General features: G+C 41.1%; 3 protein-coding genes and 2 long non-coding RNA genes across 6 annotated transcripts in view; 2 read left to right on the plus strand and 3 right to left on the minus strand.

The window, feature by feature from the left end:
* The window catches only part of LOC308320259 (uncharacterized protein), a gene marked incomplete at its 5' end in the record, with an annotated part of 9,419 nt that extends 8,755 nt beyond the window's left edge, over positions 1-664 (minus strand). Inside the window, one exon of the mRNA XM_080770576.1 lies at positions 616-664. Within this exon, the coding sequence (XP_080626702.1) occupies positions 616-664 (49 nt within the window). The remainder of the gene's footprint in view (positions 1-615) is intronic.
* Positions 665-17,352: 16,688 nt separating this feature from the next.
* LOC308319883 (butyrophilin-like protein 2) lies at positions 17,353-31,525 on the plus strand. 2 transcript variants are annotated; one of them, XM_080770107.1, is made up of 7 exons: positions 17,353-17,459; positions 26,535-26,612; positions 27,276-27,605; positions 28,406-28,735; positions 29,525-29,575; positions 30,789-30,945; positions 31,313-31,525. In XM_080770107.1, the coding sequence occupies exons 1-7, from the start codon at positions 17,447-17,449 to the stop codon at positions 31,440-31,442; spliced, it is 1,089 nt and encodes a 362-aa protein (XP_080626233.1). In that variant the 5' UTR covers positions 17,353-17,446; the 3' UTR covers positions 31,443-31,525. The 2 variants fall into 2 exon arrangements, with proteins under 2 accessions (XP_080626233.1, XP_080626234.1); XM_080770108.1 differs by lacking the exon at positions 17,353-17,459 and adding an exon at positions 21,313-21,416.
* Positions 24,107-25,958, minus strand: LOC308319806. Its single transcript, XR_013964486.1, has 3 exons — positions 25,751-25,958; positions 24,942-25,048; positions 24,107-24,619 (listed from the first exon to the last, which is right to left on the minus strand). It is a non-coding gene; the product is annotated as an uncharacterized lncRNA (long non-coding RNA).
* Positions 31,526-34,580: 3,055 nt separating the features above from the next.
* LOC308319924 (myelin-oligodendrocyte glycoprotein-like) lies at positions 34,581-41,944 on the plus strand. The gene is made up of 6 exons (XM_080770156.1): positions 34,581-34,645; positions 35,490-35,567; positions 36,225-36,551; positions 37,464-37,514; positions 38,893-39,057; positions 39,414-41,944. Exons 2-6 carry the CDS (start codon positions 35,498-35,500, stop codon positions 39,428-39,430), a joined length of 630 nt encoding a protein of 209 aa, XP_080626282.1. The 5' UTR covers positions 34,581-34,645; positions 35,490-35,497; the 3' UTR covers positions 39,431-41,944.
* A 2,401-nt stretch (positions 41,945-44,345) lies between these two features.
* LOC308320724 lies at positions 44,346-55,017 on the minus strand. The gene is made up of 3 exons (XR_013964551.1): positions 54,905-55,017; positions 46,419-46,484; positions 44,346-44,782 (listed from the first exon to the last, which is right to left on the minus strand). It is a non-coding gene; the product is annotated as an uncharacterized lncRNA (long non-coding RNA).
* Positions 55,018-69,970: the final 14,953 nt, after the last annotated feature.

Consider the following 69,970-nt stretch of genomic DNA (forward strand, 5'->3'; position numbering starts at 1 on the left):
ACGCTCTTAATGCAGAGCGACTCAAGGCTCATACATAGTCTGGATTTACGGTGGTGGGGTGACCACCGAACTACAACATGACGTCACGAGCCGCGGTGAAGAGCAAACCACCGCCACCTACAGCTCCAGCCCTTCTCTCTGTTTTTACTCACCACCGCTCAACGTTATTTCAGCTCCGGTGGTCAGCTCACCACCGGAGCGGTGGTCACCTTACCACCGAAAATCCAGACTATGAATAGGCCTTACATTACGCAAGAACAAAAAGCATGGAAATACATCACATCTAAGGCCTATACATAAAAAAGTTGTTTTTATCATGAATCATACGTGAGCTAAGAACGTAACGGTGGAATATCTGTTATGAAACTATGCGTGTATACTTTATAGTGCCATGATGTCTACATAAATTGCTATCTAAGTCTACATAAAAGTACAAGTTACATAAGTTGGGCCTTAATTTGCATACGCCTGTAAGGTCGTCGGGGCTAGGGCAAGTGCTACAGGCCATGATGGAGTCTGAAGAGGTGGCTTTTCAGACTATATACGGTACGGCGGAAGATTGTTTAGAGTTCCTTGATCTTGGTCAGTATAGAAGACAAACAGACTCATACATACCTCTCATGACGTCACCGCTGTTTGGAACTTCTGCTGAGACACTCGCCATGGAATAAACCACTAGAGAGAGAGAGAGAGAGAGAGAGAGAGAGAGGGTGAGAGAGAGTATATGTTTGCACAACTAATATAATTCCCGTGACAACTGTTACCATATAGCAGCTGGGTTCCCCAATTAGCGGCGCCACCTTAATAAATAAATAAATAAATAAAGTTATGATTTTTTTTGGGGGGGGGGGGGGGGTGGTCCCAGATATAAATGGCATTACAATTTAGGCAAATGGGGGGTCTGTCTGTTCTTGCCCAGCAACGTGGTTCTGGTGCCACTGTTTTCCCCTGTGTGCCACTGTTTTCACAGCTTACTACCAGCGTGTTCTACCAGCGTGTAAGTTATGAGAGGCACAAATGCTGTGTCTGTAGTAGCCTATACTGTGTACTGTATTCATTTGCGTTTCTGGTTTGTCCACGTTCTCTTCGATAAAGGTTTTCTAGTGTGTGTACAGTGTAGTAGTCATTGTGGGGTGAAATAATGTGGACAAACTCTTTAAGTGCACGTTAATGTAACGAGTACTTACCTTTCTTGTTCATTATATATTGATTATATGCTGCTGCTATGGCGTTAACTGTCGATATGCTGATTCTGATTCTGCTGGGCATGAGGTCTGCCATTGATCTGTTTATCCACTAGAGGGCAGTGTAAACCATATGATAGGCCACGTTTTTTTTTGCTCAATGCAGTCAAATGAAGCAGAATTATTCACAACCTATAGGCATTTAGCAGATGTTCTTATCCATTTTTGTACAGGTTAGGTCAAAATATTCCCCTATATTGTGATATTATATTTGTTTTTGATTCCCCAGTGTGGGACTGTTATTGTTATTAGCATTTTAACATTGTATAATACCGGTGATTTCCTTGATGTTTAAGGGCTTTCTGAAAAAGGAACAAACACCCGCACACTGTCTTCAAATGCAGTGACCAACTTTTATTTCCGGGATGCAGCAACGTTTTCGGCCTATATGCGGGCGGCCTTCATCGGGCTATCTTTGATAACGTTGCTGTAAACCCTGAAATAAAAGTTGGTCACTGCATTTGAAGACTATAGTGTGCGGGTGTTTGTTCATTTTTGGGGCATCGCACCCTCTCCTATACGCACCTGTTGCCTGGCTGTAGGTGTGCAAAAGCCTTTGCTTTTTTATAGGTATAACACTTTCTAAAATGTGATATGATGCACACCATTAGTATGATTGGTGTCAACTCCGTCAGACACGAGGAATGGGCTTACAGGACACTTTTACTGCCCTTTCACCAGGCCGGGTCACACCAAGGACTATAACAATGGGACCCAATTAGCTCTTAGATTTTACTTTTAGTCATAGTCCGTTGAATACATTTTAGTCACCTGGAATGTTTTACCGTTAGTCCAGTTTTAGTCGACTAAATACCATATGATTTTAGTCGACTAAATGTATGAATGAATGAACCATTGTAAAGCGCTTTGAGCAAAAGAAAAAAATGAAATTCATTATTAAATCTACAGTTGATTTAGTTGACTAAAATGATTTAAAAAAAAATAATGTTTAAAAACTAACATTTTGGCAGGCCTTGATGCCGTCGTAATGACTGTTTTTACACTTGCTGAAAATAGCAGATCTATAAGCTCACAACATAGATCTGCCATTTTCAGCATGCAACCAAGTGTAAAATGACGTATAGTACTCGATCTCTTGTCCACTAGTCCCTTCCTATAAAGTCTATTTTTTATTTGTTGACAAAATTGTCAGTATATTTAGTCTTAGTTTTAGTCCTCATAGCTTAGTTTTCATTTACTTTCCATTTAGTTTTCTTCTGTGAAAAAATGTAAATCTTTCGTCGTAGTTTTAGTCGACGAAAACAACACTGATTATGGCTGTCGGATGGACTTGTATAGGCCTACATCAAGCCGCCTCAGAAACAGGAGATATTAGGCTCTTCTTGACCCTATATACTGTACAGTAGGCCAGAGTTCAGCATGAAGTGCCATGCTTTATTTCCTTGATATAGTCGGTGTGCCATATCAACATTACATTTAATTATAACACCACATCCAAAGGAATGAATGAATAAACAAACAAAGAAATACATAGCCTACATGAAAAAAATGGGCAACTGCTTGGCTAAATGAATAAAAAATATTTCCAAACCGATTTTGATTTCCCATAATACATACCGGTAACAACCTTATTTTGTTCTTTTGAAATATATACATTCTTTCACATATGGACATTGTAATGATTATTGCTCTGGCCACATGGCTTATAGGCCAGGCTGGGCCTTACTTCCTTACTAACTAGAATATATCACAGCAGTTACTACCATCTACACTTTATACAATATATGTAGCTACTTTGTGACAGCATTAACTACCACGCTAGAACATGAACTACACAGAATGCAAAGGGTATTTTGTCCACACTATGTATACAATTGGCAAAGTGTCTCACTGATTAAGCCTAATTCCAACCCTAAACTATTAATCAAAGCCCAGCTGGCGGTGAAAGAGCCTCTTAGTATAGTGGGCAAACCTGTCAACTTGTCCCCATGAGGACCATGCAGTCGTCATCAGAAAGCGTGAAGGAAGTATTTAATAGACGGACACGTAACATGAGATAAGAGAATACAATAATTTTCACAGAGTGTTTGTTTGTACTCACAGACTAGAAGTAGTGATGTTAAGTCCATTCTGTGTTGCTGCTCACTCACTCACTCACTCACTCACTCACTCATCACTCACTGACTGACTGTCTGTTATGACAGAGGTACGTACTGTCTGTCTGTCTGGCAGTCTGTCTGTCTGTCTGTCTGTCTGTCTGTCTGTCTGTCTGTTATGCCAGAGGTACTGACGGACAGTCTCCTCCTACTGGTGTTGTGAAGAAGAGGAGGCTGCACTGTGAGAAGAGGTGGGCTGGACGGTTCAGTCGTCTCCTGCCGCTGTATAGTGCTGTGAAAAGTCACCAGTAGGACATGACACACACGTGGAGGAGAACACGCAGCTCCCGATGTCCTCCCAAAACAATACAATACCGTTTATTTTATTTCATCTGCTTCAATGAGTACACATGAAATACTTCAACATGCGTACATACTCCTTGACTCAGAAACCAGTTTAATATTTCCACGCGCTTATAATATACACATTTAATTATAATTATAATTCATAGTTTGTGTCTTAATCGCGTTTACGGTTGGAGATGTTTGAGTGAAGAAGAGATAGGACGACTTGCAAAGTGCATTGCTACATGTCTGTGTGCTTTCTGCTTTGGCAATGTAAACGTATGTTTTCTCATGCCAATAAAGCCCTTTGAATTGAATTGAATTGTGTGCTTGAGTCTTGGAACAAGGAAGTACCTCTGTGCAGCAAGAGAAGAGGCGGTTTATAATGGTACCGAAACATCTCTGTTAACCACAACAGTGAAACACATATACTGTTCAACCCATGAGCTACGTGTTGCATCCTGCGCAGCAATGGAAAATATGTGCTGTGGTTTTCCGGGGGCCTTTTGCTGCTGTACAAGTTTCAAAGTTTCAAGTTCAAGTTTATTGGTCATTTAAAAACTACACACACCTTATACAATAGTATTCAGGGTTTTATTTTTTGACAGAAGCCTCAGCTTATAATGCCAGCCCTTTTAATATTCAGAATAGCTATAAAAAATAATGTTTCGGAACCATACAATACAGCAGTACTGATTCCACTGTAGCTTCCAGTGTACTTTGAGACAAAGTACTGCTTAAGTATACTGCTTAAAGGACCACTTCACCACTTTTTAACCTATCTTCATATAAGTGGTCCTCACTAATGTTCATGATAAAATACCAAATGTTTCCCCCACCCAGTCTTTGTCTCATAGGAGGGCTGTGGGCAGTTCAGAAACCCGTCCACCAGTGACATCATCGTTAGGCCGATAAAAAAAATAATATATATATATATTATCGTGAGGACGATGGCTTCCATTATCGCATTGCAACTTTTCAGGAATAGAAACAGCCTGCAGTTTTTAGTAGCGTGGATTCCCCATCGATGATGTCTGGTGGTTTCTGAACTGCCCACAGCCCTCCCATGAGACACAGACAGAATAGAAAACACTTGTGGCATTTTATCATGAACATTAGTGAGGACCAATTATATGAAGATAGGTTGAAAAGTGGTGAAGTGGTCATTTAAGGTTGTCCATCGTGTCCGAAGCGCTCACGCGCACACACACACACACACACACACACACACACACACACACACGCACAGTCGCACAGACACGATAAGACACGAACACTTACGTAAGTACAAATGAGATTTTGCCACGTTAGGTGATACCAAATTCTGGACTGTGTACCTTCCTGTTTACTTTCTGTGGCTGACACTTCGAGTGTGGATGTTTCAGATCTGCTAGCTCTCAGCTCAGCACCACACCGAAGAAACAATTTACCAAAGAGTCTACATAAACTAAAGAGTTCATTGTGAATTCACTATAGTCTATATATTTGTGAGTTTGCTTGACACGAAGCTCAACATGGGAGTGGGATAAGATCCTATACTGTCGGATCTCCTCCCACTCCCATGTCGAGTTGACCCATAGTATCTATCAAGAGTTGACTTGCGGTTTCTCTAAAGAAAGTATTGAACTGGGTTGGTTTCTATAACTTAAACATATTTGTAGAAGCCATCCTCACTGTTTAGTATGTCTATTTATTATTATTATCATCACAATTGTTGTAGTTATTACAACATTGCATTATTGGGTATTGGTTTGAGGGGTTTTTATGTATTGGAATCACTGTTTGGACACCAAGGGCACGCCTCCCCAGGCCTAATTGATTGATTGAGAGCATATATGTAGGCCTGGGTGATTGGGGAGCTGCATGCACCTGGTGGACAAACCAGTTTTACCAGATAGAACACACAGAAGAGACAAATGACAGAAGGAGCTGCTTGTAATGTACCATCTTTAAAGGAAAGCAAATACAACAAAATGACATTGAACCCGTGGACAATCTCTTTCTTTGACCTGCGTACATCCATAGTCCCTATAGGTGCATCAGTGGGTTTGTTGGATGTAAGGTAGAAATGTTTGGAACCAACAAAGAGCCACAACAATATTTTAAGATTCATGATATGTATGTTTTCTAATGTTTACTTTTGTTTTATACACCACCCTAATATGTTCTTGGGTAGGCCATGATTGCTTTGTTTTGGTTTTATTGTATGATGCCCCCAGGTGGCCAGAAATGAAGACTGCTTTACATTCACTATACCTCCTGAAGAAAGGCACAAGCAAGCTGACGCGTTGGTGTATTTTAATGTTTCTAGCCCGCAGACATAAAGGCCTTTTACTTATCAGACCTACCCTGAGTCAGTGCCTGGGCCTGGATTTTGTATGCTATTTGGTCATCCTTTTTTTTTCTTTGTCCTGAATATTATTCCTTTCATGAGCACTGGTGGTCTGAACTGAACGTCTCTCTGTTAACGTTTCTCTGGGCTAAAATCTGATCTATCTTTCAGAAATATGTCACATGGCAATGAGAGGGATGGTGTTTTGTCTTTTTGTGTCATCCTCAACTCGTAATAGATTAAAAAAAACGCTCAAAACTAGGCAGGCACGCCATCAGAAGCTCATTGAGCCCGTGCAGAGAACCCCCAAACAAGCGAGTGACTATATATCCCCTCCACTTCCTGGTCGACATGCGACGTCATGTCATGTGCCGGGGGCCACATGTGTCAAACAGCTGACGCATGGTCCCAATCAGGGGTTCACCAACATGTCGGTACACGTGGCAAAGTCTTAATTGGTCATGTCTGTGGCAAGTTTTAGATTTTCTGTTTTCCAAACCATTATAATGTTCTTATTTTGAGTCAAGTCTCCAGGTTTTCTCCAGAATTATTTATTATGACACTTAGTCCAAGTACTAACTAAAAAGTTTTATTTTCAAGGACCCCTGTAACTCTGAGAGCGGGTCCATTTGGTTCCATTTGAACACCCTCAGAGTTACAGACCTGTTATTCAATTTTAACAAAGCATACTTTGTGTTACTCGCCAGTACAGCTGCGAAGAAAATCCTCTTGGTTAATTGGAAAATCTGAAAAATCACCTTCACACATGAGACACTGGCTGAATGAGCTTTCATCATACTGTACCCCTGAAAAAAGATACTGTACAATGTAAGAAGAAGGCCTGCTAGTTTTGAATATGCTACCTGCTACCTTCAATATATGATTTAGTTTTATTTATATTGTTATTTTCATATATTTAGTAGTTGATTAGTTGATGCTGTCAAGAGGTGTACAATACAGAGTAATGAGAGCTGTGTTTAGTTTACCTTTCTGGGGTTGGGGTGGGGGGGGTTTGTTTTGACTGTTTTTTGTCTTTTCCTTTTTGAGTTTGTCTCATCAGCGCTGGAAGGGGGGTGCGGAGGGTGCTCCAGCACCCCCTGCTGGTGGAGAGGAGAAGTTTTTGACATGGCTATCAGAGCGTGCTGAATGCAGAATGCGCAGCGAGTGAGTTGACAGATAGACACAACATGACAAGACAGCAAAAACCTATTGTAGTTTTACTTTAACCTGCACCAGGTTTAAAGAAATCTAACCCAAACAACAACACAATAAGAGTCACATACTGTTATTATGATTAACTCTGTTAACTAGGTCCTAAAAAAGTCATTATTAGGCCAATTATACCCGAATAAGACCCGAATTTTTTGTCCCCGGGATTTCCCTCCCACCCTTCAGCCCCCCCTGCCCCTGGTATAAATACCTTCCAGCGCCCCTGGTTTGTCTTGTCTTGTTTAAAAAAAGAAAAAAAAAACATGATTCTGTATTCATTGTTGTAAATGATATCTGCATAATATCAATAAATAAATCTTTAAAAAATAAAATATTATTGTCCACTCATTTTGTATGTCCGTGGCATAAAAGTGTCCACCACAAGCCAACATGGTGATGATGACCCCAGCTGGTCCCTCTCGTCACCTGTGTGGGATTAAACATTCAATATCCTGAAAACATTCTTGAAAGGGTTCATAAAGCATAAATCCTAGAAACCATTGGGACGATAACGCATGCTTCATCATTGCTTTGCTTGCTACAGTAACTGCATGTTAAGAAATACAGTGTTGCAAAGTTACAAAATAGAATAGTTTGTGGCTCTATATGGCCACACAAAAAAACAAAGTTGACTCTCACAATTCAACCAATTGTTTTTTTTTATTATTATTGTGTTTTATTTATGTAACATAATGACGGTAATAAAAGCAAGGAAACCCACATTTGCCTATATTGCCTAATATAGACAAATCCACAGTGCTGCCGTGTGTATAGTTATACGCTCTCATTATTGCCGCTTGACATATTTATTTATTATTTTTAGATATCTTTTGGGGCTTTTATTGATATAGAAGATAGAGACAGGGAGATTGAGACGGAATGACACGCATGCAGAAAAGGTTGTCGGGATCGGGACTCGAACCCGCGACACGCTGTCAGGCATGTGCCTATATATGTGGTATGCGCCTGGACCGCTATATAGGCCAGCGGGCACCCGTTGACAGCGGAGTTATGATTGCGCCAGGGGAGCGCTCTGTGGATTTGTCTATAAGGGGCTCTATACCTATAATAACACAACAAAACAAAGTAAACTGTTACAAAATGAAATTAGATATTCCAAAATATATGAATATATTTAAAATGTGGACCCCCCCAAAAAAAGATTGTCATATTTAAAATGTGAACCCCCCCCCCAAAAAAATAGTCATATTTATAATGTGGAAAACCCAATTAACACCAGATGCTTTTGATACTTATACACGTTTAAAGGACAACTTTAGTTATTTTCAACCAAGGTTCATGTTTAGAGAAAGTAAAAGATGTTATTTTTTCTTAATTTGCTGCTTTCTTTCGTTTTAAGGATTTTAGCGGTTTTTGACAGAGGGGCAGGGGCATTCGAGCATGGGTCTAAATATGTATTTTTATTTACTAGATTTTATAGTTATTTATTATTTTATTATTTACTCTAGTCCTACTAGACCCCAAGAAATTACATCTGGCCACAAAAGATCACGAGATCTACTGAATGTGTCAAACTGACATATTGAGCCTATGACAGACAGTGTGGCTTCCCCCCAGTATGCTACCTTCACATTCAGTAGATCCTGTGATCTTTTGTGGCCAGATGTAATTTCCTGAGGTCAATTAGGACTATAGTAAATAAAAGAATAAAAAATTGCCATTATATTTGTAAAGAAATACATATTTAGCCCCATGTTCGAATGTCAAAAACAGCTAAAATCCCTAAAACGAAAGAAAGCAGTAAATGAAGAAAAGATTACACTCATCTTTTAGTTTCTCTAATAACAACCTAAAACATGAACCTTGGTTGAAAAAAACTAAAGTTGTCCTTTAATTAAAGGAAGCTTCTAGGACTTCTTACATTCAGTTTCCAGAACAAGTCTTCCTGCCCTCAACTCATCTTAACCACAGTGCATGTATCTGAACACAACAGTACAGTACAGTAAAGTACATTTCAATAATCCCTGCAGTGACATTACTTCTTTGTATTGACCCAGCAGTGTGCTGCTCCAAGTGACCACATGGGGGAGCAATTGGGCATAAAGTGAGTTGAGAGCTGCACAACAGCTCTCTTATGTAGAATGGAAAGTAGGCTACAGGTCAATACAAAAACTGCTAAAAGCACTAAGACTTACCGGTATTTACATTCAGGGTCGTCCATTTTCAGTTCATCTATCTGTACATTGTGACTGTGAGTTGCATATGTTAGCCAAGCTAATCGTTTTTAAATCACAGGTTCAATGAAATCTATGAAGCGCTTTTATCCAAAGCGCCTTACATAGATTGTGCATTACATTCACCCACACATTCCACGCAAGGCACGGTGAGGCACCAACCTGCACATCATATCAGGAGCAATTGGGGGTTCAGCATCTTGCTCAAGGACACTTGGAGTGGACACTAACTCTGGAGGAGCCCGGGTTCGAACTGGGAACCTTCTATCCTCACGGTTCCCAGCCACTCTACCCCTGAGCACCGGCTGCCAAATAAATAAACACGTTATTCTTTAACATGGGGGAATTATGGTTTTGAACCGCAACGTTTTTGATTGATTGATTGAAATATTTATTAACAGTTTGTAGAATTACAGTACATTTCAAGCACAAACTCAATACAAAGACATGCGGGGCAACACCTACGGACGGCTGCAATTCGTATAACTGAGCCAATAATCGCTTCTCTTCACAAACGCATGCTTTTTATAAGGTTTTATTCACTCGTTATTACACATAAACACTCACACATACACACTGTTTGTTTCCCCCTCCCGCTGACACAGGTGGATACAGTACCCCGGATCTTTGCCTAAATAGCCTGTTCCTATCCTATCTGTCGGCTGGGAGTTTAGCTCTCATTGAAACATTCTAAGCTGGCCCAGGCCGGCCACTTGAGAGCCATTCTTCGCTCTCTCTCTCTCGATCTGGTACAACTTAGCTGTTGGTCTGATTACAGATTAGTTCAACACTACCACCTGTGCATCACCTATGCTTATGTCCTACCTATGTGGTAACCTATGGTACCTATGTGGTAACCTATATGTGGTTTTAAATCATTGGCCTCTCGCCTGTTGCTCTCATGATCTTCTCCTTGAATCTAAACCCACATCTGGTTCACACACATGAATACAGCAGGCCCTTCTGAGGTCCCACCTCCCTGGCAAAGTTGTCAGCCAATCGAGCCAGACTGCTCCTTCTTTGCCTGAGAGAGGTGGTTCTAAGCCCATGCCTGTCCCGGCTTCCACCACACTTCCTGTGGTGTAAGGCTATAGCTGCTTAAACTGGTCGACTCTTAGATATTATACAGGTGTTTTGCTAACCCAACATCTAAGTATGGACTCTAGAACACGTATCGATATACACATTACAGTTATTGAATTGGTACTTCATACATTGTTCTCCCATGCCATTACATGTGAGCACTCAGTGAGTCACCACCCCTTCCTCTGTAGGTATCGTAAAACACCTGCACGCTCTACAGGAAGGTAGCCTATACCACCCAGCCCCACTGGAGTTGCATGCAGCCTATTTATTGCCCCACGGAATGTGGTTAGAGATATGAGATATTTTTATCACGATCTCGTCCATCCATAATTGGACAATACAGTAGGCCTATATGTTTCTTTTCCCTTTTTACCTCCTTACATGATTTCCTGTTTTTTGTATAACTACGTCTCTAAATTGTTCTGGTGAATTGAAAATGGTGGACCCAGCTGTTGCCTGTTGTAAACAAGTGCAATCACCGTGTCGTCCACAGCAACAGTTTTTGTATTGAGTTGTGCTTTCATGTGAAATGTATAGCCATTCTGCAAACTGTTAATAAATACTTCAATCAATCAATCAATCAACAGATATAGCTCTGTGAGCTTTAGCCGTAACTGAGATTGTTTTGGATAGAAGTGAGAGGGAGAGCAGTCATTTCAAACTAAAAGCGTTGTCGGAGCAGAGAGAGACAGAGAAGGAAGTGCAGCATGTGGAGGAATGGATGTTCCATCAACGTTACACCTTCAGACCTGGTTTGTTGACACTCCTGGTTTGTTGACACCTTCCATAGATAGGCCTGGACAGAAGGGGGGGGGGGGGGGGTATCGAGAGAGGAGAAATAAGAGAGAGAGAGAGATTTTATTGAACTGGAGCGCTATAGGAGATGGTTTTCTGCCTGCAGCAGTGTTAAGACTTAGTCTTATTGCCATGCAGCTATATGGGGAGTTGTACAGTCTTCCATATTGCTATTTAGACCACATTGACACTAATTAAACGTGGACCCACATTTTGAAAAGATATGCCAGGGACCCTCATAAGAGAAGATTTCTACGGCTCTATAGCATTGATTCTCAACCCGTTTCATTTCAAGGACCCCCAGTTTGACATGCATATTAGTCTACGTGAGACCCCAATTTATATTATAAAATGAATGTTAATTTGTACAATAATTAATTGTACAAACGGAACCAAATGGACCCTATAACGTGTCCATTTGGTTCCGTTTGTACACTCTCAGAGTTACAGACCCACAAGGGTCCATTTTCTTACAAACTATCATTTAGCTGGGGACCCCCTGGAACTCCCTCAAGGACCCCTGGGGGTCCCCGGACCCCACTTTGGGAACCACTGATTTAGACACATGTCAGGGCTGTATTCCAGAAGGCTGGCGCAAGATCTGTTGAATTTAAACTTGCCATATGTAATATTTATAGTTTTCTCAGTTCAACAACAGATGATTCAATTTGGGGGATGAGGATTGATTAAACTGGGATTTCTTGGTTAAGCCCAAACCACGCATGTTCACTATGAACTTTTGAAGACATGGTCAAAGTGATTAATTATTATGGATTATCAGACACCCAAACTACTGTTTGGCTTCATTTTTCATGCACTCACTGAGCAATAAACACATACAACACAAACCCATACAATGACTCATAACAAGTCATAAGCACATAAAATGACTTCTTACACACCTTCAATACAAAATAATACATCACCGATAACACTTGCTATATGTATCCCATGTCTATAATGTATTATGAACTGAACTAAATGTTTTAACAAAAAAAACACATTATAAAAGGTCATCAGGGCTATAACACATAGACTACATTTAGAATGTATTGTAATCACTCATATACAGATTAGTCACTAGAAGTCGTCATTTGGTGCATTACCTCTTTTAAGGACTTATACTCACACTATATTGCATTATTACAGTGATTATAATGCATTATTAGAATATTATTGGAATGTATTACAACTATGAGAGGAAAGGAACTGGTTGGAATAACGTGTTCCTTCCACGCGCTACGTCCGGCCGGGGAAACTGCCCCCTGTCAGGTGTAAAGAAGCAGCTTGGACTCCTCATGCATAGAAGGAAGCATGAGATCAGTCCACTGCCCCCCCCCCCCCCCCCCCCCCCCCTCCCAGGTTGGCAGAGGAAGTGTAGCGCCCAGAATTACATTAGACAATTGACACTGGGTGAAAAAATGGGTTGCAAAGAGAAAATAATAATGTGTTATGATTGATCTTTTTTTTCCACAGTTTTGTTTATTCAAGATTTCAGGGTAGGCTATACAGTAAATCAAATAATGATGTGCAAGATATGTGAGCCTGCAAAAATATCTTATTTTTTATTTTTTAATAAACTACTGCAACAAAGTATGTGCTCCTAATTTATTAAATGAGTACCAACGTTTGACCTGGAAAGGTTTTCGTCAGAGATTGGACGGCCAATAATGTTAATATAGCATATTTGTCTTTTGTTACTCAACTCCTACCTCAACATTATCTTCAAATGAGTCCAGTACAGTGACTCTGCTTGGTCCATAGCTGAGTGTGTATGAACTTTTTACTTATTTTATAAAATAAACAGCTTATTTATTCACTTATTTCATTGGTACTCAATTAACGAATTAGACACACATACTACTATGTTTATTTATATTTGTAAAGTTTATTTAATATTTTAAAGATATTTTGGGGGGCTTTTCTGCCTTGCTCCTAGTTTTGCTTGAGGAAGCTTGCCAACTTTCAGGTTGAAAAATCTTTAATGAAACGGTTCTACAGTTCTTTCATTGAGTCAGTTATATCCTTCTCCATTATTAGTATTTGTTGGTATGGAAACCTGAACCTAAAGGACCAAAACCACCTCAGTAGGATTGTGAGAAGAACGGCATCAAAGATTCAGTAGCCTGTAAAAGGAAGTGAGCATTTGGGCACATATTATGCTATAGTCTTGCATTATATGCTCGTTTTATTAAGCAAGGTATAATTGACTTTAACTGTATATTCTTTGGAACCGTTTGTGTCATAGAAACATCACCACAGAAAACAAATATTTCAAGGCAATAAAGCGACATTTCAGAGACGTCAACTAGGCTATATGAATAGCCAGATTATTACCAGATATCTTTGTATAATAATAATAATTGTAGGAGAGCTAAGGGGACTGTACTGTATATCATTTGGAAGGGGGATATTAGGCATTCGCCCCTGATTGTCAGAACAATGAGTCAAGACCACCTTGGTGTAGTTGAATCATTTTACTGACTTTTTGTGCAGTGAGTATATAGTGACAGTATAGTCTGAGATGGAAACACAAAACAAACACACGTTCAATAAATCGCAACGAACACTGTACAAAAAGCAAAACGATAATAAATTCATTGTTTGGACTTGTTTGGTTAATTTGTTATCGTTTTTATTTTCGTACAGTCTTCGTTGCAATTTGTGAACATGTGTGTTTTGCGTTTCCATTTCAGACTACTGTCTACCACACCAAGGTGGTTTTGACTCATGGTTCCCCCACACAAAGGGTGCTAGTTTAGTGACTTATTTTGTGTTTTTGTTTTAGCAGCCGAGGCCCAACGTACTATACTACATGTACACATTTTAAATTGTCTGGGTGTCTGCCAGGCGTGCCAGCTTCGTCACTGCACTTCAGCACTAGGTTTTCCCCCTGCCCAATCGAGGCAGCTTACTGGAATCACATGCCTTCTGCAGCAGGAGTTGGTAATGTGATACTTTGGCAATATCTTCTCCCTCCCTTTAAACAATTCTGACCCGAGATCAGATTCATACGAGGTTCCCACTGGACACACACTGGTCTGACTCTGATTAACCCATTCTGACCTGAGATCAGATTCTAAAAATGTCAGTCGTTCTTCGATTTTTCAAAAATAGCAGACCTACAAGCTCGTAGCGCGCCACTCGGTGGCGCGCTACGAGCTTGTAGATCTGCTATTTTTCAATAGCTAAAGCATAACATGATGCCAACACCAAAATGGGTTCCCGTTCAGAATGGGTTAAACAATTCACTACAGTTTCTGACGGAGCTAGTTTGATGGGTATAAATTGTTATTACTTGGGTCATGTTCATGCTGTCCCTGACGTTAAAGTCACTATCATCGCCATGTGAATATAAACGCCTCTTTGTTCATCAATAATGACTCATCTATTAGATTGAATAGAAGAGCAATAGGCTATTAATTAATAAAACTGTAAAGTATTCAATCAATCAATTAAATTGTTGCTACTTCTTCTCTTAAGTCTTGCTAAATGTAATATTCATTTTCCCAAGTTTGCTAACCAACGTCCAAATATTGTTGATATTAAAGCCTTGTTATTGTCAAAAGCCTACTACAATTTAAAACTTTGTACAAACACTATAGCAGAATAATCTGTGAAGAAAGTTGTATTGCATTTAGGGATGTGTGAAAATGTCCAAAATGAAAATCAATTAGCATAATTCTAATATAATATTAATGATTAATCGATTAATCGTTTTCCTGCTATCCATCCCCATCCACGTTGCCTCAACCTCAGGTTAATAATAACAGATATACCAATCAACAATAATAATGCAGTGGTTTTCAACCCTTTTATTATGTAATGTAGATGTTTAACAATAACTTAAAATGTGTTTAACAATAATTTAACTCTTGAGAGTTAAAGATTTGATTGATTGATTGATTGATTTAGTAACAGTTTGCAGAATTACAACTCAATACAAATTACTGTTAACTGTGAGTGGACGACACCATAAAGCATTACACTTGTTTACAATACGCACGTCATTTTCAATTCATCAAAACTATTATCCTCAGAAACCACGTGGCGTTTTATTTGGTTACTATAACTCCAATTGCAATTAATGCGTCGCAGACACATTTTGGTATAGGCCTGAAGCCCTGTCCTGTTTGGATGACAATATAGCATTATTCAGCAGATAAGGTTTTAAGTGGCGCAACCACTTCCTTAAGTGTGTGGGTGGGTGGCTGGGTGCGTCTGAGCACGAGAACAGCATGGTTGTTTTTCACCACCTGTGTGCGACCTACAAGCGTGAAAAACACACAATGTGGCATTTTGCCCCGGCTCTCCACGCGGCCCCTGGGGGCCTTGGGCCCCCACCGGGGTGCCAGGCCCGAAGCCATGCAGCTAAACCCACAACCCGGCTCTCCATCCAAACCCGGGTAAACACACACGCAAATACACGCACATATTAACTGTATATAATGTATGGTGATTTTGGGTGTGCCAGTACAGTACAGTACAGTACAGTACAGTACAGTACAGTGAAGGGTACAGTAGAGGGACCCCCACACGGTAACTTTGTCATTTCTCAACCGTTTCGGACGGTTTGGCTATTCTTTAGAGTTTAGACCTTTATATTAGCTCTAAAGGCATATTTGAGGACTTGCTGCAATTTTGCGTTGAGGTGGGTGACTGTCAAAGTTGTATATTGGTGCATGCATGCCATGCAGGTATACCATGGTTGACGTGGGTTTTTGGGTTTTGAGTGAGGACTGTCATCATGCAATATAAATCGACATGCCGAGAATATACCGGACTGCGATGTTGATACCAAGCCTGACGATTTTGCCCTTTTTACTGTTTATTCTTAACTTTCATATGCTGTATGGTCACCCCTTTTCCATCTCGCCCCACTACTCTACCTGTAAATAACAAACATCATTCATGTTGGTGATTGCGTGACTGCGAAACAACAGTATGAATAGGCTAGGACTAACGAGATGCGAAATTGCAAGCATGTATTTACAAATGGAAGTGTACACTACACTTGCTTTCCCATTTTTTACCTCCTTTATGATGATGAGTTCCTGTTTTGGGGCTGGCTATATATAAGTCTATATTTCTATGTCTCTTAAATGTTATGATGAATTGAACAAGTTGGACGCTCTTGTAAACAAGTATAATGCTTTATTGGTCGTCCACTCACAGTTGTACAGTTTTTTTGTATTGAGTTGTGCTTGGAATGTACTGTAATTCTGCAAACTGTTCTGTTAATAAATACTCCAATCAAATCAATCAATCTGCATGACAGTACAGTGTTTGGCAATGACTTAAGGAGGAGTACAGTAAATACACTTTGTAACTTTAAATTATTATGTTTGATTGTGTTTTGGTTTTTTTGTTTAACATCTGTTTTACAGTGAGAGTGCTATAATGTCCTATCTGGAATGTGTGGAGTCAAACTAGGGGTTTTTCATGATTCTGAATCCATTGCAATAATCAGTTTTGCACAAAAACAACCCAGGGTCAAACTATAGGATTTGTCATGATTCTGAATCAAAAACAATTTATTTGCCATAAAAACACAGCCTATTGACAGACAATAGACATTCCATTCCAAATGGCCCTAGCATCAGTGATCAGTGCACTATTCAGTACATGCATAATGCATTGTGGTAATGAATTGCCGATCGTTTGGACAAACCCAATAAATACTGGGATGGACCTTGACCTAAACATGTATTAATATAAATCATTTCAACTGTTTTCATTCATTGTATTTTAAACCAACAGCTTAGCTCTACATGAATTATATCATTTAACTTGAATAACATTCCTTGTCTTCTTGACTTTGCAATTCCATCATGAGTCTATCGAACAGAAAGAGGAGTCCAGTCTGGATTCACTTCAACGAAGGAGCAGCAGGTAGCAACATCGCAACATGCATTCTTTGCAAGAAGAGCCTTTCATTCAAGAATGGGTCTACAACCAACATTTAAGGCAGAGTTATTGGCTGTACGGTTGCCTCGACAACAGTCGTCCTGCCGGGCTATGGGATAGTTTGCTTTGGAGCAGAGCTAAAAGAGGGAGTGGTGCTGATCTGGAACCTCACACGCCGGGGACTCCTTCCAAGTGCAACAAGTTAACATTAACAACACACTTCACTGCTGTGACTGGGTCTGTCTGTCTTGTCTACACTACACACATTTATTCAACATGTTCATCTTGGGTAAGTGAATGTTTGTCCTTACTTGTCTTGTCTAAAAGTTGTCATGATTGATTCAGATATGTATGTCGAATACATAGTAGTTGGTCAACTAGTTACACTAGTAGGTCAGTGTGTTCTTTAAAAGCCCGTTAAAGAACATTACATTACGCGGGCCGCGGGCGACTGAATTGGAATCGGATTTATAATAAATAAATATTAAAGCCAGGAGATGTCATTATTCGAAGTGTACAGTGCGTGTAGCCGTGTATCCAGCGGTGCTACACTTTTTTTTCATTCATCGCTTGCCAGCAGTCAGTCACAGTGGTAGAAAAAGTACTCACTTTTTACAATAAGCATACTCTGTTACAAGTAAAAGTCCGGTTAAAAAAAAAAAAAAGACTGACAGACAGACTAAATCAAATTTGAAGAGGGCGATGTTTCTCCTTTATTTGGCCGATGGATTCTCAGATTGCTACAAGACAAGTAGCGTAGCCGCCCCTCCGGCTCCTAGCTCAATGTTTTTAGCCTAGCTAAATGTTTTTAGCCTAGCTAAAAACATGGAGGATTCCGAGTCTGCTCTGCACCCGGCTCTCCTAAAAGGGGGCAGGATCATAGGGCAGGATGGGCCAGTCTTCTCCAGAGTCACATGGGGAAGATAAGTCCAACCTTCTTAGCCCGCCTCTCTCACTCCCCCTCGGGGCGGGATTTATGGTGCTCAGCCCGCGTATTTTATCTGCACATGATTTATTATATATTTATTATTATGTCTCAGCCGTTTTTTTTGGTCAATAAAAACAGGCAGTATTAAATCAATCCATCATCCAATCAAGTCTAGTGATGCAGAAGAACGAAATGATTCACTATAATAAATGAGCTATTACTCACCATAGTGACTTGCGTCATGTAGTCCTCTGCAGAGTGCAGACTGTCAGTCCACTGAGTGAGTCCAGTGTGACTGAGACTGCAGGGAAGCCTGTTGAAGCTTTTTGTTAAGAGGGCGGGCTTCTATCGTTAACCCCACCTCTCTCTATCTCCACCTCTTTCTGTGTGTGTGTGTGTGTGTGTGTGTGTGTGTTTATCATGTCACCGGTACATTGGTAACTCTCACTGTCAAGTTAACAGGGCTACACACACGCACGCGCAGGCTTGCGCAGCCGCACACAAATCAATAGCTCTGCTTAGGTGACTCGCTCCAAAATCTGTTCTGTGGAACTGAACCTTAGAGTATATATACAATAGAGAAGACACCCAAGTTCTCCTTCCGTCCACTTGCATTGAGTTGCTCAGAAGCGCATGAGGCGAATCCACTCCTCCTTCCGGTTTAGGAGCCCTGTGCATTCTGGATTTTTGCCCTCAAACACATGAACGCGCGACGACCGACACATGAACTAGCATCGTGCGTGTGCGTGCTACTCGTGGTGAACGCGCATCGCTATGTTGGCAGCAGACTCGTCTGCTGTTTTTTATCATATTAGCATTTTGAATAGATTAAGAACATGGATGTATCTGATTCTTTAAATTCGTTATTTTTATACACCTCTATGAACTGTTTACACACCATATAATATAATATTAATGCAATAAACTGAAGTTCATTCCAACTTGTGTTATTGTGTGGTGCAGTGCTGCAGTTGAATATTTGCTTTTAAAGGGACTTTATACTTTTGCTAATTCACATTTAGAAGAAAGTGAAAATATAGGCTACATACATTTTACAAATACACTTTACCAATGACAATGTAGAACAATTTTAGCTCTGAAGAACACTTTAAGCCTGCATGGTAAATGCAAGGTCACAGCACCACTCTAAACTATTAAATAATAATGCTACAGATCTCTAATAAAATGCCAAAATACAATAAATGATGGGTTCTTTTTCATAGCACTTGTAGCACTATGAATGCAAATATAATAAATATTAAATATGTATCAGACAACCAACAAATGTAATACAAACTATATATTTATATAACAAAATAATATTTAAAGTGTGACAATATTGTCACAATTGTAAAATTGTAATTGAAAAAGAATGTCAATATAGTTTAAAAAAGAGCACTTTGACACTTGTCATGCCAATTTGCGCACCACTATGAGCAATGACTTTTTAGACATATTACTAACAAAAATACCAAATCGTACATGATCTACTGCTTGACCAGACAGATATTGTTTTTGGTTCTTTAGACAATATGAACATATTCCAATATCTGATATGCAGAATAAATGCTGCGTAGGCTATTCTATGCCATTCAGGTTCATATATGTGCATAGGAAATATGTCTCAATACTGGATGTACAGTATTCCAGTCCCACTGTTGTTTATCCAGTGTGAATAATAGATTATTTTAAAAATCATTGCAATTTGATCTGTGACTTTTGCAGAACCCAATGTTTTAATTCAGAGGTTGGTTTAAAATGAAAGCATTTTGATTATCTCGGTAAGCACATCAATACGAATCTGGGTTATTATTGTGGTTATCTTAGCACTTCATCATGGATTCCTTGGGTGAAATTCCCAGTTTTACACTTCACATGTGACATAGAGAAATTCTTCCTTGATCTCCACCTTTTCTTAACTGCACTTTGTCCAAACAGAATAAATGTAATTTACACACTTAACCATAATTTGATTTTAATTGGAAAATTGATCATTTTCAGTGTTATGGAATAATTTAACCATTGATTTTAGACTGTAAAGAGACAGCACTGCACAGAGCTCCACGACCACCAGTCAATCATTCAACCTCTGCCCAGGGATGGAGGCTTGAAGACGGGGTAAATGGAGAGACATACGCCTGGCAGAAAATGAGTTTCGCCTACTTGTAGGTTATCAAACCATGTATTTATATCGGTAAATAATCATGTTGATGCTAAATCAACATTAACATTTCATGTACAGCTGCTATTTAAAAAAAAAAAAAAAGAATTCGGACTCGGGAGTTCTACAGCAGAAGCCTATGGTAAGTGAATGGGAAGTCAAAATGACATAAGCGATCTTTATAATCTTAATACTTGGTCACAAACCAACTATTTTACAAGAACAATATTGATGTAACTAGAGATTAGACAAATTATCTATATTTTATATACACAGAATAATAAGTAATGAGCAAAAGTCCTGATGCGACATTTCCTGGTTTTAATGCGGTCTGTCTCTCAGCGCTCCGCTCTGGGGCAGAGCTCAGAGAGCTTGGTGAAACTTGCTGGAGTGGGCGGAGCCTAGTGCGCGTTCATGTGTTTGAGGGCAAAACCTTACCAAACTGCAATACCTTCTTCGGCCACTATGTCCATTGCGCTTCAGGATTTTCTCTGGGTGTCTTCTCTATTGTATATATACTCTAAGAACTGAACAGGCAGGAAACGAGTTCAACCTTTTTGTTAGAGGGGCGGGTTCTATCGTTTAGCCCGCCTCTCTCTCTCTCTCTCTCTCTCTCTCTCTCTCTCTCTCTCTCTCTCTCTCTCTCTCTCTCTCTCTCTCTCTCTCTCTCTCTGTTAGCATTCTGTTGCTTAGCCTGCCCCTCTTGTTCACATTTCACACAGTGGCCATTCTGCTATTAAGACCTCTACTTTGTTATATGACTGTCACATTATAACACTGTACTCCACGTTCTGTGCGCTATTGACAATTGAGGTATAATAAGAACGGCAGATGACACTTAAACATGGCCGAAATATGAACATATTGTACAACAAGATTATTACTGATGTACAGACATGTCAATGTGAACGCAACCTGTAGGAGGCTAGCAGCAGACTGTCGTGTGGAAAAGCCTGGTGGGGGGGAGGGAGAGAGAGAGAGAGAGACTCCCCTCTAACAAAAGGGTTGAACTGCTTGCTTCCCTGTGACTTCAGTAACTTCCACAGAGTAGTTCACTTTCATGAGTGTGTGTTTTGTGCTCCGTTAATGGACTGGTCAGTGGGAACGTGATCGTACAGGAGGTTGTGTCCCCCTATAGAGTCGTAATGTTGCACTGGGTGAGTAATATGTTTCATTCAAGTGAATGGTGTCCATGGCAGAGCATGTGAAGCAGTGAAGTGTGTCACTGTCATACAACCAAATATATTGGTGGTTATGGTGCGTTCAGTTTCATAGTAGTTCAGTCAGTAGTGTGTTTTATGTTTATTCTGCTCTGTAAATGTTTAATGGAGTAGTTGTGGAAATACTGTGAGACAAAACACACTTGGGCCATGTTATCTGCTATGCTATGGTATGGTGTTGATCCACTGACAGTGAAAACTTCAGGGGGCCATATGAGGAGGTGCTGCATGTGGTCTGTGTGGCTCAGTGCCACAGTCACACACAATGTCCTCGTTATTTGAGAATCCCCATTTTGTGAGTGGCTTTTGCTCGCCCAACACCAGATCTTAAAATCTTTTCAGTATTTACGCATGTGTGGAAATGCTTAAATAGATTAAGATCTGGTGTTGGGCGAGCAGAAGCCACTCAAAATCAAGAGTGTCTGACTGCAGGGCAGGATTGATCGATCAAGAAGTCTCTGCGAGGGCGGGGTTAGTCAACGGGGCGGGGTTAGTCAACATCAACCAGAGTAGAGGAAACACAAAAACGGAAACGGAAACAGATAAACGGAAACAGAAAAGGGCGTTCCCTTGTTCCCTCCTCACTCAGGGACTCGGCCCCGTGGGTCTCGTGCCCAAGTGGGGGTCCGCGGGGGTCCGCGGGGGTCCCCGGCGTATCTCGGCCGTCTCTGGTCCGTTTTGAACGGGGGGAATCTCGTTGCGACCGGGCCGCCCTCAGGGACTCGGCCCCGTGGGTCTCGTGCCCGGGTGGGGGTCCGCGGGGGTCCGCGGGGGTCCCCGGCGTATCTCGGCCGTCTCTGGTCCGTTTTGGCCGGGGGGGATCTCGTTGCGACCGGGCCGCCCTCAGGGACTCGGCCCCGTGCCCGGGTGGGGGTCCGCGGGGGTCCCCGGCGTATCTCGGCCGTCTCTGGGCCGTTTTGGACGGGAGGAATCGTGGGCCCGTAAACAAGTGTAATGCTTATGGCAGCAGGGCTGCCATAAGCATTACACTTGTTTACAATAGGGCCCACGATTCGCGGGCTAGGGGTATGCGACGCATAGCCAGGGGGTACCCAAGCTGACAAAAAAAAAAAAAATCATGTGTGTGTGTGTGTGTGTCTGCCCAGTGTCTGCCCAGTGTCTGCCCAGTGCCTCCCCAGTGTCCGCCATGGTGCCTCCCCAGTGTCTGCCCAGTGGCTCCCCAGTACCTCCCCAGTGTCCCCTGAGTGCCTACTGCCTCACCACTGTCCCAGTGTGACCCTGAGTGCCTCCTCAGTGTCCCCCTGAGTACCTCCCCGCAGTGTCTCCCCAGTGCCTCCCCAGTGTCTGCCCAGTGCCTCGCCAGTGTCTCCCCAGTGCCTCCCCAGTGTCTGCCCAGTGCCTCCCCAGCGTCCCCCCGAGTGCCTACCCAAAAGGGGTACCTGGTCCAAAAAAGTTTGGTAACCCCTGCTTTATGGTGTCGTCCACTCAATGTACTGTAATTCTGCAAACTGCATGTTAATCAATCTATATATATATATTGTAGTGACTTTTATAATATATATATATATAGAGAGCCTAATCACAGACTGCTGGACATTCACTGGAGAGCACTCCAGGCATAAGGTTGAGCAACCCTTTTGTGGTCCCACCTGGTTTCTTAGGAGGCACTATCAATAAAGTCTCTTCAATAGTTTGTTCCACAGTAATTCAACAATCTGGATGGATAATAAATAGGTTGTTTGGTCATAGTAGTAACTTAGTAAGGACTAAGGAGTAGTAACATATAGCCTACACTTGCTGCAGTAGGTGTAAAAGATATGCAGTCACCTTCACTCTGCGCTCCAACAATATCACTACCATGTGAGGTATGACAGCAGTTGAGCCAAATAAGTCCATACTAATTATCCATAATGTATAAATATGGATAAGAGTTCAGGACAGACAGGCCTTTTCGGGGAGGTTAGATGGTTAACTTAGATGTTTAACTGCTCTTCTGGGGTCATGTCAAAATTGGTTTCTACGTCCTCCTAAACTCAGTAGGCCTATGGGGACCAGGACAATTCCGGCTGTCTGTTGGTGTATTATGTTGGTCATGTCCATCTATGGTACATGGTGGTACAGTATATTATAACATTTTTTTCTTTTCAATAATTGTTACCTATTAAAACCCGGCTATAACCCACTAACCCTACGACACTGTGGTATTGTGGTTTTGCATATTCAGACTATTACCACAAAACAGTATGTATACTCACTCTGCTTCTCTTCTGAAACTGGCAACTGCTATCACATTTGATCACTCCTGGATGTCAGACTATAACACTTGTATAAACCAATGAATAGTGTGACAGTGCTTTAATCTGTGGGCACAATTATGGAAACTCTGTATACAATACATATTTTGTGATTCAAAGTAACGTCTAAATGGTTTCTACATCTTCATAAACACTTACTACACCGTTACACTACACTATACTATTACACTTATCATAGTTCATGGTATCATATTACACGTGTCATAGCAGCCTCCACCCACCTGCGAGGTACCAACATGGACTTCCAGAGCAGTACATGGACCTGGGAGAAGTGGCAATTCAATAAAACAAGCAGAAAGCCTGCAACACTGCATGTGTTTGGAAACAACAATAGAGCCACAACATAGTGAAAACCTTTTATCCTTTTCTTTATTGCTTAAAGAATACAACTTTGTAATCAAATGAATGTGTATCAATTACAACCACGTTATCTATGTTTATATTAAGGGTTTACCACACAGTCGCATTGCAAATGTTTGATAATACACCAGAGGTGGGCAAAAGAACAAATTCAGCCCAGATAAAGCATTTTACAAAGTAAACATCCTTAACATTGTGTACATTTGCTTGGATGCACTCTGCAGCCAAGCAGAGCAGTACGGGCATCTGGAATGGGTAGAGGGCTCAGAAGGGCTGGGCGCCTGAACACTGTGCATCGCGGGGCTGGCAGACTGACCACTGTGCATCGCAGGGCTGGCAGACTGAGGAGGGCTGGACAGCTGACCTGAATAGAGTTTGCACTTCGGCAGGTGTTTTCTCATCGCATCAGCCCTTAAAAGGGTGTTCTTACACCGCAGGGACAATGATAGTGTGCCTGAGATGTATCTGATCTGCAGTTAAGACAGCATCTAATGATGCGCAGATCTAGAGGGAGGGGAGACATACAATATGACAAATTAATATACAGTATATAATATACACACACAGCACCAACTCATTCTTACATTTCAAATGTACTTAAGGGGAGATCCATCCTTCATAGACCACTGGCAGTCACTAGACTGACTCACTGACTGAACACACAAATTGCATGTGTTGCAGAGATGGAACCTGGGTGAAATGAGTGCATGAATAACACACCCTGCCTGGCCAAGGCCAACAGTCTGAATAAGTCCCAATGTCAATTTGAAAGATAATGAAACATCCAGACATACATCCTAAAAATAAAAAACAAGCTTATACATACCTTCAAAAGCGATTGCAGTTTTAATATGAGCAGTGGTACAGTGTACAGCAGGTTGTACATTGTTTGAGCTGTACAGACTCATTGGTGGTCAATATGGAACGATGCATCTGTTAATAAAAAGAAACAAGACAATTTTAACAATTACACTGAATTTGCAGAGCAGATAATCTACATCTGTAGACAGGCATTAAGTCCATAGATCTGTCAATTTGCCTATGCTGTAACAATAACAGTAATCTTTTTTTTTAAGTATTAAACTAATAAAAATGATCCATCATTTAACAGACCTCACAAATTAAAATAATATGTCACCAGAAGCAGGGATGCATGTTGTATGCAGCCATGCTAGCTGCTGCTAATGAATAATAACACTTTGGCTACATGTTTAAGAAATTATTTCATATTTATGTCAGACATGCTCTATGTGAAGAGTTTTCCTGTGTCATTAACTAATTTCATGGAACATAACAGCTAACAAAATAATGCAAGTGCATGTTACAAAAACAGAATATAAGGGGGAAAACGAACCCGTTTAACTCCTAACGCTAGGTGCATTAATGGTAGTTTAGCTTCATAAGTTAGAATCTGAATATTGCTCGTTGTGTTATTACTCGAGTGTTAGCTACCGGTGTATCCTTTGTATCCGTCCGGTATTTAGCTAAGAGGCTAAGCTACTCGAGCAGGCAAGAAAGAAAAGAAAAACAAACTCATTAACTCCTGTTCATAAGGCTATAGTTTGCACTGCAGAACGTTTACATTTATATTAAGTTATACTTATAATATTAATATTGTCTTGCTGGTTTACGTACCTTGCGGAGGAAGAACGAGAAGAGTCTGGAAAGTGGAAAGAACTGCAGCAAACGGGCTGTAATATAAGTAACCCAATAGTGTAAGTGGTGCCAGATTTTGCAACAGAAATGTTGAAAAGAAGCCACTCAACAAATTGCAACAGATTAGCTCATTTAAATCTAATGTTCATCAACTGTTTGAAAATAGCAGAGCTAGAAGCATAGCAGCATATTAAATTAATAATAATATTAATAATAATACAAATAACGATAATAATACAAGTCGCTTATAATAAGCGGACATGGCATGCGGACAACAACAAGCTCCCATGGACCGCCCCCACCCTTGCAATACTTCCTGATCAATGCCCTCCCCCCTCGCAGAGACTTCTTGATCGATCAATCTTGCCCTGCAGTCAGACGCTTCTCCTCAAAATGGGGATTTTGAAAAGTTTTTTGTGTGTGTATGATTTTTGTGCCCCCTGCTGGAACATCCCCGTACAGCATCGTACTTGGCAGAGTTCAATGAGAAGGGACAGCAATCATGTGTTCAGCTGTGGCTGAACCACATCTAGCCAAGTGTTGTAACTGACTGTCTTGTGGACACTATAAGAAGAAGAAGAAGTGAAAACTTAAATGGTTTCAACATAGCCATCTTTTTAGAGTACATTGTGCTTCTTCAGTATGCTGAAGAGCTTCATGGAGATTCTAATTTTCCTTTCCAGCCCCACACACGGAGCCAAAAGCTTTTCTTTTTACTTGTACATGCTAATGAAGTTTGCTTATTTGTTGTTTGTTTCTTTAGACGTGAAGATGGCGTACCCACTTAGAATCTACTCTACGCTACTCTTTGCAGTTGTGTTTCTGCCCTGCTGTACTGGAGGTAAACGTCACTACACTGTATACCAGTGTTGCCATGTCTATTATATTATGTTGGGCTTGTTACTAAAGTGACGTTGCTGATTTTGGCTTGCGTCCTAATGTTGTTCTTGGATGTTGAGGACCCGATTACTAAGGTATATGTCATGTTGTGTCGGGGACCCTCCATACAATGTTTCTAAAAATATTCAAAAATATATATCTCTAGAACTGCCATTTCAAAATAACTGATCTAAAACTTAGACTAGTCACTTCTTTTGCGCTTGTTCTCATAGACCTGGCCGCTTGTTTCTCTTGCAAAATCTGGCAACACTGCTGGTTATCTGCATTACAACTGCAGTAGCCTCGGAAACCCAGGCGTGTAAGTTTCAAAAGAAAATAAAAAGCCATACCATATACCCAATTGTCTTCATTAAAATATTCTCACCTAAACCTTTAATGTAGACTGTTATTACACAATTACATGCATACAAAGTTACTTTTTGACACTGAACATTTTGATTTGAATAGTGTAAATAGTTAAATAAATGCAGACCTCCCAGACCCATGTATATGAGCCTGTTTTTAAACTTAAGTTATTAATTGTTGGTAGCAGAAGCAGAATCGTTTTCACTTGTCCACACATACAGTACTATGACAAAACACGTGTTTTGTTTTGTCTTATCAGGAAACGGTCTGGTAGTGAAAACGTCTGTTGGAGATGATGTTGTTCTGCCGTGCGAGGCTGGGAACAACACCGACGCTACGGACCTTTCGTTGTACTGGTCCAGAACGGATTCACCACGTAAATACGAATACGTGTATTTCCGGAGGGATGGGAAGGATGTGATGACGCAGCAGACTCCTACCTATGAGGGAAGAACTTCCCTCTTCAAGGATGAATTGAAGAAAGGCAACGTGTCCCTCAAACTCTCCAGCGTGAAGCAGTCTGATGAAGGAATCTACAAATGCTTCCTTTCTGAATCCCGGCAGGCGGTATTCGTTGAGCTCATTGTTGGTAAGGCAATACATGTTTGTTTTGAATTATCGAGAAGGAATGTTCATCTATGAAATTGTACGTATTGTAGCATGTGGCAGCAGCTAAACATTCAGTCAAGAGATCAGACAGACTCTTTGTTAGCCCAACTGGTCCAGGTTTATCCCTTGCCAGGAACTTTGGAAGGAATTGTTATGTGAGCCAGACCTAATTCCCAACATCAGTGTCTGACCTTGTGAATGATCTTGTGATTAAATGGAAGCAATCACAGGCATTGCTATGGAGTTGGTCCTCCCTTTGCTACCATAATAACATCCTCCACTATTATTTGAGGGCTTTATGGTAGTTTGAACGCCACAAGGGCATTAGGGCTGTCTGACCCCTGCCATGTACTATACTGAGTAGAGGTTAATGCCGTCAGGTAGGAGGTACGAGGTCCATGCGTGGAAATATAATGGGTACAAGTACTCCTTTTGTCCCTGTCAATTACACATTGCAGTAGCCTCGGAAACCCAGGCGTGTAAGTTTCAAAAGAAAATAAAAAGCCATACCATATACCCAATTGTCTTCATTAAAATATTCTCACCTAAACCTTTAATGTAGTCTGTTATTACACAATTACATGCATACAAAGTTACTTTTTGACACTGAACATTTTGATTTGAATAGTGTAAATAGTTAAATAAATGCAGACCTCCCAGACCCATGTATATGAGCCTGTTTTTAAACTTAAGTTATTAATTGTTGGTAGCAGAAGCAGAATTGTTTTCACTTGTCCACACATACTATGACAAAACACGTGTTTTGTTTTGTCTTATCAGGAAACGGTCTGGTAGTGAAAACGTCTGTTGGAGATGATGTTGTTCTGCCGTGCGAGGCTGGGAACAACACCGACGCTACGGACCTTTCGTTGTACTGGTCCAGAACGGATTCACCACGTAAATACGAATACGTGTATTTCCGGAGGGATGGGAAGGATGTGATGACGCATCAGACTCCTACCTATGAGGGAAGAACTTCCCTCTTCAAGGATGAATTGAAGAAAGGCAACGTGTCCCTCAAACTCTCCAGCGTGAAGCAGTCTGATAAAGGAATCTACAAATGCTTCCTTTCTGAATCCCGGCAGGAGGTATTCGTTGAGCTCATTGTTGGTAAGGCAATACATGTTTGTTTTGAATTATCGAGAAGGAATGTTCATCTATGAAATTGTACGTATTGTAGCATGTGGCAGCAGCTAGACATTGAGTCAAGAGATCAGACAGACTCTTTGTTAGCCCAACTGGTCCAGGTTTATCCCTTGCCAGGAACTTTGGAAGGAATTGTTATGTGAGCCAGACCTAATTCCCAACATCAGTGTCTGACCTCGTGAATGATCTTGTGATTAAATGGAAGCAATCACAGGCATTGCTATGGAGTTGGTCCTCCCTTTGCTACCATAATAACATCCTCCACTATTATTTGAGGGCTTTATGGTAGTTTGAACGTTGCTGCTGCATTCAACCACAAGGGCATTAGGGCTGTCTGACCCCTGCCATGTACTATACTGAGTAGAGGTTAATGCCGTCAGGTAGGAGGTACGAGGTCCATGCGTGGAAATATAATGGGTACAAGTACTCCTTTTGTCCCTGTCAATTACACTCCTTAACGGAGTCCTTGCAGAGGGCAAACGGGGTAGAAGGTGTTGCTCTTGTTGAACTAGATATGATGGCTTTGGTGTTGTATTTGTCATTTATTTATTATGCTGGAGGGTGAAGTATAGGCCTAATGAGTTGTACAAGTCACTGTGTTTTATACTGTATCGTACGTTTACATTGTTGGTATGTATTGTTCCTTGTTTGTCCAAGACAAATGTCTTCCCTGGGAGACGAAATGAAGTAACCTTGAACCTTGTTAGCTAGTTTATGGTGCTAAATGTTTGAGCTGTGTCTGTTTCTCTCCAGAAACACTAGAGGCACCCGATAACGCGTCACTAGAAGGACATGGTGACACAAGTGAGTGCATAGATTAAAAATATTGTATAATGTCTTCTTTCTATGAGAAATTCTTTATGCCTTGTCTTCTAAATAACGTCTTCTATTGTTCTTTGTGTCTTCTTTTACTTATGGGAACATGTGAAAGTGTTGTACTTTGACTACTGCTTCTGTGTGTGTGTGTGTGTGTGTGTGTGTGTGTGTGTGTGTGTGTGTGTGTGTGTGTCCTTCTGATCTGCTCATGTGCTGCTTTGTTGACCTCTGATTTTTCCTTCCTTTGCTGCCCAACATCGGAGGAATTCAAGTAGGAGATGAATCTGTAATGTTTCCCTCGTCTTCGCCTTTCCTTTCTGCCTGATCTTCCACTGATCACTTCTCTGGCTGTACTGTGGGGCAGTGGTTTTCAACCTTTTTTTTTATATCGAGGCTCATTATTTATTCAGCATTTGTAGCCACGTACGGACCACCGTTTGATGAGATTTAGCCTCTCGGACCCAAAACGAACGAATATTCCGTTATCGTTGACGCACAATTCCATACCGTTGGCAAACGTTGGTCAAAATAACAATTCTGCAACATTCTCTAGTGTAGACTTCTTGTAAATGAAGTAATGCAGATGTTTAACGTTAACGTACCTCTTGAGAGCGTAAAATGAAACCAAATGGACAACCAGACGGGTCCATTTGGTTTCATTTAACACTCTCAAGTCAAGATCTGACAAAATGTAAAAAAAAAAAAAAAAACGTGAGAGGTGCTGGAGCCACAAAGGGGGCCTCCGCACACTCAATGTATTTATTTAGCAAGCTTTCGGTCTACTGACCTTCAGGCACTCTCAAGATCTATAAGAGTTCCATTTGGTTACCAACTCTCCATCATTTAGCTGGGGGGGACCACCTGGAAGGACCACTGGTTGAAACCACTGCTGTGGGGTGCTTGGCTATAGTCGACACCAGTGGTGGACAGTACATACTAAATCACTGTGTACTTTAATAGTTGTTTTGTTCAAATTTGAGTATCTATGACTCGAGTACGGGGAGTAGTTTGTCCACCAAGTGACGACACTAAACTTCAATCTCTAATTTTGCGTGTAATTGTGCGTCATATAATTGAGTGGTAGAAATCACGGATCTATAAAAGCTGTTGCTTATTGAGTTGTATAAATCGTGGTGATGACCCTCTGTTCATCATCTTTCACTTATCTCTCTTCTCTTCGTCTTTCGTTCTGTCTCTCTAGAGGTTCCGCCAGCTGGACCGTTAACCTGGTGGGGTGGTGTTTTCATTAAAGTCACCATCCCCGTCGTCATCGTCATCATCATCATGATCATCATCATGAGACCACGCCTTCTGGAGTTCGCTAAAGGTTTCCACCCAACATCATCTGCTAACGACGGGTACAGAATGTTTCACGTTTGTGTTTTCATTTAAACATTTCATTCACTTTTTTTCCACATCAATGCATCGGCACATTATAGTAAACGCGGTGGTTTTCAACCAGTGGTCCTTGAGGAGGTTCCAGGTGGTCCCCAGCTGAATGATAGAGAGTTGGTATTAACCAAATGGACCCTTATAGATATGGTTTTGGGTCTGCGAGGCTAAATCTCATCAAATGGTGGTCCGTGGCTCAAATGCAGAATAAGTAATGGACCTTGATATGAACACAGTTGGAAACCACTGATTAATGGATTGTATTCTGTTACAGTTCAATACAATCTCTGTTCCCTTCTCCCCCTCTGGTTTTGTCCTGGTCTATGCGTATAGATACCCCAAACTTATGAATGGAGGATCCAGTCCTAAGAATGGAGTCTCTGCTGAGGTCAGGCTTCACATTCCGGAGGCCGAAGCATCTACTCCACTCGCGTCTCGGGAAGGAAGTGTGATGGACCGTTAGTTGTACCGAGGTATGGCTCCATGTTCGGGACTTGGAGCCTTCTCAGTCGGCTGGCCTCTCGTCAGTGCCATGTGGCGACTATATGTGCGCGTGTCTGCCTTTCATGGCAAATTCAACCGCTTGGAAGCGGTTGTTCTGGTGTACATTTCATGTGTACTCTGGTACGGTACGCATCGGGTGTGAAATTATTTTTTTACCCGGTATGACATTCCTACTTGAATGTAGACATGAAAACTACATTGTGTAGTGACAGTGCAGCTTGACGTTGATTGAAAAGACACCGGACATTTGTCTGTGACGTCACTGCTACGTGACGAGGTGTGACGGAATGTGCTCGAGGATGCTTGACACGATTGATCATTCAATTTTAATACAGCGTCTGGAGCACTGGATAGGCCTGTCTGGTACGGCCCTGTCCTGGTTTTCCTCCTACCTATCAAACAGAAGTTACTTTGTCAATCTAGCCGAGTTTGACTCAGACAACCACAACATCAGCTCTGGTATTCCACAGGGCTCGATTCTTGGCCCCTTGCTTTTCTCCTTGTACATACTGCCATTGGGCGAACTCATTTCCAATCACGGAGTCAATTTTCATTTCTATGCTGATGATACCCAACTTTATCTTTCTGTTGCTCCAGATGATCCCTGTGCTTTAGACCCGCTGTTGACCTGTTTGTCTAGCATTAAATGTTGGATGAGTGAGAACTTTCTCAAGCTAAATGAGGATAAGACAGAAGTTCTCATAATCGGTTCTAGTGAGCAGAAACAATCAATAATAAGCAGACTTGGTAACCTGACTGTAGAAAGTAACAGTACAGTAAAGAACCTGGGGGTTATTATTGATTCTGAATTGAACTTTAATCCTCACATTAATCATGTTACCAAGATTGCCTTTTTTCACCTTAGAAATATTGCACGAATTAGAGCCCATCTGTCCTTGGACGATGCAAAAACGCTAATCCACGCCTTTGTTTTCTCTCGGCTGGACTACTGCAATGCACTTTATTCAGGACTGCCTAAGAAAACAACTGACAGATTACAACTCGTCCAAAATGCAGCAGCCAGAATTTTAACTAGAACTAAGATGAGAGAACATATTACTCCAGTTTTGGCATCACTGCACTGGCTTCCGGTTGTTTTTAGGATTGATTTTAAAATTATTTTACTAGTCTATAAAGCTCTCAATGGCCTCGCACCTTCCTACCTAAATGACTGCCTCCCTAAATATGTCCCAAACCGCCCCCCTAAGGTCTTCCACTGCTGGCCTGCTCGCGTTGCCAAAGAAAATGGCAACTAAAAAATACGGGAAAGCAGCTTTTTGCTTCTATGGGCCGTCTGCATGGAACAAACTCCCACTGTACCTTCATCAGGCAGCCTCTGTAGACATTTTTAAAGCTCAGCTCAAGACCCACTTCTACAACATTGCTTTTAATTGAGTTTTAATTTGCTGCATGTGGTGTTTTTATTATTATTTTATTTGTTTTTATTTGTTTTTATTTATTTTATGTTCTTATATTCAATGTTGTTCTTTGCCATTGTTTTATCATTTTTACTACTTATGTTTTATTGTATTCTATTTTTGCCCTGTGAAGCACTTTGCGCTACATTTATGTATGAAAGGTGCTATACAAATAAAGTTTATTATTATTATTATTATTATTGTAAGAGACTGAGGGGTATGCATGTCAGTGATGTCGATCACCGCCAGCGCACACACTGCTTGGTTCTGTTCTCCTCATAACTTGAGACGATCAGGAACACAGTCAAACAGTCATTATTCTCTCTTAACTCTGACAAGTGATTCTTAAGTTCTCCTGTCACATTATCTCTCAAAGCCCCACAGTTTAGTGGGACTTAATGAGATTGAGATTTAATTTATTGTCAATGTACAGTACAGCGAAAAGTGTTTTGCTGTGATGGAGCGTAAGTGCCTATATGGATGCACTTCATCAGCTTCCAGATGATATTTTCAGCCGATTATTCTTCTGGAAGCAAATATACATTAGCATTATTAGTGTTATACAGTATGCTGTATATTTGACTTACCAATTCATAAGCACTTTTGTCCTGCTTTTCTCTAAGGCGTATCTTTGTAAGGTTGGTGAAATCCAAAGGTGATATTAGTCTAGATTCTGTACACAGGCAGTGTTAATACAGGCAGTATTAAATCAATCCATCATCCAATCAAGTCTAGTGATGCAGAAGAACGAAATGATTCACTATAATAAATGAGCTATTACTCACCATAGTGACTTGCGTCATGTAGTCCTCTGCAGAGTGCAGACTGTCAGTCCACTGAGTGAGTCCAGTGTGACTGAGACTGCAGGGAAGCCTGTTGAAGCTTTTTGTTAAGAGGGCGGGCTTCTATCGTTAACCCCACCTCTCTCTCTATCTCCACCTCTTTCTGTGGGTGTGTGTGTGTGTGTGTGTGTGTGTGTTTATCATGTCACCGGTACATTGGTAACTCTCACTGTCAAGTTAACAGGGCTACACACACGCACGCGCAGGCTTGCGCAGCCGCACACAAATCAATAGCTCTGCTTAGGTGACTCGCTCCAAAATCTGTTCTGTGGAACTGAACAGGCAGGAAACGAGTTCAACCTTTTTGTTAGAGGGGCGGGTTCTATCGTTTAGCCCGCCTCTCTCTCTCTCTCTCTCTCTCTCTCTCTCTCTCTCTCTCTCTCTCTCTCTCTCTCTCTCTCTCTCTCTCTCTCTCTCTGTTAGCATTCTGTTGCTTAGCCTGCCCCTCTTGTTCACATTTCACACAGTGGCCATTCTGCTATTAAGACCTCTACTTTGTTATATGACTGTCACATTATAACACTGTACTCCACGTTCTGTGCGCTATTGACAATTGAGGTATAATAAGAACGGCAGATGACACTTAAACATGGCCGAAATATGAACATATTGTACAACAAGATTATTACTGATGTACAGACATGTCAATGTGAACGCAACCTGTAGGAGGCTAGCAGCAGACTGTCGTGTGGAAAAGCCTGGTGGGGGGGAGGGAGAGAGAGAGAGAGAGACTCCCCTCTAACAAAAGGGTTGAACTGCTTGCTTCCCTGTGACTTCAGTAACTTCCACAGAGTAGTTCACTTTCATGAGTGTGTGTTTTGTGCTCCGTTAATGGACTGGTCAGTGGGAACGTGATCGTACAGGAGGTTGTGTCCCCCTATAGAGTCGTAATGTTGCACTGGGTGAGTAATATGTTTCATTCAAGTGAATGGTGTCCATGGCAGAGCATGTGAAGCAGTGAAGTGTGTCACTGTCATACAACCAAATATATTGGTGGTTATGGTGCGTTCAGTTTCATAGTAGTTCAGTCAGTAGTGTGTTTTATGTTTATTCTGCTCTGTAAATGTTTAATGGAGTAGTTGTGGAAATACTGTGAGACAAAACACACTTGGGCCATGTTATCTGCTATGCTATGGTATGGTGTTGATCCACTGACAGTGAAAACTTCAGGGGGCCATATGAGGAGGTGCTGCATGTGGTCTGTGTGGCTCAGTGCCACAGTCACACACAATGTCCTCGTTATTTGAGAATCCCCATTTTGTGAGTGGCTTTTGCTCGCCCAACACCAGATCTTAAAATCTTTTCAGTATTTACGCATGTGTGGAAATGCTTAAATAGATTAAGATCTGGTGTTGGGCGAGCAGAAGCCACTCAAAATGGGGATTTTTAAAAGTTTTTTGTGTGTGTATGATTTTTGTGCCCCCTGCTGGAACATCCCCGCACAGCATCGTACTTGGCAGAGTTCAATGAGAAGGGACAGCAATCATGTGTTCAGCTGTGGCTGAACCACATCTAGCCAAGTGTTGTAACTGACTGTCTTGTGGACACTATAAGAAGAAGAAGAAGTGAAAACTTAAATGGTTTCAACATAGCCATCTTTTTAGAGTACATTGTGCTTCTTCAGTATGCTGAAGAGCTTCATGGAGATTCTAATTTTCCTTTCCAGCCCCACACACGGAGCCAAAAGCTTTTCTTTTTACTTGTACATGCTAATGAAGTTTGCTTATTTGTTGTTTGTTTCTTTAGACGTGAAGATGGCGTACCCACTTAGAATCTACTCTACGCTACTCTTTGCAGTTGTGTTTCTGCCCTGCTGTACTGGAGGTAAACGTCACTACACTGTATACCAGTGTTGCCATGTCTATTATATTATGTTGGGCTTGTTACTAAAGTGACGTTGCTGATTTTGGCTTGCGTCCTAATGTTGTTCTTGGATGTTGAGGACCCGATTACTAAGGTATATGTCATGTTGTGTCGGGGACCCTCCATACAATGTTTCTAAAAAATATTCAAAAATATATCTCTAGAACTGCTATTTCAAAGTAACTGATCTAAAACTTAGACTAGTCACTTCTTTTGCGCTTGTTCTCATAGACCTGGCCGCTTGTTTCTCTTGCAAAATCTGGCAACACTGCTGGTTATCTGCATTACAACTGCAGTAGCCTCGGAAACCCAGGCGTGTAAGTTTCAAAAGAAAATAAAAAGCCATACCATATACCCAATTGTCTTCATTAAAATATTCTCACCTAAACCTTTAATGTAGACTGTTATTACACAATTACATGCATACAAAGTTACTTTTTGACACTGAACATTTTGATTTGAATAGTGTAAATAGTTAAATAAATGCAGACCTCCCAGACCCATGTATATGAGCCTGTTTTTAAACTTAAGTTATTAATTGTTGGTAGCAGAAGCAGAATCGTTTTCACTTGTCCACACATACTATGACAAAACACGTGTTTTGTTTTGTCTTATCAGGAAACGGTCTGGTAGTGAAAACGTCTGTTGGAGATGATGTTATTCTGCTGTGCGAGGCTGGGAACAACACCGACGCTACGGACCTTTCGTTGTACTGGTCCAGAACGGATTCACCACGTAATGAATACGTGTATTTCCGGAGGGATGGGAAGGATGTGATGACGCATCAGACTCCTACCTATGAGGGAAGAACTTCCCTCTTCAAGGATGAATTGAAGAAAGGCAACGTGTCCCTCAAACTCTCCAGCGTGACACACTCCGATGAAGGAATCTACACGTGCTACATTCCTGAAGTCAATAAGAGATGCACTGTTCAAGTCTTTGTTGGTAAGGCAATACATTTACTGATAAATTATGGTCGATAAAAGCATGTTTATATTGTAAACATACAAATCTACAAATGCTTCCTTTCTGAATCCCGGCAGGAGGTATTCGTTGAGCTCATTGTTGGTAAGGCAATACATGTTTGTTTTGAATTATCGAGAAGGAATGTTCATCTATGAAATTGTACGTATTGTAGCATGTGGCAGCAGCTAGACATTCAGTCAAGAGATCAGACAGACTCTTTGTTAGCCCAACTGGTCCAGGTTTATCCCTTGCCAGGAACTTTGGAAGGAATTGTTATGTGAGCCAGACCTAATTCCCAACATCAGTGTCTGACCTCGTGAATGATCTTGTGATTAAATGGAAGCAATCACAGGCATTGCTATGGAGTTGGTCCTCCCTTTGCTACCATAATAACATCCTCCACTATTATTTGAGGGCTTTATGGTAGTTTGAACGTTGCTGCTGCATTCAACCACAAGGGCATTAGGGCTGTCTGACCCCTGCCATGTACTATACTGAGTAGAGGTTAATGCCGTCAGGTAGGAGGTACGAGGTCCATGCGTGGAAATATAATGGGTACAAGTACTCCTTTTGTCCCTGTCAATTACACTCCTTAACGGAGTCCTTGCAGAGGGCAAACGGGGTAGAAGGTGTTGCTCTTTTTGAACTAGATATGATGGCTTTGGTGTTGTATTTGTCATTTATTTATTATGCTGGAGGGTGAAGTATAGGCCTAATGAGTTGTACAAGTCACTGTGTTTTATACTGTATTGTACGTTTACATTGTTGGTATGTATTGTTCCTTGTTTGTCCAAGACAAATGTCTCCCCTGGGAGACGAAATGAAGTAACCTTGAACCTTGTTAGCTAGTTTATGGTGCTAAATGTTTGAGCTGTGTCTGTTTCTCTCCAGAAACACTAGAGGCACCCGATAACGCGTCACTAGAAGGACACGGTGACACAAGTGAGTGCATAGATTTAAAAAATATTGTATAATGTCTTCTTTCTATGAGAAATTCTTTATGCCTTGTCTTCTAAATAACGTCTTCTATTGTTCTTTGTGTCTTCTTTTACTTATGGGAACATGTGAAAGTGTTGTACTTTGACTACTGCTTCTGTGTGTGTGTGTGTGTGTGTGTGTGTGTGTGTGTGTGTGTGTGTGTGTCCTTCTGATCTGCTCATGTGCTGCTTTGTTGACCTCTGATTTTTCCTTCCTTTGCTGCCCAACATCGGAGGAATTCAAGTAGGAGATGAATCTGTAATGTTTCCCTCGTCTTCGCCTTTCCTTTCTGCCTGATCTTCCACTGATCACTTCTCTGGCTGTACTGTGGGGCAGTGGTTTTCAACTTTTTTTTTTATATCGACTCCATTCTTAGGACTGGATCCTCCATTCATAAGTTTGGGGTATCTATACGCATAGACCAGGACAAAACCAGAGGGGGAGAAGGGAACAGAGATTGTATTGAACTGTAACAGAATACAATCCATTAATCAGTGGTTTCCAACTGTGTTCATATCAAGGTCCATTATTTATTCAGCATTTGTAGCCACGTACCACCGTTTGATGAGATTTAGCCTCTCGGACCCAAAACGAACGAATATTCCGTTATCGTTGACGCACAATTCCATACCGTTGGCAAACGTTGGTCAAAATAACAATTCTGCCACATTCTCTAGTGTAGACTTCTTGTAAATGAAGTAATGCAGATGTTTAACGTTAACGTACCTCTTGAGAGCGTAAAATGAAACCAAATGGACAACCAGACGGGTCCATTTGGTTTCATTTAACACTCTCAAGATCTGACAAAATGTAAAAAAAAAAAAAAAAACGTGAGAGGTGCTGGAGCCACAAAGGGGGCCTCCGCACACTCTGATCTGCGCACAATCAATGTATTTATTTAGCAAGCTTTCGGTCTACTGACCTTCAGGCACTCTCAAGATCTATAAGAGTTCCATTTGGTTACCAACTCTCCATCATTTAGCTGGGGGGGGACCACCTGGAAGGACCACTGGTTGAAACCACTGCTGTGCGGTGCTTGGCTATAGTCGACACCAGTGGTGGACAGTACATACTAAATCACTGTGTACTTTAATAGTTGTTTTGTTCAAATTTGAGTATCTATGACTCGAGTACGGGGAGTAGTTTGTCCACCAAGTGACGACACTAAACTTCAATCTCTAATTTTGCGTGTAATTGTGCGTCATATAATTGAGTGGTAGAAATCACGGATCTATAAAAGCTATTGCTTATTGAGTTGTATAAATCATGGTGATGACCCTCTGTTCATCATCTTTCACTTATCTCTCTTCTCTTCTCTTCGTCTTTCGTTCTGTCTCTCTAGAGGTTCCGCCAGCTGGACCGTTAACCTGGTTGGGTGGTGTTATCATTAAAGTCACCATCCCCGTCGTCATCGTCATCATCATCATGATCATCATCATGAGACCACGCCTTGTCGCCTTCTGGAGTTCGCTAAAGGTTTCCACCCAACATCATCTGCTAACGACGGGTACAGAATGTTTCACGTTTGTGTTTTCATTTAAACATTTCATTCACTTTTTTTCCACATCAATGCATCGGCACATTATAGTAAACGCGGTGGTTTTCAACCAGTGGTCCTTGAGGAGGTTCCAGGTGGTCCCCAGCTCAATGATAGAGAGTTGGTATTAACCAAATGGACCCTTATAGATATGGTTTTGGGTCTGCAAGGCTAAATCTCATCAAATGGTGGTCCGTGGCTCAAATGCAGAATAAGTATATGAACACAGTTGGAAACCACTGATTAATGGATTGTATTCTGTTACAGTTCAATACAATCTCTGTTCCCTTCTCCCCCTCTGGTTTTGTCCTGGTCTATGCGTATAGATACCCCAAACTTATGAATGGAGGATCCAGTCCTAAGAATGGAGTCTCTGCTGAGGTCAGGCTTCACATTCCGGAGGCCGAAGCATCTACTCCACTCGCGTCTCGGGGAGGAAGTGTGATGGACCGTTAGTTGTACCGAGGTATGGCTCCATGTTCGGGACTTGGAGCCTTCTCAGTCGGCTGGCCTCTCGTCAGTGCCATGTGGCACTGACGAGCGTGTGTGTATGTGCGTGTGTCTGCCTTTCATGGCAAATTCAACCGCTTGGAAGCGGTTGTTCTGGTGTACATTTCATGTGTACTCTGGTACGGTACGCATCAGTACGGTACTACGCATCGGGTGTGAAATTATTTTTTTACCCGGTATGACATTCCTACTTGAATGTAGACATGAAAACTACATTGTGTAGTGACAGTGCAGCTTGACGTTGATTGAAAAGACACCGGACATTTGTCTGTGACGTCACTGCTACGTGACGAGGTGTGACGGAATGTGCTCGAGGATGCTTGTAAGAGACTGAGGGGTATGCATGTCAGTGATGTCGATCACCGCCAGCGCACACACTGCTTGGTTCTGTTCTCCTCATAACTTGAGACGATCAGGAACACAGTCAAACAGTCATTATTCTCTCTTAACTCTGACAAGTGATTCTTAAGTTCTCCTGTCACATTATCTCTCAAAGCCCCACAGTTTAGTGGGACTTAATGAGATTGAGATTTAATTTATTGTCAATGTACAGTACAGCGAAAAGTGTTTTTGCTGTGATGGAGCGTAAGTGCCTATATGGATGCACTTCATCAGCTTCCAGATGATATTTTCAGCCGATTATTCTTCTGGAAGCAAATATACATTAGCATTATTAGTGTTATACAGTATGCTGTATATTTGACTTACCAATTCATAAGCACTTTTGTCCTGCTTTTCTCTAAGGCGTATCTTTGTAAGGTTGGTGAAATCCAAAGGTGATATTAGTCTAGATTCTGTACATTTCGCATTTATTTCCAACAAGCTCATGGGGCAATGCATATTCCTATAGTATACTGGGTATGGAATAGATTGATGGAATAGATTCAGTGTATAGGGGGAAAAAAACAGACCGAAACAATTAACTACACTATTCTAGTTATCACCCAAGTCTAAAAAAGAGGGCTACCATACAGCCAATAATGAGACTTAAGAGAATATGAGAGAGTTTGAAAGTCAGTCTGCAGAAATGTGCGATAGGTTCAGAGCAAGAGGTTATAATGAACCCATTTGAACTAAAGGTATGTCTAAAGTTAAGCCTCTGGACCGAACCAGTCTCATCACTCCTACATCTTCTATTACAAAAAGTCTATAGTAATGACAAATGAGCATTTGCGCCTGTCGTAGACATGCGCAGAGCAAGTTCAGTCAGGGAACCTCAGTCAGCGCGCCGGCCGTTAATTGGGCCACCACAGCATCATCCACATGATTCACTCAGCCAATCACAGCTCACCCCATCTCTCATACCGGCTACTTGAACCAGAGGTTTGCATTCCTCTGCCTTCTTGCTTGCCCACTGCTGCTGTATCAGCGTGCTGCTGTCATACAACTTGCGCTCATTCTGCTTGGTTACTTGCTAATGCTTTATTGTATACTGTGCGCTGCTGTATACAAGTGCGTGCTCACCCACCTCCACCCCAGCTACCACCTGTCGTTTTGGATCTACTGTTTTAGGTACGGGGGATTCGGAGTCCCTATGGTCGGGACTGATGCGCTTGACCCGTACCTAAAAAGCAGATCCAATACATCGCCAAACCATAATAAATATATTGCATTGATTATCTTATATTCAATAATTACATCCTCCTTGAGTTGTCTGACTGAAACATTTTTTCTCCTATTTCCCAGCCTATTAGACAGGTAGTTAAGAAGCATTGGCATACTGTCCAGTGACCCTGTAGTAGGAAATGCTTTTTACCCTCCCCCTATTTTTGCAAACAAGATAAGAAAATAAAAAATGAATATAACTATACAACCTCAACACTTTCTGTCCACATTACCCTTTTTTATTCAGGGAATAAAAACTGTACTGCTATGATCACTGGAGAGTGGAGACACTAAAAACACCCAAAAATAATCTAATTGAGAGGAAGAATCATGTGTAAGACAAAATATGTAGTTTATCTTTTGAAGTGCCCCTGTGGGTATTGCTATGTTGGAAAAACAAAAAGAGAATTATTGAGCATAAGAATATCAGAAATAATGATGAGAAGTCTCCAGTGGCCAGGCATTTCAATTCTGTAAAACATGACATTTTGTACTTTTGAGATTCCAAGGTTTAGAGATAGTCAATCCACTAAAAATAATTTTGTAATTTTGGAATCTATGATACTTGTGGAAAACATATATAAAATTGTGAAATGCTAAAAACGTAATGCTGAATATGAAATGTATTGTATGAACTGAGTGAATTGAATTCACAAATGAGACCCTTCTGTGATAGATCTGTTGCATATAGCCTATACACGTGTCTTCTCTGTGAGACATACTCTAGTTTGAAACGCTGAGAAGGCCTGCGTACCGAAATGCGTTCGTTTCTCTAGGTGGACTGCTGCTGATTGTGTTTTCATGAAATAAAGAAAGTCAAACTTTATACAAGAGAGCGGATATTCCCTTTTTCCATGGAATAGATTGACCATGATTGCAATTGTAAATAACGATAAATATTGAGTAGCCAACTTGAACAGAACTGACAACTGTGCCAATTGTTTTTAATCATTCTAGGTATGGACAATAGATATTTCTCACCAGTTGACGCAAAATTGACCGGCTCATAAGTTGGTGAACCAATAGGATGTCGGCGTCACTTTCCACCATTTTCCTATAATTATTATTATTGTTTACATTAAGCTGAATTATAAAAAAATGTGAATGGAGTTTCTAGGTGAAAGTGATTTTTTTTTACGTGTCAATATCTGCCATTGAGCCCCATTATACATTTCTCAAATTTGAAACCATTTGAACACTCTCAGAGTTACAGACCTGTTATTCAGCGCTATCTATTTATGTGTTAATGCCTGGTGATATTATTGTCCACTCATTTTGTCCGTGGCACAAAAATTATGTTGACCACAATGATGACCCCTGGTCCCAATCTATCCCAACTCATCACCTGTGTGGGATTAAACGGTCAATATCCTGAAACCATTCTTGAAAGGCATTCATGAAGCATAAAGCCTAGAAACCATTGGGACGATAACGCATGCTTCATCATTGCTTTGCTTGCTACAGTAACTGCATGTTAAGAAATGCAGTGTTGCAAAGTAACAAAGTAGCCTACAAAGTAATAGTAATAGTTTCTGGCTCTATGTCCACAAAGAAATAAAGGTGACTCACAATTCAACCAATTGTTTTTATTATTGTTTTATTTATGTAACATAATTAATAAAAGTGCAAGGAAACCCACATTTGTCTATATTGCCTAATATAGACAAATCCACTGCATGCCGTGTAGTTATACGCTCTCATTATTGCCGTTATTTATTATTTTTAGATCTTTTTGGGGCTTGATCGGGACTCGAACTCGCGACACGCTGTCAGGCATGTGCCTATATATGTGGTCTGCGCCTGGACCGCTATAGGCCAGCGGGCACCCGTTGACAGCGGAGTTATGATTGCGCCAGGGGAGCGCTCTGTGGATTTGTCTATAAGGGGCTCTATACCTATAATAACACGACAAAACAAAGTAACCTGTTACAAAATGAAATTAGATATTCCAAAATAGTAATATTTAGAAAGTACTTCCTATAGTTTTACTTTTGATGCCCTAACCACTGATTGATTGAGTGATTGAATACTGCAACACGATTATTACTAACAGTACTGGTGGTAGTCAAAGGTTTAAACCCAATTAACACCAGATGCTTTTGATACTTACACGTTTAATTAAAGGGAGCTTCTAGGACTTCCAGAACTAGTCTTCCTGCCCTCCACTCATCTTAACCGCAGTGCCAGTGCATATAGCTGAACGCAACAGTACGGTGCAGTAAAGTAGGCTACAGGAAAGTACATTTCAATAATCCCTGAGGTGACATTACTTCTTTGTATCGACCCAGCAGTGTGCTGCTCCAAGTGACCACATGGGGGAGCAGTTGGACATAAAGTGAGTTGAGAGCCGCACAACAGCTCTGTATGTAGAATGGAAAGTACAGGTCAATACAAAAACTGCTAAAAGCGTCTAAGACTTATTTACATCAGGGTCGTCCATTTTCAGTTAATCTATCATTCTATCTGTAGCCTACATTGTGTGAGTTACAATGTTAGCGAAGCTAATCGTTTTTAAAAACCACAGCTTCAATGAAATGTGCTTTTGATGAGGTGGACCCTTAGACTAGGCCTACCTATATACTCTAAGGGTGGACCCTCTTGTAAACAAGTTTAATGCTTTATTGGGTCGTCCACTCACAGTTAACAGTCTTTGTATTGAGTTGTGCTTGAATTGCACTGTAATTCTGCAAACTGTTAATAAATATTTCAATGAAATGTGACTTATGCGACATATTTATATAGTAGTTGGTGCTTTTATCCAAAGCGCTTTACATAGATTGTGCATTACATTCACCCACACATTCATACACCGATGGGGGGGGAGGAAACCACAAGGCACGGTGAGGCACCAACCTGCACATCATATCAGGAGCAATTAGGGGTTCAGTGTCTTGCTCAAGGACACTTGGACACTACCCGGGTTCGAACAGGGAACCTTCTATCCTCACGGTTCCCATCCGTCTGCTCTACCAGCCTCTACCCCTGAGCACCGCGCTGCCAAATAACTAAACACATTATTCTTTAACATGGTGGAATTATGGTTTTAAACCGCAACGTCGTGGGCCAATTAACACCTACGGACGGCTGCAATTCGTATAACTGAGGCCCCCCCACCCCTTTTCCCCCTTACTGTATATGTTTCTTTTCCCTTTTTACCTCCTTGCATGTTTTTTGTATATTTCTACGTCTCTAAATTGTTCTGGTGAATTGAAAATGGTGGACCCAGCTGTTGCCTGTTGTAAACAAGTGCAATCACCGTGTCGTCCACAGTAACAGTTTTTGTATTGAGTTGTGCTTTCATGTGAAATGTAGCCATTCTGCAAACTGTTAAATAAATACTTCAATCAATCAATCAATCAATCAATCAACAGATATAGCTCTGTGAGCTTTAGCCGTAACTGAGATTGTTTTGGATAGAAGTGAGAGGGAGCATTCATTTAGAAGCGTTGTCGGAGCAGAGAGAGACAGAGAAGGAAGTGCAGCATGTGGAGGAATAGATGTTCCATCAACGTTACACCTTCAGACCTGGTTTGTTGACACTCCGTTCACAGGACTGACCTCAGAGACACCTTCCATAGGCCTGGACAGAAGATGGGAGGGGGGAAAGATATAGGATTTTATTGAACTGGAGCGCAATAGGAGATCGTTTTCTGCCTGCAGCCATGCAGCGATGAGGAGTTGTACAGTCTTCCAGATTAGGTATTTATTTAGACCATGTGGTTCCCAAACTTCTTCATGTGAAGGACCCCCAAATTGACACTAATTAGCCCGCGGACCCACATTTGAAAATATGTGCCAGGGACCCCCATAAGAGACGAAACCTGTTTAATTTCAAGGACCGCCAGTTTGACATGCATATTAGTCTACAGAACACCATTTAATGGCATTTCTATCTCTGAGACCCACATTTATATTGTCAAATAAATGTTAATTGAACTCTGAGAGTGTACAAACGGAACCAAATGGAACCCAGCGGGTTCATTTGTACAGATGTACAGACCCATAAGGGTCCATATAGGTTCCAAACTATCATTTAGCTTATATAGACACATGTCAGGGCTGTATTCCAGAAGGCCGGCGCAAGATCTGTTTAATTTAAACTTGTACTATCAAGCCGTATAATATTTACAGATGATTCAATTTGGAGGATGAGGATTGATTAAACTGTGATTTATTCGTGAAGCCCCAAATCATGCATGTTCACTATTGAAGACATGATCAAAGTGATTCATTATTAATGGATTCTCAGACACCCAAACTACTGTTTGGCTTCATTTTTCACATGCACTCGCTGAGCAATAAACACATACAATACAAACCCATATGACTCATAAGCACATACAATGACTTCTTAAGTTCTTACAAACATTCAATACAAAATAATACCTCACCGATAACACTTGCTATATGCATCCCATGTCTATAAAGTATTATAAACGGAACTAAATGTTTTAACAAAAATCACAACACATTATAAAAGGTCATCAGGGCTAGATGTAACACATAGACTACTAATACATTTAGAATGTATTGTAATCACTCATAAGCAGTTTATAGTCTATAAATCGTCATTTGATGCATTAACTCTTATAAGGACTTATACTCACACTTGCATTATACAGTGAATATAATGCATTATATTATTATAGCATAATAATCCTCATATCGGTGCTTAGAACTGTAATTATATACAGTGTTATAAAGCCGATTACAATGCATTTATTTACGCTTGACCTGATTATTTCTTTATCAATCATTATGAGTATTCATTATTAACTATATAATTATACAATGTTATAATGCATTATAGTATTACAGTATGTCTATAACTCATTATGGAATGCATCGCAAGTGTTACCAAAACGGTTGTTTATGAGAATAGAATATTATAAAACCTAAAGTATGAGTATGATTAGCTGAAATTATATCTCATATCCAAAAAAAATTGACGTACAATAAAATAAAATAAAAACATCTGATAGTTTGTTACAGTCATTTCCCATTTACTACGGCGTGTTTACAATATTCACTATTCAGGATCTTTCATGCATTTATGTTATAGGAACTTCTTGGTTTTACTTAATAAGATATGTGTATGTCTATGTCTATGATTGTCATGTTTCCATATTTGTTGTCCCTTTCAATGTAAATTTTACACCACTTCTAAATAAAAGAATAGAAGAAATACTGTAGGTTTAATTTCAGTGTAATTTTACCTCCAGTGTGGCAGAGCAGAACGGATATTAGAAGGAGCCTTAAGGAATGTCACGCCATCTTCATATCTGAAAACAATGCGGAAAGAAAATGCTTAGTTCAATAATAATGTATCAGTATGTGTTGTGCCTTGGACGGACTTGATTCAGATTGTCAAGAAGGTGTGCACTGTTCTAAATTAAGACGCATACATACTTTTGAACAATTATCTAATCAAACTAAGCTATCCTTAACATTTATTTCAATATAATTTCAACGTTGAGAGAATGTCAAACATACAGGACTGGTTGTTTACTGTGTGTTGTTAAAATTATAATGTTGCATTTATTTTATGTAAAAAATATTGTTGATGGGATTTTTACTCGAGTCTGGACCCACAAAACACATACTGTTTGGTTACCAATTGTCCTAGAGGAAGGCTTTATGACCAAGTTCATTACATGCCAAACCACTCCTACAGCCTAGAGCAGTGGTTCCCCAACCTTTTTATACTGAAGCACCACCTCAGAACATATTTGGCTCTCCAAGTAGGCCTACCACCATAATAACTGATGTTAAGATACAGGAGCGTATACCTGTACTTTTTGTTCCATTCCTATAAGCCAATAATGCTGCTGCTCTGACAAAACTCTGTCTAATCACTAATCAGCACAACGGATGATATTTCCAATGTGATTAATCCGTTCTCAAATCTTCTATTAACGCTAGGTGTGCTGTCATGCCCATTTCAGCACGGCTGGAGAGCCTATTTCAACCAGTCAGAAGAACTACCTGTAGTAATTTCATTTCACTTTTGTCTTTTTCTCCTTTTTCGGGCGACTCCTCTGAGACCCGGCCCCTTTTCCACCGGTTGGTTCCCAGTGGGAACCGGTTCAGTTCTTTTTGGTTCTTAGTCCAGGAGCAAGAGCTCCAAAATTGGAACATTAATTACGAATTGAGTCGGCAAAACCATACCTATATTCGATTGTTATCACTTTGACACTTCCCCATTTGATTACTTACACGAAGACAATGATTTATTGTATTGCTAATTTTACATTTTTAAATATGCAAATGAGGCATTATGTAGGAAAATATGCAAAATAATAGAAAATATGCGAAAGCTACTACTAGGGTTATCGTGTATTCATTTACTGGTATTGATCCTATAAACAATTTAATATACGTCTCGTTTTTCCCACAAATTTTGGAGCTTTGGCTAGGAACCACAAAGAACTGAACCGGTTCCCATTGGGAACCAACCGGTGGAAAGGGGGTCTGAGTACCACCAGAGGGGGGCTCAAGTACCACAAGTGGTACTATAGTACCAGTGGTTGGGAACCTCTGGCCTGGAAATATTACCCACATAATGGTTGTTATTGGGTTTCAACAACTTGGGATGCCCAAACAGGAGGCAAAAGGCTGGTCATTTTTTGTGCTGTCTCTTTCTTCTAATTGGCAACACGCATGGTAGAGATACTGCTACTTAGTCCTACCCATAGAGTAGCCTACTGACTGAGTGTTATTGAATCATGAAGAGGAATAACGAGAACGGCCGAAACCATGGGTATTCCTAAACGTAACCTCAGTCCTCAGTACAACTATGCCTTAACCTAACCTTATTCCTAAACGTAACCTCACTAAAACTATGCCTAAACCTAACCTTATTCCTAAACCATAACCTCAGTACAACTATGCCTAAACCTAACCTTATTCCTAAACGTAACCTCAGTAAAACTATGCCTAAACCTAACCTTATTCCTAAACGTAACCTCAGTGTATAGCTGAGGGTTACTGAAAGGACTCTATATGCTGGGAAGAATTGGCACTCGCCCCTGAATCTTGGTAAAAACAAATACAATATGGATCACGACCACCACCTTGATATATTATATAGACTTGAATTGACCTGCTCTTGACAAGGCAGTGTGAGACTGTATAAGACCTTTGACAGTATACAAAGTATATACACTACATAATCATGGATAACACAAATGCCTAAATTGCAAACTGTATAGGCCTACTGCAAAGACATACCTCATGCTGGACATCACATGGTGAAATATTGGCCATATGGAATGAATTAACCCACATCTGAATGACAATTTATCTGCTATAAAACTCACTGTAACTAACATAATTATATCAACACCATGGCAACATATTTCTTAGTTTACAAGAAAGGTAATGGGGAATGAACTCGACAGACTTCAGCAAACATTTTGATCAGCAACATTGTTGACAATGTCACTTGGCTCATTGTGTACACTGTGTGGCTACTAATTCACCACACCTGTGGTAAGACTATAAAGGCCCAGGTGTACCCTCAGAGCAAACATTTCGAGAGATAGCTGTAAGCCAATTCCTTGATAAAAAAAATGTCTGTCCACTCTAGGCCAAGGATAATCTTCCAAACCACTGGACTGCAGCAAGTACAGTACAGTACAGTACAGTACAGTACAGTACAGTACAGTACAGTACAGTACAGTACAGTACAGTACAGTACAGTACAGCCCAGGATGTAGCACACATTATTACATTTTATGAGGACTTCAAATTAATTGATCTACAAATACATTGTAGGTCTTTGGAGGTTGGACTGGGCTGAATTTGCATTGGATGGCAGAAATTAGTACTAATAATACTTAAAAAACTGGCTGGTGCAGTCACATCAACCAACTGTCTCTCTTTTTCCCTCCCTCTCTGTTTGTGTGTGCGGGCGGGTGGGCGCGCGCGTGCGTGTGCGCGTGCGTGTGTGTGTGTGTGTGTGTGTGTGTGTGTGTGGCAGAGTGAATCAGTCCCCTGGAGTCCAACAGTTTCATATCTCCTCTGGCCAAGGTGGGATTCACAAAGCTCACAATTAGTGTGTGGGATTCATTCATAAAAGAGTGTGTGTAACGGACCCACAGGGCTGTTTCCATGATTAATTTGTGTTTTCTTTGAGCTTTTATTTTGACGTGTTTCCTGCCCCAAGTCAGTTCTCCAGGGCTTTCATTGTAAAGGTTTCCTGCCCACAGGGCCAAATCAGTTTAATTGAAATGATCAAGTTCACCTGTGACTGTGAGGACAACGCCCAGGATGGGGCTGCAGATAGCAGCACTTGATCATAAATGCCACCTGCCAACCTCAGTGGTAAGAGGATTGAGGAACAGATACTGCCATGAGAAGGAATGGCAACACATGGAGAAGTTTATCAAGGAAGGAACTAAGGATGGATGGCCAAAGAGCCCTGGAACAAACTGCACATGCCACTTTATTAGCGTCTAGCTGGAAGGGGAACAAGGTTAATACTTTTATTTGTCATATCTTGTATTTTCACTGCTTATGAATTTGATGGGCTTATTGTTGTGGGGTTTGTCATGGCTGATACAAAGGGGTTTTGAGTTATGTTTCACAGTAAAAAGTAAACCGTGATTAACTTTAATTATTGGTTCATGTGAACATTTATGCTGTTTGTTTAGGTCTACTGTATATGCATATGTCTCAACCTGTACTGTGTTTGTTTATGGATTTATTGATTTACTTATGTTATGTATATTTATCTTTTCTCAGTTTCTACGGTGAATTTTGAAATAAAGTATCAGTCAAAATCATCAGTCAGTCTTCAACCTTACTGGCCAGCTGGGTCCGCTACAGTGTGTACAGCCTTGATTGTGACAACCAGTTGCGTAATTGCTGCTATACTATATATACACTGTACTATCGATTAACTACTGCGACACTGGCCTGGACCGCAGTCCGGACACATACAGAAGGCTCTGAGTAGCCTGACGTCACGTCACAGGCTCGATTCCCGTTCCTTACGACCTTCGCTGAACGTCTCACCCCATCTCTCTCTCCCTTTTTCCTGTTCGTCTCTCCTGTTCGCTATCAATTAAAAGGCAGAAAAGCCCCCCCAACATATCTTTAAAAAAATTAATAAACTACTGCGACATAGTAGAATGTGCGTCTAATACTGTCAATATAGCATTGTCTTTTGTTGCTCAATTAACTCGTACCTCAACATCCGCATCTTCAAATGAGTCCAGTACAGTGGCTCTGCTTGGTCCATGGCTGAGTGTGTATGAACTTTTTACTTATTTTATAAAATAAACAGCTTATTTATTCACTTATTTCATTGATAGTTGATTGATGTATTGAAACATTTATAATTATCATTAAATAAATACATACATTATTTCCGTGGACTTGAAATCACTGTTTTATGTGATGTCCTTCCTGCCCTGGCAATATGGCCTTTGTGCCCTCAAACTTCAAAGGCCCAACCCAAGGCCATAAAAGGATAACATTCCAGGCCTGCTTATACTTCTGTGAAGTGTATGTTATTCCTGATATGCCTCGTTTTATGCTTTAGTTTTGAGTTAATTTAGTTTTGTGTCATTGTTTGGACTGTGTTAATGTATTATCGCTTTGCTTTTTGCACAGCGATTTATTGAACGTGTGTTTGTTTTGTGTTTCCATCTCAGACTACTGTCACTACTCACTGCACAAAAAGTCAGTAAAATGATTCAACTACACCTTGGTGTAGTTGAATCATTTTTGTTTGCTATCAAACAGTTCCCCATGCGCCACAGAAAACATCCGCCGACATACTTTGAAATTTGCTTTATATTAATCTCCCGTGACGCTGTCAAGCCAGGGGTTTTTGTTTATGCTCGTGGGCACCTTTTCAGACTCCATCATGGCCCATAGCACTTACCCTACCCCCTTAGATAGCATTTGAAACAGACTTATAGCATGTTATGTAGACAGCACTAGAATTGCATTGTATATAGTCATAGCACGCCATAGTACATATGTATAGCATAGTAGTATAGTTTCATTATATAGATATTCCACTGTTACTTTCTTAGCCTATACGCATACTTCATGATAAATGCTTTTATGTGATGTATTCCCATGCTTTTGTTCTTGCTTAATGTAAATCGCTCTGGATTAAGAGCGTCTGCTAAATGCCTAAATTGTAAATTGTAAATTGTAATTGGTCTCCCTGCTGGGTTATTGAAGTTATAGATTTACAATGTTTCCAAATTATACAGTCCTTTCAAAGCTATCATTATTAAAGATGGATTATATTTTTTATATCCATCAGCAACCCTGCCACACACACACACACACACACACACACACACACACACACTCTCTCTCTCTATTTACACAACATGAGGAGTGGCTACTGCGCACGTTCAGGCGAAAAACAAAGCTACAAGCTCACAACATAACCAGGTTGCAAAAGTAATGAGTTACAGACCCATAGGGGTCCATCTGGTTCCGAACTATCATTTAGCTGGGGACCCCTGGAACTCTCTCAAGGACCCCTGGGGTTCCCGGGACCCCACTTTGAGAACTCACTGATGTAGGCTTTTAAGAAGAACTAGAAACTGCCATGGCCAGTGGCCTATCAACTGAACAGGCTTATACATTTGTAAATGCCTTAGATTGAGTTGAGAATGCTAGCAATGATACCTATATATACTGTCTCGTCTGAGTTATCTACAATGTAGATAACTCAAAGAAACATTAAGATGTATGTAGATTCTACATGCATCTTAATGTTTCTTTCAGGGCCAGGCAGTGTTTTCTGCACAGTGCACAGTGCAGGTGTCTGTGTGGCAACAGACTGTTGTGCCTGTGGACAGGGATTGATGTTAATCAATCTGCACAGAGTTGTCTGTGCGGATTGATGTTAATCAATCTGCACAGAGTTGTCTTCCTGAGGCTTGTTTTGTATTAACATTATATCAAAGCTTCTAAGAAGTAGAGCTGTCAGGTGTATCCCCTACCATATTATGGAAGGTTCTGGAAGCAGTCATCTAGACACTGCCCACTTTGTGGGTGGAGCAGTGTGTAGATGGGGCCCAATCCCAAATGCCTCCCTCAAGCCCTAAGCCCTGGACCCTCATTGACTTTAGTGACGTCAGCTGTAAGGGCTTGAGGGTGAGAGGCTGCAAGGGCTCCACATTGTTGTGAAAGAAATGGGACAGCACTTTGAAGATGAGTCCGCCATTCATGAGTCCATGACACTTTATAAAAAATCTCCATATTCACAGCCAGTGCCTACCTACATGCTTGGCCTATTTATACATGTCTATCATGTCTATTTTAGTATTTAAGCTGATCGTTTTATTATTATTAGTTTCATAAATACACTTTCCTGTGTGATATGGGTTGTAATATATTCATTATACATTTCATTTCCATATTATTTTACTTTGCTCATTAGTCATTTCTCATCATGTTTCCCTTATTATTATTATTGTTATTAAATATATAGCCTATATCCTTCCATTCCGTCTCCTTTTAAGAACAGTGAGAAAGCACTATTGTGTTTGTTGACATTCTAATCGCGATACATAACTAATTTGCATATTTAAATGATTGACGTTTGGAGGATCCCCCTCATTCCCCTGGTAACGCTATGAACTGTGGGTAATTTCTTTGCTAAAGTCAGCCCAAAGTCAGCATCGATGCTGACTTTGGCAAAGGGCACATAAAGGGGCGGGGCTGAGCCCTCACTGACTTACCGATTTCAAATGGGACACCCCTCAAGCCCTCACAGACTTCACGTGAACGCGCAGCTAAGTCAGTGAGGGCTCATTGAGTCAGCAAGGGAGCCATTTGGGATTGGCTAGTTTCAGACTCAGTCACTCAGAGAGTCTGCCAATGACAGAGCACAGTCGAGTGGGCGGGGTCTATGGGCTGGAAACCCGAGCACAGTCTAATATAAAGAGGCGACACTGTCTCCACGTCCATACTCATGTCATTTCTCTACTGTAATAGGCCAACTGCTGCTGGGTCTGTCTGCACGGGATAAAGTAATGGAAACCGGCGTACGGTCGATTCCGATTAACTACTACACACATTTATTCAACATATTAATCGTCGGTAAGTGACTTTTGTGTTTTGTCCAAGTTGTCATTGATTCTTTTCTATTGGATAACTTGGAGAAGACGTTAAATTCCCAGCTAGTTGGTGGTCAGAGAGTGTTCTTTTGAAAGCCCGTGATTTCAAATAGAATAGTCCGCGGGCGGCTGAATTGGAATCGGATGCACATTTAAGAGATTTCTAATTGTATTTAATTATTCGAAGCGTGCGTGTACAACTGTACAATTAATAGCAGTGGCAGACGCTCAGTGCGTCTGCAATGGCACCGTGCGTGCGTGCGCCGGGACTACTATCTATGCCTACTATAGCAAGTTTTGAAGTTAGTACAACTTACTAGTGTAGTGTGTGATGTTATGTATCCCGGTCACGGTGGTGGTCCTGGTGGACACAGTTTAATTCCACCTGAAACAAAACGCCTGAACATCCACCTGACTGTCTGTGGAATGCCTGGTTTCTATGTGCGGCTCATTGCATCAGCTGCTAAAGAGAATCTATTCGAGCATGGAGCGGACACAGACACATTCTCCTGTTCTTCCCTGATGCAGTCAGTCACTGCGCAGCACGGCCACGGAATACTCTCTCTCTGCAAGTAGGCTACACTTGGCGACTTTTTTTAGCAGCCCCTCTGCTATGGTTGTTGCACACTGGACGTGTTTTTCGGAAAACCGATGGAGAAACTCTGCTAAAAATCCGAAAATCGCGCCCCGGTGTGTAGGGACCTAACGCTATTATTACAGCTTGAACTTGGACACATCAAAACCGGGATGTTGAATTATTAGCTACACACCTTCAATTATTATTCGTCTTCATTCTTCGGCAAGTTACTTTTGTCATTCTGTCTTTTTATTAAAAAAAGAAAATCCCAAGAGAGTGTTCTTTAAAGTCTGTGCAGAGCCGGGATCTTTAATTATTGGAAAAAAGCTATAGGGCGAGATGGAATTGGGGCGACCGTAGCCTACCTGTTACCGTTTAAACTGGAGGGTTACATTATATTACATATGCGAATGCGATATGCGTGATTCTTGATTTACCGGTACATTTTCGCCGTCGTGCGTGCGACGTGCAGTGAAATAGCAGACCTGTCTACAACAAGGCGACCAAGCTCACAACTTGGAGGCTGCTCAGGCTGGAGCGCAAGCGCATGCAATACGTAGTAGTGAGATTCCGGTAACAATTTTGTGTCATCGGCGCTCGACACCGTCGTGTGGCGGACGCGGCTGGAGGCAGCATATTTCTTTTTAACTTTTCGACAAGCCACGGAGGCGGCCTTTAGAATAGACACGCCCCTCTAACAAAAAGGTTCAACTCTCCCCTGCGACTTCATTCCGCGAGCTGGGTGCAGATCGAAGGAACAAGTCAGCTACCGTATAGTAGGTAGTCTCTACTCGAGACTGTCCTGTTGGGTTCTCAGATTGGCTATTGGGGAAGCAGTAGTTCAGTTCACGTTCATTATCGCCTGACAGTGTTTTATGTTTATTCCACTCAGTCATAGATGATTAGCCTATCTCCCTGCAGCCCGACACAAATTGCCACCAGACAGAAACCAGACTAGACTATTCATATTAAATTATAAACAAAACTACCTGGCTGCCGCTGACACACATTTTCTGTCAATATGACTCACCTATATTCCCGCCCAATCTAAACACGTATGTCCTTCATCCGTTTAACTGTTGTGCAACTGAGAACGAGAAGGTTGTGTTGAGCCTGCCTCTGCTATTGCTACTGTACTACAGCCTGTGTGACTTGACCTTTGGTCTAGACTAGAGGACGGTGGTTCACTGATCTAAGCGCCAGGATAGGCAGGATTCTAGAGGCAGGCTGAGGATAGAATCCTGCCCCCTTGGCCTTATGAGCTCATTCTCTTGTCTTCAGTTCAGAGAGAGAATAACCTGTGCCCCGAATGTTTGAGTTTGGCCTGTTATAGCGTGACCAAGGTTGATTTATACGAAACATTTTTTTTTTTTTTGCACGCTCATTCCCACTGTAAAGAAATGCTGCTTGAATATTTTCCAAATCAACTTCACACAAATGGGTACACATTATTTCTACAGTCATTAGTCAAGTGATCAAGGCGGCTTGTGGTAACAATAAAGTATTATTACTTATTTTAAATGATGACGAAGAAAAAAGTTCACAACACGTCAGGCCTGTGCATTAGTAATAAACGTGTCGTGTTGTAGCCGTATTGTGATCATATTTCCACAACTCTCACTGTCCGTTATTGGAGAAGAATAAACATAAAACCCACACTAATGAAAGTTAACTCTGGTTATACTCCAAAATCTGTCCCGTGGAACTGAAGAGAACAAGTTCAACCCTTTTGTTCGAGGTGTGGGGTGTGGTTCTATCGTTTAACCTGCCTCTCTTTCTCAGACTGGCCCTGTCTCTCTCTCTCTCTCTCTCTCTCTCTCTCTCTCTCTCTCTCTCTCTCTCTCTCTCTCTCTCTCTCTTTCATTTAAAAAATGTCATTCCTTTCGGCAAAGGAATGAAATGTTAGTAGTTAACCAGGCTATACTTTTATTACTTTGTTATATGACTGTCACACTTTCACTCTGTATTACTCCACGTTCTGTACTGACAATGGAACTGGAGATGTCACCTAAACATGTCCGCTGTTCATTTCAATGAAACGCGCTGCTATAGGGATAATCTTATGAAGCTCCAGATTCGTGGAATAAATTATACAGCATTCTGCTCTTATCATTTGTAGTATACTGTTGCTGTACTAGTGTACTAGTAGACAGAGACGCAGTGCTATATGTATATTTTTGTCATCACATCTCATCGTGAGAGTTGTTCAAATACGATCATACAAGTGAGGTAGAGAGAGAGAGAGAGAGAGAGCGCAAGAGCAAGGAAGAGAGAGCACAAGAGCAAGGAAGAGAGAGCACGTGAGAGCAAGAGAGAGAGAGAGAGAGAGAGAGAGAGAGAATCCGGCCCGCCCCTCTAACAAATGGGTTGAACTGCTTGCTTCCCTGTGTCTTCAGTAACTTCCACAGATTAAATTTATCCCGTTCTTCTTTCGTGCATCATCCTCAAATGTCCAACTCAGTATCGAGTAGCCCTTATAGTGTCTCTGGCCCCACGTGGAAGAGGCCGGCCTCCAAAGAAGGTCTGTACAGGGGGCAGTCTGCTCACACTCGCAAGGTGCACTGTCTGTCAAGCCCCACTTCTTCATTGCTGCTTTGAAGCAGCCGTCGGCCCGTCTCCAGTGCGGTTCAGCAGGGTCCATTGCCGGCGTGGTAGGGCCTCTCCTAGTCTCCTTCAACGCTATCACCCGGGTCACAGGTGTAGTGGTGCATACGGGAGGGCCCAGCAGACTCCCACTCCTGCTTTCAAGATGCCGCCAGCCATGCACTGCTGGATAAGTCCTCCGGGACGGAACGTAGCATCTCTTGTGCCGCCTTGTTGTATAAGGGTGGCGGGACTTGAGTCTGTTTGGAGGCTCTATTTCCACTGTAGTGTTGTGCAGGATATGCCAGTCGTGTATCTTTGCTTTCCTTGCTAGCTTGATGGTAGCAGCCTCTCGTCGGAGGCCGGCTGGGGCAATTTCCTGCAAGGACTGGCAGGTAGGACACAGGAGTGGGTTTCAGGCACCCAGTTCGGAGAGAGTTGTTAAATGCTGTGTCTACCTTTTTGACATGTGGGCTCAGCAGGAGATCTGGTTCAAATCTGGGGTAATAAGTTAGTGCTGCTTTTAAGGGAAAAATGAATGAAAATGGGATATTTTATGTAAGTACGAGAAAGATAATTGACCATGTGTATCAATAAGGACGCAGAGACTCAGACTGGCATGACTACAAAAGGACACTGAACTGTGGACTGAATGAAAAGCATAGTCCAAATAAAGTCTACATTTGTAGTACTACTACATATCAAAGGAAAATATATTGTTTTTACTTAATAATAATAATGGTAGTAATGGTAACAATGGTCTTTCTTTCTTTCTTTAGACCTGAAGATGGCGTACCCGAGACATTCTGCAGGACTACTCATCTCAGTTGTGTTTCTGTTGTGCTACACTGGAGGTAAACGTCACTACACTGTATAGTGTTGCCATGTCTGCTTATTCTTTTGGTCTTGTGTTACTAAAGTGTAGTTGCTGATTTGGGTTTATGTCCTAATGTTGTTTTTGCATGTTACGGACCCTCACATTAATAAGGTATGTAGATGTCATTCCGCAGAATCTCATCTGAAGATATTTTGTGCCGGGGAGCGGTGGGGGGACCCCCATTTCTTTAGAACTGCGGTTTCCAAATAACTTGGACTAGTCACATCTTTTGCGCTTGTTTTCATATACCTGGTCGCTTGTTTCTCTGGCAAAGTCTGGAAACACTGCTGGTTACCTGCATTACACCTGCTCCACAGTCAGTCAGACAGACAGACAGACAGATAGACATAGACATGCTTGGATTGTCAGATGGTTCTCTAGTCATGCATGCGACAGTCAGGAAGGTGGACGCACGCACACACACACACACACACACACACACACACACACACACACACGTGCATTTATACATTGGAGATGCCTTTAAAAGTTGTTCATGGTCATCATCACCATGCAAGCCTTTGCTTTGTGTGTGTGCTTTTGTGTCCAATGAAAACACCTAACATCTGTCTACAAATAATCATATTTAGCGTCTACTACGTAAATCGTCAATGAAATCTTCACAAAATGCTATAATAATAACTAGAACCGCAGACAAGAGGAATGAAACACTGGCGCCTCTCAAATGCCTTTTAATTTAAATACTAATCCTCTGACATACATCTTGTCTGCTTAGGTGTCCCGCTTCTGTGATGCTTGATTTGAAGCACTTTGGTACTCCCTTTCTTCGTAACTAGTCTAGAATGGCATTCGCTATAGCTCTAAGTGGGCTGGATAACATTACATGTATTTGTCTAATATCGCCCCCATGTGTTAAAAAGATGTAACATCTAGTCTCCCACAATGGGCTGTTTTATTTTATTTTACAGGTACACGCATGTCACATACAGACAGGACTGATTGCAATACTGCTGACACCATCTTTAAAGCATGCCAGTGTAATTAAGTATAATTGAAGCTAGACAGTGATTGTTTTTAGTTTAATTATTTATCCGACAATAAATAATTGTCCAATACTGCAATTGTCTTCATTAAAATATTCTCACCTTTAATGTAATCTGTTTTTACGCAATTACATGCATACAAAGTACTGAACATTTTGATTTGAATAGTGTAAATAGTTAAATAAATGCAGACCTCCCAGACCCATATATGAACCTGTTTTTAAACCTATTGTTGGTAGCAGAAGCAGAATAGTTTTCACTTGTCCACACATACTATGACAAAACACGTGTTTTGTTTTGTCTTATCAGGAAACGGTCTGGTAGTGAAAACGTCTGTTGGAGATGATGTTGTTCTGCCGTGCGAGGCTGGGAACAACACCGACGCTACGGACCTTTCGTTGTACTGGTCCAGAACGGATTCACCACGTAATGAATACGTGTATTTCCGGAGGGATGGGAAGGATGTGATGACGCAGCAGACTCCTACCTATGAGGGAAGAACTTCCCTCTTCAAGGATGAATTGAAGAAAGGCAACGTGTCCCTCAAACTCTCCAGCGTGAAGCAGTCTGATAAAGGAATCTACAAATGCTTCCTTTCTGAATCCCGGCAGGAGGTATTCGTTGAGCTCATTGTTGGTAAGGCAATACATGTTTGTTTTGAATTATCGAGAAGGAATGTTCATCTATGAAATTGTACGTATTGTAGCATGTGGCAGCAGCTAGACATTGAGTCAAGAGATCAGATAGACTCTTTGTTAGCCCAACTGGTCCAGGTTTATCCCTTGCCAGGAACTTTGGAAGGAATTGTTATGTGAGCCAGACCTAATTCCCCAACATCAGTGTCTGACCTCGTGAATGATCGTGTGATTAAAAGCATCCTCCACTATTATTTGAGGGCTTTATGGTAGTTTGAACGTTGCTGCTGCATTCAACCACAAGGGCATTAGGGCTGTCTGACCCCTGCCATGTACTATACTGAGTAGAGGTTAATGCCGTCAGGTAGGAGGCCCCGAGAGGCACTTCTTCTAGTTTTGCTTTTGTTTCTCATTTTTAACTCATTTAAATATTAACAAGGTGGGCATAATAAGCTTCAGCCCCTGCCCATAGTTACCTTTTTCGGTCAAAAAACTATCAAATGTGAACCTTTATTGTGTATGTACAAATGCTGTGCTAAACCATGACCGAATAAAACTAACTAAACTAACTTACCAAGTCTCCAAGTAGGCCTATCCTACACCCTTTAAGTCAGTGGTTCTCAAATGTTTTTAAGTCCCGCAAGGACCCCCAAAGTGAATTGTATATTCAACAACACAACTAAAATAACTCTTGTCTCTTCCCACAGGACGTGGCATCACAGGAAATGAATCGATTACTGAGGTGAGTTAATTTAATTTGTATTAGTGTGTGTTTTATGGTCAAGTTGCTCTCCAATAATGGACATTCCGTTTCTCCTTTTCCACTTGCGGTGGAATGGAGAAAGGAACTGTATAGCTTTAGGAATCTTGCACAGACTATTCTCACCCACTCGTTTGTACCTGGTGTAAACCTGTTGTCCTGTGATGACAGTGAAAAGTTAAACCTCATTCAGTATAACCGAAAAACGGGGGCGAATGTATCATTATTGTTTTCCACTTTAGCCACATAATTTAGGTCAAAAAAACGTATTGTAGCATGTGACCGTTTACTAGACGTTGAATCAAGAGGGCAGAGATACTCTTTGGTAACCAACTGGAACCTTGGACTGAATTGGAACACTAAATGTGAGCCAGGCCTAATCCCCAACATCGGTGTCTGATCCCGTGAATTCTCATTTCTGCCGTCTGTTTGTCTCTCTGCTGCTTTATCACAGACACCCAGTGACAGTCCTCACGTCAGAGATGCTGAAGTCACAAGTGAGTGGATGGATTAAACATATTGCACAGTCTCTTTCTATTAGCTTTCATACTAAACTCACTAGGCATGTAACAATTCATTCAACTCACTCACGGTTCCAATCACAATACTACAGTATGTTCACAATACGATTTTTCTTTTTTTTGGGTCACGATTCAAATTGGATTGCCATTTAAATTGTCGATTTACAATAGTACATGCCTATAATTTACTGCATATGGAAACATGCTAAAGTATTACTTTGACTATTGCTACTACCAATAATACTACTAATACTCTGCTTAGTGCTTACACTATTACTACTATTATGTGTGTGTGTGTGTGTGTCTTCTGATCTGATAATTTGCTGCTTCGTTGACCTCTGATCTTTCCTTCCTTTTGCTGCCCAACATCGGAGGAATTAAAGTAGGAGATAAATCTGTAATGTTTCCCTCGTCTTCGCCTTTCCTTTCTGCCTGATCTGCATAATGGAGCAGGTGCGCTGCCTTCCACTGATCACTTCTCTGGCTGTGTTGTGGGTGCTTAGCTACAGTTTACACCAACAGGGCCAGATTTACCACTGGGCTAGGGTGGGCTGCAGCCTGGGGGCTTTTTTACGAAAAAAGAAAAGAAAAAATATATATATTTCTTTTATGATGAAATTGTAAATTATCACAATCCAATTCAAGTGAGACTTGTGTTTAGTTATTGCATATGTAGTTGTATTCTGGTTAAAACATTGAGAGCTTCTGCTCTGCTGTGTCGTGGGGTGCCCACCATGCACTAGTCTGTCTGTCTCGCTTTTTTGGGGGCTGGGTACCCCAAAATTAAACCAAAATACTCCTATCTTTTTTTTTCGGCCACGCAGCTTCGCAGTGCGGTTAAATTGCACACGGCGCAGCTGAGGGGGGCCCTGGAATTTTGTCTAGCCCGGGGGCCCCCTGTACCACTGTAAATCCGGCCCTGAACACCAGTGGTGAACGGTACGGGTGCTGAGCTATAGTCGACACCAGTGCTGGACGCGTCCCCGTTTCTCCTACCCGATTTCACACCAGTGAGGAGTGGGAGGGCTGTATGCAGATTCAAACACCCTGCCTTATTGACTACAGCAAACAACCTTTACAATTGGTTTAGGTTTAGTCGCCTTAGGTTCAAGATTCATAACTTGTGATATGCTATTGGCTGTTTGTATCCTTTTTGGAAAAATGTAAAAATATATTCATGGAAATTATTATTACTTTACTTATTTTGACCCTATAATAAACAATTTAAGGTACGTACATTTACTAAATTATACTACATTGTGTATAGGGTCAATATAAGTAAAATAATATAGCCTGTATAGCAGTTTTTACGCAATTACATGCATACAAAGTACTGAACATTTTGATTTGAATAGTGTAAATAGTTAAATAAATGCAGACCTCCCAGACCCATATATGAACCTGTTTTTAAACCTATTGTTGGTAGCAGAAGCAGAATAGTTTTCACTTTTTTGTCTTATCAGGAAACGGTCTGGTAGTGAAAACGTCTGTTGGAGATGATGTTGTTCTGCCGTGCGAGGCTGGGAACAACACCGACGCTACGGACCTTTCGTTGTACTGGTCCAGAACGGATTCACCACGTAAAAAATACGTGTATTTCCGGAGGGATGGGAAGGATGTGATGACGCAGCAGACTCCTACCTATGAGGGAAGAACTTCCCTCTTCAAGGATGAATTGAAGAAAGGCAACGTGTCCCTCAAACTCTCCAGCGTGAAGCAGTCTGATAAAGGAATCTACAAATGCTTCCTTTCTGAATCCCGGCAGGAGGTATTCGTTGAGCTCATTGTTGGTAAGGCAATACATGTTTGTTTTGAATTATCGAGAAGGAATGTTCATCTATGAAATTGTACGTATTGTAGCATGTGGCAGCAGCTAGACATTGAGTCAAGAGATCAGATAGACTCTTTGTTAGCCCAACTGGTCCAGGTTTATCCCTTGCCAGGAACTTTGGAAGGAATTGTTATGTGAGCCAGACCTAATTCCCCAACATCAGTGTCTGACCTCGTGAATGATCTTGTGATTAAAAGCATCCTCCACTATTATTTGAGGGCTTTATGGTAGTTTGAACGTTGCTGCTGCATTCAACCACAAGGGCATTAGGGCTGTCTGACCCCTGCCATGTACTATACTGAGTAGAGGTTAATGCCGTCAGGTAGGAGGCCCCGAGAGGCACTTCTTCTAGTTTTGCTTTTGTTTCTCATTTTTAACTCATTTAAATATTAACAAGGTGGGCATAATAAGCTTCAGCCCCTGCCCATAGTTACCTTTTTCGGTCAAAAAACTATCAAATGTGAACCTTTATTGTGTATGTACAAATGCTGTGCTAAACCATGACCGAATAAAACTAACTAAACTAACTTACCAAGTCTCCAAGTAGGCCTATCCTACACCCTTTAAGTCAGTGGTTCTCAAATGTTTTTAAGTCCCGCAAGGACCCCCAAAGTGAATTGTATATTCAACAACACAACTAAAATAACTCTTGTCTCTTCCCACAGGACGTGGCATCACAGGAAATGAATCGATTACTGAGGTGAGTTAATTTAATTTGTATTAGTGTGTGTTTTATGGTTAAGTTGCTCTCCAATAATGGACATTCCGTTTCTCCTTTTCCACTTGCGGTGGAATGGAGAAAGGAACTGTATAGCTTTAGGAATCTTGCACAGACTATTCTCACCCACTCGTTTGTACCTGGTGTAAACCTGTTGTCCTGTGATGACAGTGAAAAGTTAAACCTCATTCATCATTATTGTTTGCCACTTTAGCCACATAATTTAGGTCAAAAAAACGTATTGTAGCATGTGACCGTTTACTAGACGTTGAATCAAGAGGGCAGAGATACTCTTTGGTAACCAACTGGAACCTTGGACTGAATTGGAACACTAAATGTGAGCCAGGCCTAATCCCCAACATCGGTGTCTGATCCCGTGAATTCTCATTTCTGCCGTCTGTTTGTCTCTCTGCTGCTTTATCACAGACACCCAGTGACAGTCCTCACGTCAGAGATGCTGAAGTCACAAGTGAGTGGATGGATTAAACATATTGCACCGTCTCTTTCTATTAGCTTTCATACTAAACTCACTAGGCATGTAACAATTCATTCAACTCACTCACGGTTCCAATCACAATACTACAGTATGTTCACAATACGATTTGTCTTTTTTTTGGGTCACGATTCAAATTGGATTGCCATTTTAGTACATGCCTATAATTTACTGCATAATGGAAACATGCTAAAGTATTACTTTGACTATTGCTACTACCAATAATACTACTAATACTCTGCTTAGTGCTTACACTATTACTACTATTATGTGTGTGTGTGTGTGTGTCTTCTGATCTGCTAATTTGCTGCTTCGTTGACCTCTGATCTTTCCTTCCTTTTGCTGCCCAACATCGGAGGAATTAAAGTAGGAGATAAATCTGTAATGTTTCCCTCGTCTTTGCCTTTCCTTTCTGCCTGATCTGCATAATGGAGCAGGTGTGCTGCCTTCCACTGATCACTTCTCTGGCTGTGTTGTGGGTGCTTAGCTACAGTTTACACCAACAGGGCCAGATTTACCACTGGGCTAGGGTGGGCTGCAGTCTGGGGGCTTTTTTACGAAAAAAGAAAAGAAAAAAAAAATTCTTTTTTTTTATGATGAAATTGTAAATTATCACAATCCAATTCAAGTGAGACTTGTGTTTAGTTATTGCATATTTAGTTGTATTCTGGTTAAAACATTGAGAGCTTCTGCTCTGCTGTGTCGTGGGGTGCCCACCATGCACAGCGACTAGTCTGTCTGTCTCTATTTTACTTATATTGACCCTATAATAAACAATTTAAGGTTTTTCCCCACTCAAATGGTACCTCGTCAGATAATCCCCACATAGCCTACAACAACTTCCGTGAACCGATTTGCGTATCTGACAAGGTACCATTTGAGTGGGCAAAAAACGTACATTTACTAAATTATACTACATTGTGTATAGGGTCAATATAAGTAAAATAATATAGCCTACAGTATCTTTTTATATTTTTCCAATAATAATACAAACGGCCAATAGCATATTATAAGGTTATTAGCTTATTATATAAGGTTGTTTGTGTTGTAGTAAATAAGGCAGTACAGGGTGTTTGAATCTGCATACACCCCTCACTGGTGTGATACCGGGTAGGAAAAACGGGCATGCGTGGTGGAAAGTAACGAAGTACATACTAAAATACTGTATACTTAATTAAAGGACCAATTCACGGCTTCACTAATGTTCATGATGAAGCGGTACCATTTGTGTCTACTCGTACAGACACTGTTCTGTGTCTCATAGCACGGCTGTTCAGAAACCCCGTCTTCCAGTGACGTCGAATCCAAGCTAATATTATATATTTGACTCAAGTACTGGGGTTGAGTACTCTGTCCACCAATGGGCAACACTAAACTTAAAAAACGTGCGCGTGTGTGTGAGACTGTAACTGTGTTTTGCGTATCATATTTAGTGGTGAAAAGAAACCACTGGTCTATTACGTCTGATGATTGAGTTGTATCAAATAGTTAATGATGTGAGTAGGAACCTCTGTTCTTCATCTTTCAACTTCTCTCTTCCACCCTTTTCTCATTCTATCTGTAATGTTTTCTCCAGGTGCTCTTGTTCTCGTCATCATCGCCGCCCTCATCGTCGTCGTCGTCGCCGTCGTCGTCATCGGTGACCTGGTTTATAAAAAGAAACAAAGCTTTCTGGCTAGGTACACGTTTTATTCCATTCATTTTCACACCAATCAATCAGACTCGGAGCATAATGGCATTGCATTCTGCTGCAGCTCAATACAATCTGTCCGTCTGCTTCCATCTATCTGCCCCCCCCCCCCCTTTCCTTTTTGTCCAGGTCACTTTCCTTTTTGTCCAGGTCAATTCATAAATCCTCATGTCTCAAGAATGGAGGCCCCCGTCCTGAGAATGGAGTCGCCGTGGCTGAGGTCGAACGTCAAAGTCTGAATGTGGTTGAGGCTCCATCTGCTCACCTTAATCCAGCTGCACTCAATCTCAATCAAAATTCTCCGTCTCAATCAGCTCCAATGCTATCGGAGGGGACTGCCCAGTGTAGTTAACACGGTTTCGTGCACGGAACGTTAAATGCGACTATACGTGCGAGTGTCTTGCCTTTTGAGGGCGAAGTCACCTAGACATGAAAAATACATCGTGTAGTGACGGGCTGATTGAAAAGATACCAAATGTTTGTTTGTTTGACGTCTCAGGAACACCGTTAAACGTTGTTATTCTCTCTCTCTAACTCTGAGGAGTTAGTCCTGTTCTGTTCTGTTCCTCTTATCTCCCAAAGCCCCCACAAAGGTCACAGCTCTCCCGTGAGGCACTACCATTACAGTATACAGTTGAACTGAAGTGTACTCAAATCATAGCATTTCATTAACCTATAGAGCCTTACACGTACACAGTTTTGTGGCATTATGGCCTTCATTAGGCGAGGGCTACTTTCGGGGGGCAATGCCGTTGTGAAGATTTATTTTATTAATTTAAACTGTTACTCTTTGTCGAGCACAAGCGACCAACTGGATGTGCACATCCTGCACTTTTGAACGGTGTGCTGTAATGCCCACCTGCTGTACTGTGTTTTAGCTTTTTTTTTTTAACGACAGAAAAACAGTGGTCATGATTTTTACACTGTTAACTGTTGGCAATCTGCCTCCCCCCGACTTAGGCCCCCTGTCTCCATATGTGAAGTCCAATGCAAGAAACCTTGGTATAATTATGGATAGTGATTTTAAATTTGATAAGCAGATTAATGCTCTTCTAAAATCCTCCTCCTTCCAACTACAGCTTTTATCCTGTCTTTTAGTAATTTTGAACAAGTGATGCATGCCTTTAGGTTTAAGTTTATTTTTTAGCACATAGTATAAAAAATAGACGATACATATCAAAGAACAAAAATACAATGCAAGGAAAGGAAGAAGCCAGCTGGCATATTTGGAATCCTTTCCTGTAGGGAAGAGGTAATTGATTAAGCAATAAGCAGATTAAAAGTTAATTAAGAACGATACAAAAGACTACAAGTTGGCAATTAGGGAGCAGCTGTGCAATAAAGAAATAAAATCACAGACTGCACAAAACGGGGAAATAAACAATACAACAACAAACGGAGGAAGAAAAAAGATATTTCTTTAGATGTTTCTTGAATATTGGCAAGGATAATGAGGATTTAAGTGAAGCATCTAGGGAATTCCATAAAGGAGGGCCTCTAAATTTGATGAATGATTGATGTTTGGAAGTGCGACAATCCTTTTATTACTACTCGCCTCGACTACTGCAATGCCCTCTATGCTGGCATCACCCAAGGCTCCCTCTCTCGTCTACAATTAGTACAAAATGCTGCTGCTCTACTTTTAACTGTACTTAACTTTTATTTATTTATTTAATAATTTTTTATCCCACAATTTTGTAACCCATTTTTCACCCGTGTCAATTATCTAATGTGATCCTGGGCTCTACACACCCTCCGCCCGCATATGGGACATGGGGAGAGCAAATAAGTTATCACTAAATGTAAATAAATCTAATTTTATAGTTTTTGTGTGCAAAAACAAAAAATACTGTCATCATAGAGCTAAGATCTCCATTGGTGGGATTGAAATGAGTCAAGTTTCATCCACCAAGTTCCTAGGAATCCTGGTGGATGAAAAATTGTCTTGGAAAGAACACATACATACAGTAACCAACAAAGTTTCAAGATCATTTGGTATCATCAGAAGAATTAGGGGCCTGGTTCATCAGGCTTGCCTTTTAACCCTCTATTACAGTTTGATTTATCCATATCTCATTTATTGCAATACTGTTTGGGCAAGTACTTATCCATCCAATTTACACAAATTATTAATTATTCAAAAGAAATTTGTAAGAATAGCTACCTCTTCTCACTATTTGGCTCCATCTGCTCCTTTGTTTAAAAATCTAAATGTACTGTCTATCTATGACATTAACATAGTACAATCCTGTTCTTTCATATATAAATGCACTTACCTTCCAAATATGCTTCCTACAACTTTCAAAGAATATTTTAAGACCAACTCTATGTTCAACCTATGTTTGATTACTTTGTCTTACTATTTGTATTTTACTATTTGTTAAATTGTATATTAACCTTGGTGAGAACCACATATAAGCCCTCCCTGGGTTTCTTTTCTCACCTGCACACACTTCTCTTTTATTGATGTTACCTTTTTGTACTGTTTTTATTGTGCGAAATAAACTAAACTAAAACGGACTTGAACTCATGCTTCCTTCATGCCTGAGTGTCCAAGTTGCTCCTTTACACCTGACAGGGGGGAGTTTCCCTGGTTGGACGTAGCGCGTGGAAGGAACACGTTATTCCAACCAGTTCCTTTCCCCTCCATCAGGCGCCCCGGCTGACCAGGGGGAGGCAGTTTAGAGACCAGGATTAGGCTACTGCATGTTTTTTTGTGAGGGTACCTACCCTAGGGGACACGGGGAGAACATGCAAACTCCACACAGAAAGGCCCTTTAGCCAACCCCGCCTCGGTATTTAACTTTTAACCCGGAAACACGAATACATCACCCCCATGTTGGCCTCACTCCGCTGGCTCCCAGTACGTTTTTAGGATCCATTTTAATATTTTAATGTTTTAAAATCTTTTAATGGGTCAGCGCCAATTTATATCTCTGAGCTACTAAATGTATATATGTCCCTTCCAGATCACTATGAGGTCAGCTGGCCAATTGCTCCTTGTCGTCCCTAACGGCCGGGCTACACCAGGCTTTTCACGCACGTTTTGTGCGCGTTTACCCTAAAACGCGAACCCCGCGTACGCGCACTTAAAAATAGGACTGGACCTAAATTTCCGCGTGCGTGTATTCGCGCACTGAAATCCTGGTGTAGCTTTGCTGTAAGAGTAGGCTTAAGCAAAGAGGGCCTTGCCAGGTCATTGCTCCAAAACTGTGGAACCAGCTACCCAACCATGTCCGGCTGGCTCCAACATTATCCGCTTTTAAAAAACCCATCTTAAAACTCATTTTTATTCTTTGGCTTGATTGTGTATTTATTTGTATTGTATGTTCACCTTGTGTTGCATTGTGTTTATCTATTGCTATGCCTATACTATACTGTACAGCACTTTGGTCAACTCTGTTGTTTTTAAAATATGCTTTATAAATAAAGTTGGTTAAACAGTCAACTAGTGTAAGTATTCTGATCCATTTTTGAGAGACAATTCAAAGGTACTCGGGTCAAAGTTCTACAAATTAGTGGTTGATATTGCAATTAGGCTTGGATATTCGACTAATGTGGACATACTGTACTGTAGGCTGTATAGGGCAGCAGTGACTTGGTTGATTTGAAAATATTAACAGTTTGCAGAATTACAGTACATTTCAAGCACAACTCAATACAAAGACTGTTTACTGTGAGTGGACGACCCAATAAAGCATTACACTTGTTTACAAGAGGGTCCACCTTGTTCAATTCATCAAAACATTTAGAGACGTACAAATAGACACTTCTATATAGCCACAGAACAGGAATTCATTATAAAGGAGGTAAAAAGTGGAAAGAAACATACAGTGAGGGGGAAAAGGGGGGGGATTCCGATTTTACGGGGGCCAGTTTCGAATTGCAGCCGTCCGTAGGTGCCCTTTGAGAGCGGTTTTGAACTCGGCTGTCTTGATCCTCTGCTCGTCCAGGTTTCATGTCGCACCTGTGCAACACTGAACCTCTTGAAAACAAGACGAAAATCACTCCGAGACCATTGGCTATGGACCATGATCTCGAATGGGGTTTCTAGGTGTAAGTATGTAGGACTATAGTAGCATGCCAAAGTTTGTGCTATTGCCATTGAGAATGCATTGGGCGTTTAAGTTAAACAACTCAGGAACTACAAAACATTTCAAAGTAAAAGGTTCCAGCATGTGTGCCCACAGTAAGCTGAATTATATAAAGTGTGAATGGAGTTTCTAGGTGAAAGTGATTTCTTTCTTTTTTTTTACTTCAAGGTCATTTTCTTTACCAACTGCACCATCACTACCGTAGCCTGACTGAGTGAGATTTCCGGGTGCTTTTATCTTCTAATTTCTTCAAAGTAAAGTTTCAGAGTAAAGACCAAAGTGGGATTTAAACCCACAACATCTGGATCATGTGGACAGCCACTTAACACATTGAGCTACAAAATGAGCTATATTGGGCTGTCTGTGTTCTCTCATGGTTTCTCCCCTGATAAGATATGAAGGACTAATAATGAAATGCCCCACCTTAATTGTAATAAATGGATATATTTATAGCAGCACTAGTAGCAGTTTGTAAGTTTGCTTACTTGTTTAACAAAGCAATAGCAACCATCCACACAGGGGGAGGGGGGGGGGTCTCTGCTAGGGTCTTGACTGTATTACTTTGTATATAGAGACAGAGTTTATTTCAAAGCAAAGACTAGAGGATATGGCACGTCCTCGCCGGACATGCTTGCAGAGACTCTTGAAGTAATGAAGTTGGCTGCCATGTTATTTGTGTCCAAAGTGGCCACTGACACCCCAAGCTACATACAGTATAGTGATGCTTTAATGCCAGAGGGAAAGCTCCGTCTCTCAGCTTCACTTTACTTCCCACAGAGAATACGTCCCTTTACCAACTCCCCCCGGGGCGTACAGCCGGCGGAACTGCGCGTCCTGGTAACATTCCTAAAGTATCCCTAAGTAAATAATGCTTAAACGGTTAAACCTAA

Source organism: Protomyctophum bolini (assembly GCF_963924005.1).
Source record: "Protomyctophum bolini genome assembly, chromosome: 8".
NCBI classification, from domain to species: domain Eukaryota; kingdom Metazoa; phylum Chordata; class Actinopteri; order Myctophiformes; family Myctophidae; genus Protomyctophum; species Protomyctophum bolini.

Excerpts from the sequence above, each read along its gene's own strand:
- LOC308319924 (XM_080770156.1), top strand. The coding sequence starts at position 35,498 with ATGGCGTACCCACTTAGAATCTACTCTACGCTACTCTTTGCAGTTGTG. Across the intron at positions 35,568-36,224 it reads TCTGCCCTGCTGTACTGGAG|GAAACGGTCTGGTAGTGAAA; the intron begins GTAAACGTCACT and ends TTGTCTTATCAG. Across the intron at positions 36,552-37,463 it reads CACTGTTCAAGTCTTTGTTG|AAACACTAGAGGCACCCGAT; the intron begins GTAAGGCAATAC and ends GTTTCTCTCCAG.
- LOC308319883 (XM_080770107.1), top strand. Across the intron at positions 26,613-27,275 it reads TCTGCCCTGCTGTACTGGAG|GAAACGGTCTGGTAGTGAAA; the intron begins GTAAACGTCACT and ends TTGTCTTATCAG. Across the intron at positions 27,606-28,405 it reads ATTCGTTGAGCTCATTGTTG|GAAACGGTCTGGTAGTGAAA; the intron begins GTAAGGCAATAC and ends TTGTCTTATCAG.